Source organism: Melozone crissalis, unplaced genomic scaffold (genome assembly GCF_028551555.1).
Source record: "Melozone crissalis strain CALT ecotype California unplaced genomic scaffold, PUWL_Pcris_2 ptg000035l_1, whole genome shotgun sequence".
Taxonomy (NCBI): domain Eukaryota; kingdom Metazoa; phylum Chordata; class Aves; order Passeriformes; family Passerellidae; genus Melozone; species Melozone crissalis.
In genome coordinates, this window is record NW_026535813.1 from 687,314 (window position 1) to 758,058 (window position 70,745).

A 70,745-nucleotide genomic window follows, 5' to 3' on the forward strand; every position below is an offset into this window, starting at 1 on the left:
CCCCTACAATCTACCATTAGGAACCAGGGAAGGTAAATTTTGCTTCCCAGGAAAAAACAGCGAGATTTCTGTTCGAGGGCCTGTGGTCAGAGGGGTCGGCTGGATTCTGAAATTCCAAAATCCACAGGATGGTTCCAGACCCAAGCTGGCACCAGTCCCAAGTCGGGCTGTTTTGACAGTGTTAAGTGGCTCCTGCAATCTACCACCCTGAACCGGGGCAGGTGAGTGTTGTTTCCCAGAAAAAGGAACGAGGATTTTGTATGGGGGCCTATGGATGAAAGTGGGCGGCTGGCTCCTAAATATCTACATTATGCAGGATGGTTCCCAGACTCCAGCTGGCGCCTGTGCCAAGTCGGGCTGGTTTGACAGTGCCAAGTGGCTCCTGCGATCTGCCATCCAGAATAGGGGGATGTGGGTTTTAATTGCGAGGAAAAAGGAGCGAGGTTTTTTTGGGGGGCATGTGAACAGAGTGGCTGGCTGGCTCCTAAAATTCCGCAATACGCAGGATGGTTCCCAGGCCCAAGCTGGGGGCAGTGAAAGGTCGGGCTGGTTTGACAGTGCCAAGTGGTTTCTTCAATCTACCATCAAGAACTGGAGCAGGTGAGGTTTTTTTGCCAGGAAAAAGGACCGAGGTTTCTGTTCGGGGCCTGTTGTCAGAGGGCCCGGTTGGCCGCTGAAAATCCACAATCCACAGGATGGTTCCCAGACCCCAGCTGGCACCAGTGCTAGGTCGGGGCAGGTATACAGTGCCAAGTGGCTCCTGCAAGCTGCCATCAGGAACAGGCGCAGGTGAGTTTGCCCCAAGCTGGCACCAGAGCCAACTCCGGCTGATTTGACAGTTTTAATTGCCTCCTGCAATCTACCATCAAGTACCGGGGAAGGTGAATTTTTTTTCCCAGGAAAACGTAGCGGGGTTTATGTCTGGGGGCATGTTGTCGGAGGGGCCGGCTCGCACCTGAAATTCCACAATCCACAGGATAGCTCCCAGACCCAAGCAGGGACCAGTGGCAAGTCATGCTGGTTTTACAGGACCTAGTGACTCATGCAATCTACCATCATGAACCGAGGCAGGTGAGTGTTGTTTGCCAGAAAAAGGAATGAGAATTTTTTTCGGGGGCCTGTGGCTTAAAGTGGGCGGCTGGCTTCTGAAATTACGCAATAGGCAGGATGGCTCCCAGACTCAAGCTGGCACCAGAGCCAAGTCGGGCTGGTTGAATGCTTTAAGTGGCTCCTGCAATCTACCATCAAGAACCTGGGAAGGTGAATTTTGTTTCCCAGGAGAAAGCAGAGGTTTTTATGTTTGGCGGCCTGTTTTTAGAGGGGCCAGCTGGCACCTGAAATTCCACAATCCACAGGATGGTTCCCAGACCCAAGCAGGCACCAGTGCCAAGTCGTGCTGGTTTTACAGGACCTAGTGACTCATGTAATCTAGTATCATGAACCGGGGCAGGTGAGTGTTGATGCCAGAAAAAGGAACAAGGATTTTCTTCGGGGCCCTTTGCCTGGCAGTGGCCAGCTGGCTTCGGAAATTCCACAATAGGCAGGATGGCTCCCAGGCCCAAGCTGGCACCAGAGCCAACTCAGGATGGTTTGACAGTTTTAAGTGCCTCCTGCAATCTACCATCAAGAACCGGGGCAGGTGAATTTTTTTTCCCAGGAAAAAGGAGCGAGGTGTCATGGACATTTTTTCTTAAAATCCTGTCTTTGGGATTTTTTCTCTTCTGGGAAGCTGAGGCCTCAGATGAAAAATGTAAACAATGATTCTTAACTGATGTGGAATTCAATAGGTGCACCTGTGATTGGCTCATGTTCCATGTTTACAATTAAGGGCCAATCACAGGACCAAGCTCGGGGACAGATTCTCAGAGAGCTCTCTTATTTGTAGTTTCTATTTTATTCTCTTCTCTTCTCTTCTCTTCTCTTCTCTTCTCTTCTTTTCTATTCTATTCTTAGCTTAGCAGCTTCTGCAACTTTTCTCTCTATTCCTTTTAGTATAGTCATAATGTATTATATATCATAAATCTATAAATCCAACCTTCATGTCATGAAGCAAGATTCTCGTCTATCTCTCTCACCCTGAGGAACCCTCTCAAGCCACTGCGATATCTGGTGACCCCTCGTGTCAGAGCAAAAATTAATTTGATAAGACCAGAGGAGCAAATCTCTGCACTGGGTAAAATCCTGTATGTGTAGCATTTGATGGTTGCTTTAGAAGTGACCACAGAAGTGGATTCAAGCCAGGAGCTGAAGAACTGAAGATCTTGATTTGGACAGAGTTCACAGCCAAGGCTGACCACAAGTGAACCTTCTTCTGGAAAACCTTCAGGAAGATGTTCGGAAAGAGCAGCAGAACCGTGGAGCTTGCCTGAGCATGCTGGACTCTTTCAAAAGGTACTGTTGGCTTTTCTATCCCTGAGGATTCAGCCTTGCATAGTTTGTGGCTGTTCATATGGGGGACACACCCCTTAGAGGAAGAGGTTCATTTCTCTCCTTCAGAGGAGAAACTTATTGCCCTCTGGCAAAAATGGAGTGAAGAGGATGGACTTTTCCTGTCAGCAACAGATCTCTATGAGTTCTTTCGATGGGCAAAGCTTTTTGGGTTCTTTACTGATGTGCTATATGCCTTGGATGTTTTCATATAGGAGTGCATGGACTCCATTTTCTGATTCGTTTGGGGTCAGGAGTGCGACTTCCCTCCTGTCTACCCAGCATTTAGAAAGCTCTTCCCAGTTTTGAAGTGGAGAGCAGCTGTTTTTCCATGGATTTCTAACTGCAATGGGCTGGCTCCTTTCCCCCCGTCCCCAGAGGGAGAAGACCCTTTAGAGGGAGATGAGATGCTGTTTTCCAGCCCCCCCTGCTTCCCGGCTGGGGGCGTGAAACTTCGCCGCACTAAGAAGTTTTTTTTTACTCTTTCTCCGGAGCCTGCGCAGATGGAGCACCCTCATCCTCCCCCTTCTCCCTCGCCAGGGGGATGGGAGGGGGAGGCGCCGCTCAAGCCAGAGCTGTGGGCACCGCCCCTGGAAGCTTTGCAGGCCCCTCCCCAGCCGGCCTCTCAGACCCCGCCCCACTCAGAGATGGGGGTGGTAATGGCCCCCGAGGCCCCCTCGCTTGCCGGGCCCCCGCGGCCGCTTTCAAGACCTGCACTGCCTCCGCCTCTGCCGGCTTCCCCGCTTGGCCGGATGTTGCCAAGCAACAGTGATCCACCATGGCCACTTCTTCCGGCGTCTCCGGCGCTGCCCGTGACTGTTTCGCCGCTGTCCGTGTGCACTCCTCCGGCGACTGCATCTCCATGGATGACCCCAGAGTCAGTGACAGAAGACGGCGCCGACCCCGCGCCTCACCTGCCGCTGCCCCTCCCGGTTGTCCTGCCGTTTGCAGCTTCGCCGCCTGCTGAGCCACTGTTGCTAGGCAACGAAGACGCGTCTGTAGCTTCCGGCTCAGCGAAGGAGGGGTCCTTCCCGGCTCCGGCCCCCCCGCCGCTTCCACCGGCCGCCCCAGCAGTTCTGCCGCCGTCGGAGACTCTGTCCTCCGTGTCAGCGTCAGAGGCTGCCCTGGAACCGGCGGCTTGTTCGAGCTCGGACCATCCCGGGCCGGTTGCCTTTGTAGCAGCAGCCCCAGCGGCTGGTCTCCCCTTCCGTGGAGCAGGGGTGCTCGCCAGCTGACGGCGGGAGCAGCTCGCCTGCCTGCTTTTAAGATCAGCATTCTCGGCGGGTTGGGGGGTGTTTTTTTGGGGATTGCCCCATGGAGGCTGCCATCTCTGCCACCCCTCCTGCGCCCTAGTGGTGGGGTGCAGGTGCGTCCCGAGAGCTCTGCCTTTGGTCCCCAGCCCGGAGGGGTGGGGGTGATGCCATGGGGATGATGGGAGATATACCTGATGCATTTGCATTGCAGAGGGAGAGGGCACAGCTGGAGGAGACTGTGGCTTGTTTGCTGTGGGAAACGAACATTCCTAGCTCCGAGATGAGGATTTTTGGGGCTGCTTCTATTCCCTCACTGCTGGCATGCCTCAGTGGTTTTGGGGAAAGGAATCGTCTCACCAACCGTGCTGCCATTGTACTGGCAACAGGGTGCAGGCCTGTGGGAATGCAGAGCCTGCCTTGTGGGTTTGGCCTGGGCTGTTGGGCTCAGGAGGTTCCCGGGCCAGGGCCACTGCCTGGCTTTCTGATGGCTGTGGGGGTTGTGGTTTCCCCTACCGGTCCTGGTCCCCCTTGTGTGGGCCAGTTTTGGGGTTCCTGGTCCATCATAGACCAGGGCCCCCAGGGCCTTTCTTTATCTGGCACTGCTCTGCTCTGCTGCTGCTCTTTTTGATTAAAAAAAAAATTATATAAAAAAAGATTGAAATAGCTGGCAGCAGCTCTGAAGCACTGAAGCATTGAAGGGCCAGAAAAGGACATTCCAAAAATTGTTTGAAATTTTTTGAAATTGATTTATGACTTTCAATGGTTTTTGATAACTATTGATGGACTTTTTGCAGAAAGCCTGTTTCAGGACCAAAAAGGACTTTCAGATATGCCCAAGAGGAACATGTTCAGCCCATGGACTATTCCTGAAACTCAGCTGTTTGGACTTGAATTTTCTTTGTGCTGTTTTTTGCATTTTAGTAGATTGTAAGATTGTTTTAGTGATATGTTAGTATTGTATGATATACAGGTGAAGAAATTTCCTGTTCATTTCACATCAGCATTTTTCTTTTAAATTTATTACAGTGAAAAGGGTGTGATGCCACAGACATTTTTTCATAAAATCCTCTCTTTGAGATTTTTCCTCTTCTGGGAAGCTGAGGCCGCAGAAGAAAAGTGTAAACAATTATTATCTGCTGATGTGGAATTCAATAGGTGCACCTGTGATTGGCTCATGTTCCATGTTTACAATTAAGGGACAGTCTCAGGACCAAGCTCGGGGACAGATTCTCAGCGAGCTCTCTTGTTTGCAGATTCTATTCTATTCTATTCTATTCTATTCTATTCTAATCTAATCTATTCTATTCTTAGCTTAGCAGCTTCTTCAACTTTTCTCTCTATTCCTTTTAGTAGAGTCATAATGTATTATATATCATAAATCTATAAATCCAACCTTCTGATCAAGAAGCAAGATTTTCGTCTATCTCTCTCACCCTGAACAACCCTCGCAAGTCCTGCGATAGCGAGGTTTCTGTTCAGGGGCCTGTTGTCAGAGGGGCCAGTTGGCACCTGAAATTCCACAGTCCACAGGAGGGTTCCAAGACCCAAGCAGGCACAAGTGCCAAGTCGTGCTGGTTTTAAAGGACCTAGTGACTCATGCCATCTCCCATCCAGAACAGGTGCAGGTGATTTTTGTTTGCCAGGAAAATGAGCGAGATTTCCGTTCGGGGCCTGTGGCTGGAGTGGCCCGCTGGCTCCTGAAATTGCGCAATACGAAAGATGGTTCCAAAACCCAACCTAGAACCAGTGAAAGGCCGGGCTGGTTTGACAGTGCCAAGTGGCTCCTGCAATTTGCCATCAAGGACCGGGGCAGGTGAGTTTTTTTTTTCAGGAAAAAGGGACGATATTTCTTTTCAGGGCTTGTGGATGAGAGTGGCCAGCTCGCTCCTGAAATTCCACAATACACAGGATGGTTCCCAGACCCAAGCTGGCACCAGTGCCAAATCAGGCCGGTTATACTGTGCAAAGTTGGTCCTGAAAACTACCATCAAAAACAAAGGAAGGTACGTTTTGTTTGCCAGGAAAAGAAGCTAGGTTTCTTTTAGGGGGCCTGTGGTAGAGAGCGGCCGGCAGGCTCCTGAAATTCCACAATCCACAAAATGGATCCCAGACCCAAGATGGCACCTGTGTCAAGTCGGGCTGGTCTGACAGTTTTAAGTGCCTCCTGCACTCTACTGTCATGAACCCGGGCAGGTGAGTGTTGTTTCCCAGGAAAAAGGAGCGAGGTTTCTCTTCGGGGGCCTGTTGTCAGAGGGGCCGGCTGGCACCCGAAATTCCACCATCTACAGGATGGTTCCCAGACCCAAGCCGGCATCAGTGCCAATTCAGGCTGTTTTGACAGTCCCAAGTGGCTCCTGCACTCTACCGTCATGAACCCGAGCAGGTGAGGGTTGTTTGCCAGAAAAAGGAACGAGGATTTTGTTCGGGCACCTGTGGCTGAGATTGGCCAGCTGGCTTCTGAAATTCCATACTACGCAGGATGGTTCCCATACCCAAGCTGGCACCAGATCCAACTCTGGCTGCTTTGACAGTGCCAAGTGGCTCCTGCAATCTACAATCAAGAAATGGGGCAGGTGAATTTGGTTTCCCAGGAAAAAGAAGAGAGGTTTATGTTCGGGGGCCTGTTGTCAGAGGGGCCGGCTGGCACGTGAAATTCCACAATCCACAGGAGGGTTCCCAGACCCAAGCAGCCACCAGTGCCAAGTCATGCTAGTTTTACAGGACCTAGTGTCTCATGCAATCTTGCATCCAGAACAGGTGCAGGTAAGTTTGGTTTGTCAGGAAAAAGGAACGCAGTTTCTTTTTGATACCTGTGGATGAGAGTGGAAGGCTGGCTCCTGAAATTCCACACTACGCAGGATGGTTCCCAGACTCAATCTGGCACCTGAGCCAACTGGGGCTGGTTTGACAGTTTTAAGTGCCTCCTGCAATCTACCATCAAGAACCAGGGCAAGTGAATTTTGTTTCCCAGGAAAAAGGAGAGGGGTTTATGTTCGGGGGCTTGTTGTCTGAGGGGCAGGCTTGCTCCTGAAATTCCACAATACGCAGGATGGTTCCCCGACCCAAGCTGGCACCAGTGCCAAGTCGGGCTGGCTTGACAGTTCCAAGTGACTCCTGCAATCTACCATCATGAACCGGGGCAGGTGTGTTTTATTTGCCAGCAAAAGGAACTAGGATTTTGTTCGGGGACCTGTGGCTGCAAGTGGGAAGCTGGCTCCTAAATATCTGCAATACGCTGGATGGTTCCCAGACTCAAGGTGGCACCAGTGCCAAGTCGGGCTGTTTTGACAGTGCCAAGTGGCTCCTGCAATCTACCATCCAGAACAGGGGAAGGTGGGTTTTATTTGCCTGGAAAAAGGAGCGAGGTTTTTTTTCAGGGGCGTTTAGCCGGAGTGTTCAGCTGGCTCCTGAATTCCGCAATACGCGGGATGGTTCCCACACCGAAGCTGGCACCAGTGCCAAGTCTGGCCGGTTATACAGTTCCAAGTGGCTCCTGCAATCTACCGTCATGAACCGGGGCAGGTGAGGGTTGTTTGCCAGAAAAAGGAACGAGGTTTTTGTTCGGGGGCCTGTGGCTGTGACTGGCCGGCTGGCTTCTAAAATTCGACAATACGCAGGATGGTTCCCAGACCCAAGCTGGCACCAGTGCCAAATCAGTCCGGTTATACAGTGCCAAGTGGCTCCTGCAATCTACCATCAAAAACTGGGACAGGTGAATTTTGTTTCCCAGGAAAAAGGAGCGAGGTTTCTGTTCGAGGCCTGTGGATGAGAGTGGCTGGCAGGCTCCTGAAATTCCACAATTCGCAGGATGGTTCCCAGACCCAAGCTGGCACCAGAGCCAACTCGGGCTGCTTTGAAAGTTTTAAGTGCCTCCTGCAATCTACCATCAAGAACCGGGGCAGTTGAATTTGGTTTTGCAGGAAAACGGAGCGAGGTTTATATTCCAGGGCCTGTTGTCTGAGGGGCCGGCTGGCACGTGAATTTCCACAATCCACAGGATGGTTCCCAGACCCAAGCAGGCACCAGTTCCAAGTCGTGCTATTTTTACAGGACTTAGTGACTCATGCAATCTGCCATCCAGAACAGGTGCAGGTGAGCTTTGTTTGCCAGGAAGAGGAATGAGGATTTTGTTCGGGGGCCTGTGGCCGAGAGTGGCCGTCTGGCTCCTGAAATTCTTGATCTGCAGGATGGTTCCCAGACCCAAGGTGGCACCAGTGCCAGGTCGGGCTGGTCTGACAGTACCAAGTGGCACCTGCACTTTGCCATCAAGGACCGGGGAAGGTGATGCAGCAGTGCGGCGGTGGTGTTAGCGTCAATCATCCAGGCTAGCCGTCCAGCAACCGCTAGCAGTACGGGGGGGGCACTTGTCCCGATAGCTTGGCTTTGGGAGAGCGCCTCAAGCAGTCACCCAGCGCTATGGCTGTAGGTGCTGCCAGGTGCGGACGCGACCCGGAATCGCTGCGATGAACAGGAATAAAGAAGGCTCTCCATTTTGGGGCAAAGTCCGGCTTTAATGGTGTCCAGGGGAGCCAACAAAATGAAGAGGATTTGACAGTTGATACACGTGGTTATAAAGGGAGTGGGTGGTAGGGGTGGAACCAATACAGAGACCAATGGGAATCCAGGGGGGAAGGGGGTACAAGGGATTGACATACACAGGAGACCAATGGGTACAGCTAGAAAAGGGGGGCCCCAGTCCCGGGCCCAATCACTTCAAACCCTGGAGAGAAGCTTCTGGAGAAAAGGGCGTGAGCAGGGAGTGACTGGCAGGGCCCTGGGGAGGAGTAAACTGGATACATTTGGCGCCATGGGGACCAGAAAGATTGACATTTAACTGGGAGAGGAGGGAGAAACTGGGCAGAACCGTTACAACATGGGGGGGGGAACAGAGCATTCCAACTTCAAACAAAGGGAGAACAAATCAAGCAAAGGGAGAGTAAAACAAACACACCACAACAAGGTGAGTTTTTTTTTCCAGGAGAAACGATCCTGGTTTCTGTTTGGGGGCCTGTGCCTGGAGTGGTCGGCTGGCTTCTGAAATTCCACAATACGCAGGATGGTTCCCAGACCCAAGCTGGCACCAGGGCCAAGTCGGGCTGGTGTGACAGTGCCAAGTGGCTCCTGTAATCTACCACGAAGAACCGGGGAAGGTAGATTTTGTTTCCCAGGGAAAAGGAGCGAGGTTTCTGTTTGGGTGCCTGTGGTCAGAGGGGCCAGCTGGCTCCTGAAATTCGTAATATGCAGGATGGTTCCCAGAACCAAGCTGCACCAGTGCCAAGTCGAGCTGGTTTGACAGGACAAAGTTGCCCATGCAATCTACCATCAGGAACAGGGACAAGTGAGTGTTTTTTGCAAGGAAAAAGGAGCAAGGTTTTTATTTTTAGGGGGCGGAAGCCAGCGTGGCCGGCTCGTTCCTAAAATTCCACAATACGCAGGATGGTTCCCGGACCCAAGCTGGCACCCGTGCCAAGTCGAGCTGATTTGACAGTGCCAAGTGGCTCCTGCAATCTGCCATCAAGGACTGGGGAAGATGATCATTGTTTTCGAGGAAAAAGGGGCAAGGTTTTTATTCGGGTGCCAGTAGCAAGCGTGGCCGGCTGACTCCTAAAATTCCACAATACGCAGGATGGTTCCCAGACCCAAGCTGGCACCAGTCCCAAGTCTGGCTGGTCTGACAGCACCACGTGGCCCATGCAATCTACCATCAAGAACTGGGGCACGTGAGTGTTGTTTGCCAGAAAAAAGGAGCGAGGACTTCATTTGGGTGCCTGGGGTGGAGAGTGGCCGGCTGGCTCATGAAATTCCACAATACGCAGGACTGTTCCCAGACCCAAGCTGGCACCAGTGCCAAGTCGAGCTGATTTGACAGTGCCAAGTGGCTCCTGCAATCTGCCATCATGAACTGGGGCAGGTGAGTTTTGTTTGCTGGAAAAAAGAGTGAGGTTTTTCTTCGGGGGTCTGTGGCTGCGAGTGGCTGTCTGGCCCCAGAAATTCCACGGTACGCAGGATGGTTCCCAGACCCAAGCTGGCCCCAGTGCCAACTCATGCTTGTTTGAGAGTTCCAAGTTGCTCCTGCAATCTACCATCAAGAACTGGGGCAGGTGAGTTTATTTTCCCAGGAAAAAGGAGCAATGTTTCTGTTCGAGGGCCTGTGCCAGGAGTGGTCGGCAGGCGCGTCATCACTGCATCATCTGGCTGTGCTTCAGTGAGATCCAGCAGGGCCTCATCCAGCCTGTGCTCAGCACAATTATTGTCCATGAGCCACTGGTGGATGAACCTCACCATGGCGCTGCCCTGGTTTAGGACAAATTAGGGGAAATCTCCAAAAGGGAGTCCCCCCAAAAAAACAAACCTCCAACCACCCCTCCCCCCAATACCGGGTTCAGGAAGGAATTTCTCAGAGGAGCAAAGTGGAAAACAAAACCTATTTATTGACAAATAACAAAAGAACACTCCCCAACACAAGAAAAGAAAAGAAACCAGTCAGTGTTGTGGAGGGCGCCGAGCTTCTCTCGCAGACTCCGGGGATCCCGGACGTCCCAGGTCAGGTCCGGAGCCGGTCCAGTATCTTCAGGGGAGGGTAAGAAAGAGAGGACGAAAGAAAAGGAAAAAAAAACAGCGCAGAAAGCAGAAAGCAGCAAAGGGAAAAAAAGGCAGCTATCAGCTAGGGCTAAGGCAGTAGCAAGCAAGCAAAGCGGCAAGCAAAGCAAGCAGGCCAGCCAGCCAGCAAGCAAGCGGCCAGCAAAGCCAAACAGCCAAAAGCGAAAGTGCCCCAGTCCCCCTCACTCCTCCCTCCCCGCCCCACCGCGGCAAGACGGCCGGGGGAGGGGGGGGGGGGGGGAAGAGAGAGAGAGAGAAAAAACACAGCTACTAGACACAACACACGATACTGGGATAAAGGCTGTCACCCCACGACAGGCGCGCACCTGGAGAAGGCACAGGGAGACTTGGAACACTGCCAGAGGGAGCAATGTTCCCAGATTTCCCAGAGAAGTGCTTCCCTTCCCACTGCACTGCCATGTGGCCTCAAAGGCTCACAGCAACCAGCATGCCTGGCTTGGGAGGCCAAGCAATTCCTGGGAGGATCAAACCCTGCCCACAGGCTGCTTACTTGGTTTGGATAGTAAAAATGTTCCTCTATAAGCATAGACAGGAGGGCAGCGCTGGTCTTGGTTTGGAAGGTGGGCGAGTGGGGTCTGAGCCCAGTGCCCATGGCGATGGTCTCTTCCTCCTGAATTCTCTTTATGAATTTGCAATTGAGTGTTCGGAGAAGGGCAGGAAGCCGGGGATGTTGCATGGAGGGCTGCACACACGGTGCTGGGCTGAGCAGGGACAGCAGGCCCAGTCCAGGTGGGGGTGGCTGCAGGTACCTGCGCTGTGCTGCGGAAGCAGCCATGGCCAGGTTCCTGCTCTTGTTTGCGCTCCAGGGCTGCATCTGGCAAAGAGCGACCACAGCCAGAGCTGAGGGGCTGCGGGAGAGGCCGGAGAACACAGGCCAGCCCTGCACTCCCCAGGCAGGGAGAGCCCCAGGATGTCCCAGGGGATGGAGCAGGGCCACTGCAGGGTGTCTGCCCGGCCCCTCTTCCGTCCTGTCCGTGGGCATGTCCCCAGGGTATGGCATGGCGTGGCGTGGCATGGCATGGCATAGGGTCAAGCTGGCTGCAGGCACCATTCCTGCGGCCCAGCTCTGCCACTCACCCTCCTGCGGTGGCTGGAATGGCACCACCTCCTCGGTCTCCTGTGCTGGGGCAGCTCCAGGGCCTTCTTCCTCCTCCTCCACCCAGGCCAGCTTGGGCACTCTTGGGGGTCTCTGCTCCATGTCTCTGACTGTATTTGTAGCTACTTGCAGGAGAGGTGTCTTGGAAACCTCCAAGTCACGAAGTCCTGCAGTTGTGCCTGGAAGGCACCTTCAGAAGAGAAGCCTCAGGAAGGCTGCAGGGCAGCAAGTCCTGCACTCAGTCTCAAGGGCTCCTGCCACAAGGACAGGAGACTCCTGTCAAGGATTGTGGTCTGGCGTAGCAGGCTCCTGCAGAAGAGAAGCTACAGAGAGACCACAGGGCAGCAAGTCCTGTGGTCTGGCCTCGAGCTTAGCTGCAGGAACAGTGCCTTGGAAAAACTCCGGGTGGGACATGAACAAGCGCGCTGTGCGGGGGCTCCTCACGGCACCGCTCTGTCCTGTCCTGTCCTGTTGCATGCTCCGAGCACTGTGGCCTGCTCTTGTCACCGCCAGCTCCTTTGTCACTACATGTCACAAAGGGCCCTTGGACACCCAGTTCTGTTCCATGCCACGGTGACCATGCTGCACTGTGTCACAAAGGGCCCTTGCACACACTGCCACCTGCCCTGGGGCCACCCCCAGCCCAGCCAAAGTGGCCCAGGCTGGAAGGAATGCCTGGCCTCAGGTGTCTAAGGCAGCCCGACAGGATCTTTAGGAAGGGCTCAGAGCATCAGCAAACGCTGCCCTGCTCTGCGGGCTCAGGGCAGCAGAAGGAGCCCCCAGGGCTGCCGACGCAGCTGCGCTGGGAAGGGCACGGGGCCTTCCAGGGAAGCTGGCACGGCCTCCTTGGGACACACCCTGGCTGGTGGCCATCCTAAACCCGCGGGTGTGACACGCACAAGGAACGGGTGGGCCTGGGCACGAATGCTGCTCTGAGGCCTGGGGCCCGGGGAGCGCTGACATCATGTGGCCTTTGAAAGTGAGAGTTAGACATTTGCTTCCCATCTCACAGCAGCAACTCATTTGCCTTAATATCATCAACTGAGAGTCACTTTACAAAACATAACGCTACACAGAGGCAAAAAGAAGTCCATTCCTTGATTTTCAAGCAGTTTTCAATGAATGGATGATAATATCCTAATTTTCTTAAGGAATAAAAGCTCTCGAGGAATGAAAGTCCACTCACTGTTACAAAAGTAGCCCAAAGAAGTGAGTAGATGGCAAAAGGGCTAATCCTTCCCCTGCTACAGATCTCTAGGAGACCAATAAAGTACAGCTCCCTCCCTTGTTCCCTGCAGGAGAATCAGGACCACAAAGAGGAAAAGTCACAGATATTCTTTCTGCCCTCCATAACCAAAGCTGTGCCAAAGCACAGATGCTGCCTTCAAACTGACTCAAATTCCAGCCCAGACTCTCACCTTCCAGACAACTCCTTCCCCAACATGTACCCCAACACCCACCCCCCAAACACCCCCAAAGAAGCCCTCAACACCCCGCCAGGAGCCCCAGCTGTGACCGTCCCTCCGCAGAGCTTTCCCAGCCTCCAGCAGAGCCCCTGGTTCCCTGCACGTGCCGTGGGATGGCACTCAGGAGGATCTGCTCCAAGGCCTTCCCTGGCAGCAAAGCCAGGCTGCCAGGCCTGTGGTTCCTGGATCATCCTTCCCAGCGAGCCTTCCTGTGCACGGCTGTTCCATTGGCTCATCTGCGCTCAGCTCGGACTTCTCCACTCAGCCAGGGCTGCTGGTAAAGGATCCAGAGCAGCCTGGCAAGCTCTTTCTCCAGCTCCCTCTTCACTCTTGAGGGAGGTAGAACATCCCACAGGAAAGCAACTGGTGCCACAAGGAGTGGGCAGCTTTAGGCACCTTTGGCAATGAAAAAAGGCCTTTGTTTGACATTAGCACAAGCAATTCACATTAGTAAACAAGTACTTAGCACAGACCTTCGTAAGCACTTCGCACCAGTTAGCACAAGAAAAACCTGGGTGGCCTAACTTGACAGGAGAGTGACTTGACAAAAAGCTTTAGACACATTCTACCAGAACAACTAAGGGCAAGCACGGAATCAGCCCTGTGCAGGGAAGCCATGAGGAAGAAGTGCTGCTTTAGGGTATCAAGACCTCTCCTGGCCAGTGTCTGGACATTAGCTTCAAGTACAGGAATCTGACACAATGTAATTCTAGCCACCTGCCTCAGCAGGGTAAAGATGGATGTTATTTTTGATACAATTCCTACATCAATCCACTGAAATTTACACGTGGCAGAGATGCATTTTAGTGGTGTGCTGACCCCTGCCCTCCCATCAGCTCAATACAAGGGCTTTTGGCGGACAATGCATTTGTCTGAGGATTTCTTTGAATTAGGGAGACCCCTCAGGACTGCTGTATCCTGAGGGAACACAGTTGGCCTTGACCTGTGTGTATCTGAAAAAGCTTAAAATCAGCTGCCTCAGCTTCCAGGGCCTCTCTTGGCCAGCATCCTGACGTGGGTGCAGGGCTGCTGCGAGGCACTGCTGGGACCCAGCGGGACAGGACCGGCTGTCTTGTGTCCACGGAGCAGCCCTGACACATCCAGGGCCATCCCGAAAGCAGACAAACGCTCACGTGTCAGCAGAGAGGAGCAAGGAGCACTGGGCTGCTCTCGGGATCTCAGCATGGTGCTCCAGTGGGAGGGGCAGGCAGGCCACCCACATTCAGGGCATCCCCTGCATCAAAAGGACGGGCATTTCGTCCTTTTCATTCCTCCACCCCAGAACCAGGCCTGACATCTCCTCCTCTGCCGTGGAGTTTTTCCAGTTACAACGTCGTCTCATGCTTGGCCAGTGTGTGAGATGAGGCTGCAGTGGCCTGTGATACCCCCTCCATGCCAACCACAGCTCCATTGTGTATCGTTCCTCTCTCACAGGTTCACTTCCCATTGATTGACCAGTCTACTGTTTCTCTTAAGGGTCAAATTCCCACCAGTTAAACCATAAGGTTTCCTTCATTCTCTGCTCTTCATTATCTTGTTGACGTGCACAAGAGGGGACCAAATATGGCAGGGGCTTAGAGAGGACTTTGGTCCCTGACATACACAGGCTCCTTGTCCCACTGCAGGCCTTCAGTGTGCTCAGCAAGATCTGGAACTGCATGGTGCTGTGGAACTGCACCGTCAGCACAGGGACCTTTCCAGTCTGACCTGCCCTCGTTCCTCTGGGTCTGTGCACAAAACAGGGTGTGGGAGAGAACAGCAGCAGGGGCCTGTGTGTCCCAGGGCCCCGGATTTGCACTGCTGCAGCTCCACAGAGATGCAGGCAAAGTGAAGAAGCCAAACTGTTTATTAATGAAATGCAAAGCAAAGGGGTGATATGGGAGGGAAAAAGGGAATGGGTAGGTGTAGGAGTGTTGGGGGCAGGACGGTTGGGACGGACAGAGATTTTTGAAGCTAGGTCGTGGAACTAGTGGTTTACTGCAAAGGGCGTGAGTGTAGAGCTCTGCTGGGAGCTGCCAGCTGCAGCTTGGAGCAGGCCCCAGAAAAGAGAGGGGTAGAGAGAATGAGAGAGAAAGAGTGTAAAAGGGCAAGAGAGCAAAAGGGCAAGAGAGCGAGGTTCTTGTTACAAGACAATAAATCTTCTCCTGTGTTGAATATTCTAATTCTCACTAACTAATCAAGTACAATATACAAATCTTAAAGCATTTACATAGAGCTTGTAAGAATTACTACATTACTATACTGTTTTACATTTTAAACTTTAAAAGGTACTCTTTGGACTCCTTCAGCTAAGCTAGTAGGGTCTGCTCTGACCCTTGGATTTGTCTGCAAGTAGAGGCTATTGTTTCATCAAAAAGGGATTACTTTCAGGGGCTACACTATTGTTTTCTCATTGTTTAGTAACTAAGGGATCTTAAAGTTTGCATTCATTTCAATCTTGCTTATAGTTTCTATATTCACAAAATGTTTTGCTAGTCAATCATATTTATAAGGCTTTCCTGTTTCATCTTCTCCAACAGGTAGGGTCTGAGGGCTTAAGATATGGAGCTGTCAAAAGGAAGAGTGGAAGGAAAACACAGGAAGGAGCATAGTCAGAGTGCTGGTGAGATGGAGCTGTCAAAAGGGAGGGAGAATGTCAAGAAAAAAGTGGATGGGCAGAGTCTGAGGGCTGGAGGGAGGGAGCTATCTACAGGCAGGGAGAGGGCTGAAGCCATGCAAACTTCCCAAAGGCTCAGCTGTGCCAGTCATCAACTGTGCCTAGAGCTGCAGTGGCAATGGGAGATGATGTCCTCTTCAGTGCCTCCTGGTGCTATTCTTGGGACACTGGTTCACCGGATCCAGAAAAGGACCCTATTTCTTCAGGTCTTAGGGCTAATTTAGCATGACTTTCAATGTTAGAGCAGGATGGGCTGGCATTGTTCTTTGGGGATTCAAGGCCTGGAACAGAGAGCAAGAGAGCCATGGTTAGAGCCTGGATCTGCAGTGACCTGAGGAGACCATCCTGCCAGGGCCACCCCACGCAACTCTTGCCATGGCCAAGAGAGAGGTGTTGCCAACAGGATCAGCAGCAAGTTGTGGGCCAGGAATTCCGCCCATGTCCCTGAAATCTCTGTGTGCTCTGCCCACACCACCCCTCATCAACACAGGGTGTGAAGCCCACTGCAGCCGGGACAGGGATTGCAGCTCCCTGCTCAGGCATTGCAGCTTGCCTGGCCAGGCCACTGCCCTCACTCACCCTGACTGCGATCCTGGAGCTCTTCCTGCTGCCTCTTCATCATGGAAACCTGGCCATGCCTGTCAACACAGAGACTGTCACGCCCCCAGTGGCACAGCTCCCTGCCACTGTCGCTGTCGGCACTGTGGCCACACAGGCTCACAAGGAGCTGGCCCTTGGCCTTGCTGACCCTGGGCCCATGGATCCCTCTGCACAGCCTCCTGCCCCCCAGCAGATCCACATCCCACCAATTCTGTGTCTGCAGCTTCCTGAGGGTGCCCTCCATCCCCTCAGCCACATCCCTGGTAAAGATAAAAGTACTTAACAGAGCTGGGCCCAGTACTGAGCCCTGGGGAACCCCACTGGTGACTGGCCACGAGCTGGATTTAATTCTGTTCCCTCCTTTCTGGGCCCAGCCTTCCAGCCATTCACTTTCCAGCCTTTTTTTCCTTTTCTTGGGTTGAAATCATTCCTGTTCTGTTCTGTGCAGGAGCTGGGAAGGAGGAGGAGGGCTTTTTTCCTGTGCTCTTCCATCACTTATCAGTGATAGTGTGGCACAGATCCCTGGCCATGCTGCAGAATTTGGGGGAAGCAGCTGAGGGCTTCTGCCATGTACAGTGAACAACACTGAGTCAGTCATGCTCCCCCTCAGCATAAAATGTTTTTCAAAGGATTTTTTAAATAATCATAACACATGAATATTTGTGTCTTTGTGGAAAGCTGCTGTTTCTTACTGCTTTGGGGGCTTGCTCACATCACATCCCATCAATTCTGTTTACTGAAGCTGTAGCTTCCCACTGCCTGTGCCATTGCTCCTGTGTTGAGTGCCCCAAGGAAATGTTCACACTTGCTGGTTCTTGGCTCTCAGGAGATCTGTATTTACAGGGTGATGCTTCAGTGATGCTGTTCCTGGGAGGGGTGCTTTGTGTGCCATGCAGTTGGCAGCGTTACCCCAGGGGCAAACCCAGAGCACACAGACAGGAGAGAAAACAGTGATGGAAGCACAAGTAGGCTCTGAGTTCCCCATGTTCACTAGCTGACAGCTTTTCTTTCAGGAAAAGACCTTTTCCAATATTATTCATAGAGTAGCACAAAGGGAATTGAAATATTTGTATTAGAATAAATATTATTTTGTTCCCTGCTTTGCTTTAAGTGCAGTGATGCTCCTTCAAAGACAGTGACTTCAACACAGAGATCTGCTTTGGAGGGCAATTGAAATGTGTTTGCTTCTACAGCTCACTTCCTAAATTTTGGATCCAATATCCTTTAAATCCACTTGCTCTTTGGTTTGCACATTGACTGTCCTTGTTCCAGGAGTGGGATCAGTGGTGGGTGCTGCTCCTCCAAGCTCCTGGGGTCCTGCTGGGCCAACTGCGTTAACAGTGCACTTTTTCCTCTGTGCCTGAAGTGTTTCTTCCTAATATCCCCTTTAATTTGCAAATAAAGGACTGTTCATATATACAAGCCTGAGCTTTCTTATCAAAGACAAAAGAGTTAAAATATGGGAATGGATTTAATGGCATGGCACTTAAAGTATGTTCCTTTCTCAAAGGATGTTGACTTTGGGGAGGGGAAAGATAAAAGAAAGTCTCTTTGTGGTATGAAATAATATAAATTTTTTTCTGAATTTTTGTTTCACACTTTAGGAATAATCTCCTTCCTAATTCTTTTTGCTGGATTCAAACAACCTCTTCCTTGCCTTGCTAGGGCGCAAAGTGCCCTTGCTGTTGTCTGGTTCTCCTCCATCTCCCCCTCTACCCTGCTTTTCCAGGCTTCCATGGGCAGCATGAGACACCGAAGGAATGGCAATTTTGAGAGCTCCAGGCTCCTCTATTCCAGCATGTCTCGCAGCATAGACGTGGCTTGCAGCGATGCTGTGAGTACCTGGTGCACGCTGGTGCCTAGGGAGGGGCCACGGTGGTGAATTCGCTCGGGTCAGGAGCAGGATGGGATGGATTTGTCACTTTCCCCTTTGTGGAGACACTTTGCAAACCAGTAACCTTCAAGCAGCAGCTGACACTTGAAACTCTAAGGGTGTATTGCCTTCCTTTTGAGCCTTGTAGCTCTTCATTGTGCTTTCTCCATCACTTCTGGTTTTAAACCGTGTCCCACATTGCAGCAAGAGACAAATTTGTCTGTGTAAAGAACCAGCCCAGCTTGATGGCCAAGGCAGCCAACATATGGTTCTGTTAAACATCCTTTCATGCCTGAAAGATTGCTGACTCCAGCAATTGTGTGGCAGATTCCCTGCTCCTGATGAGGTTGCAGAACGCCCTAATGGCCGATTCTTAGGACTTCAGCAAGTGCTTCCTTTTATTTTTTTGGCCTTGCACGGTTGTGACTTTTACTGGTTGAACGCGTTCCCTTCAATTTTCCTTGTTTTGGATATAATGCTTGTAATGTTTTTTTCTGCTTGGAATAACTTCTTCTACCTGCTGTTTAACCACAAGTGCTGTGTCAAACAGCTGAACTATGGCTGCCTGTCTTCCCTTGGTGTCCCAGGTGAAATCTTGCTCTGTGAATCTAAGCTGTACTTAAAAGCAAACAAAAAACCCCCAACACTTCATCAGCACGTGAGAATTTCCCTTTGCTTTCTTAGCTGGCAGAGGCAGATGAGGGATGAATTTGCATCCCCCGAGTGTGAAAGCTTCTCTGGGGAGTTTCAAGGTTAATAGCAGAGTTAATGGTTAAACAAGCTAGACAGACTTCACATTCCACTGAGCTCCCATAAAGGAGGACTTGAAGTTGTTCTGGACTCCTGCTGGGGTCTGTGTGTTGAATTAAAACAGCCCCTACCCCAAAGAACATTCCAGTGTTCTCTTTTTTATCTTTATTTTTTCTTTTTACCATTGGGAAGAATGTTTGCCATAGTGTTTTAAGCAGTATCTTTGTGTTTACACTGACTGTTCTGTTACTGAGGTCTCTTCTGTTTTGTGAGTTATCAGAAATAATTTTATAAAATTTATCTTCCAGGATTTGGCCAACTTCATCCAAGAAAACTTTAAGAAGAGAGTATGTGTCTTTTTCACAAAAGACACCAAGTCCATGTAAGGAGATATTTTTCTCTTGTTTTTCAAGAATGGGGGGCTGGTACATGAGGGGATTTCTGTCTGCAAAGGCAGGGAGAAAAGTTTTGGGGTTTTTTGTTCAGAGCCTGGATCTAGCAGTGCAATCTCACCTCAGTCTCCTTGTTAGAGTTACTCCACAAGTAACTTGATACAAAACTAGGGATCTCATCTTCCAGCAGCTCTGTCACAGGGTTTAATATCAAATTCCCTATTTGAAGCATACCTGGGGCAATGGGATGCTTGAAGGGTGCAGCACTGATATTGGTGTATTACAAGGTGTATGCATCAGAGGTTTGCATAATTTAAATTTTCCTTTTAAACCCAAATCACAAATTTTGTGCACAAACCACGAAGTTTTGCTCAGGTTGATGTTCTCTTTAGATAGGGTATTAAACTGGCTCCATTTTCAGGCACAGGTACCAGTGCAGTGCTGCTTTGAGGACCATGATGTTGCTTTGTGGTTTTGGGGTGGTTTTTTTTGTCTCAGGAGAAACGTGATCAAACTAATACAGCTGCAGAAATCCTGATATTGAGCTCTGAGGGCTCTCTGACACCACTCTTCTCTGAAGCTGGGAGGGAAATTAGTCTCATTTCAGAAAGCCTCACTCAGGGTCCTCCTCTGCCACCAAAAATGGGATGTCTGGCAAGGCACCAACAACGGATGGAGGAGCTGGTTCTCATCAGCTTCTCTTCCTGCAAGCCCTCTGGGAGAGGATTACAGGACTTGCTGGGTTATTTTTGTCTAGATATTTTTAAGGTAAGCTGGTTTCTTTGCAAGGTACAGCAGAGTAAAAGGAACTTTTCTAAAGGAGACAAGCAGTTCCCCTTTCTCCATGTCCTGTGTGGAGGCAGGAATGTGAGCTGTGGAGAGAACCTTCAAAATCAAGTCAGCCCAGAACCACCACTAAAGCATGCCTTCGAGTGCCACGTCCATGTGATTTTGGAATACTTCTAGGGATGGTGGCTACACCACAACCATGGGCAGCCTGTACCAATGCCTGACACCCCTTTCCATGCAATTTTTTTTCCCCCTGATATCCAATCTGAACCTCCCCTGGCACAACTTGAGGCTTTTTCCTCTTGTCCTGTCACTTGTCACCTGGAAGAGGAGATGCGGTGAATTTGTCCTGTGTGGTTAAGGGCACAAAGAGGGGAAGAAACTCCTCAGCACAGCCTGGTTCCTGAGCTGGGTTCCACCTCCCAGTGCTGGGCAGAAGCAGGTTTGGGGGGAGGAAGCAGGGTCAGGTGCTGCTCTGCTTTGTCAGGTGCTAAATCCCAGTATAGTTCCACACACAACTGGTTGTGTAGCTACACCTGCTGCTTTCCTTGCTGGCAGAGCTCACTTTTCTGTGCACAGGGTTCCTCAGGGATGTCTATTCCCTCTTCTTTCAGGGGTAACTTATGTAAATGTGGATACCCTGAAAATCAGCACATAGAGGGCACCCAGGTTAACACTACTGAGAAATGGAACTACAAGAAGCACACCAAGGAGCTTCCTACTGATGCCTTCGGGGACATTCAGTTTGAAAACTTGGGAAAAAGAGGAAAGGTAAGTGGAAATATCAAGGCTATTCATGAGGGCCCTGTGGAGTACCAGTGGAAGCTCCTCAAAAGCAAGGAAGGTGAAATGGGTTTTATTCTGATGGCAGGGGAGAAGCTACAAAGGACACAAGCTTGTTTTTCAAGCCCTGAAAATAGGTAACAAAGCATAATTCCTTCTGTGTTACTTGTTGGTTAGGCTGGTCATGGGAGTGAAAAGAAATTTTCTCTTTCCAGGCATGGCAGGAGAATGGGTGAATGAGAGTGAATGGATATAAAATAATCCCTGAATTATTTTATATCCACATAGACCAGGCTGCTCAGGCTTATAAACAATTGCATATTGATTACTTCCCAGGATGGAGAGTTCTGGAGGGATGTAAGATGTCTGTGGAACTTCAAAATTTTATTCCATTTATTGGGTTTTTTTCCTTGTGCCTTTGCTCTGAGCATGGACAGCAGAGATGTGGGAAGAAGAAAATAGCTGCTGTTGCTGTTCCTGGTAATTTATACTGATGCTTGTGAGGAGTCACATGTGGCTGAGCTCATCTGCCTCCTCTAAATGGCTGATATTTAACACCAGTGCAGGTTGCTTGGGACAATCAAAATAAATGAGGAAAATCATAGCCTGCTATGTAAATGAATTTGGTTTGTTTTATGCAAAGTAGCAGAAATAAGAGGCACTTGAGTGGGAAAGGAGACTGAAAATTTCAAATCAGGCTTAAACAGATCCACGTACTTCACATATTTTTTGATGTGCATGTTTTAGCTTTGTACTGCTTTGTTGTAAGCTGCTGTGTGACTGTAGTGGAACAAAAAGTGCTTTGCTCTGTTGCAATATTTCAGACTTCTCAAAGGTTAAATGTTCTTTCCTTAGATTGTGTCTTCCCCACTTCCAGCTTTGAGAATCAGTTCATGGGCCCTCAGTTGTTTCATGTGGACTCTCAAGGCCACTGTGCATATTTCAGAGCATTCTTTGTTCAAACACTGCACATAGGTCTCCTTGTCCATCCCATTAGAATGTTGGCTGGAATCACACCTTAATTCCCTGTTCTTATTCCCCACACAGCAAGGCACCTGCTGCTCCTGCAGATTGCCAAGTATTTTTGGTGGATGCACAGCAGGGAGGACTTCAAACTCAGGGTGACCTGAGAATTGCTGTCAGTTATCAGTGAGGGATGGGAAGTTTTAGACTCTGCATTGTGTTTTTTAGGACACATGAGTCCTAAAAAGTTCTGAGCAGAAATGAGATGTGAACAAACCCATAAAGAGGTTTGAGGATGGCTGGGAGAGCTGGGGGTGCTCACATGGAGAGGAGAAGGCTCCAGGGACACCTCAGAGCCCCATCCAGGGTCTAAAGGGGCTCCAGGAGAGCTGGAGAGGGACTGGGGAAAAGGGATGGAGGGAGAGGACACAGGGAATGGCTCCCACTGCCAGAGGGCAGGGTTGGATGCGATATTGGGAAGAAATTCCTGACTGTGAGGGTGGGCAGGCCCTGGCACAGGGTGGCCAGAGAGGCTGTGGCTGCCCCTGGATCCCTGGCAGTGCCCAGGACAGGTAGGATGGGGCTTGGAGCAACCTGGGATAGTGGAAGGTGCTCATGGCAGGGAGGGAACTAAATTATCTTTAAGCTCCCTTCCAGCCCAAACCACTCTGGGATTCTATAATGTCACAGACATGTTTTATGAAAAATCCTTTCCTTAGGATTTTTTCTCCTGAGAAGCTGAGAGGCCTCAGAAACAAAATATAAACAATGGTTATCTGCTGCTGTGGAATGCAACAGGTGGATCTGTGATTGGTCTCATGTGGTTGTTTCTCATTAATGGCCAATCACAGTCCAGCTGTCCAAACTGCCTCGGTCAGTCACAAGCCTTTGTTATCATTCTTTTTCTATTCTTAGCTAACCTTCTGATGAAATCCTTTCTTCTATTCTTGTAGTATAGTTTTAATGTAATATATATAATAAAATAATAAATCAAGCCTCCTGAAACATGGAGTCAGATCCTCGTCTCTTCCCTCATCCTGGGACCCCTGCGAATGCCACCACATTATAAAATCACACCCTCTTTAAGTCCAGCTTTTGAGCTCTTCATTTCTGCTGTGCTGCTCAGACCCTGTAACATCCACGAGCATCTCAGTCGCTGCATTTACTGTTCTGGGAGCCCAGACCCCAGAAAGGCTTCCTGAATCGCAGCCCTGGTCTGGGAGCAGCATCCAGCAGCACCACGAGATGGCCTCCTTGGACTTTGGAGGAGAGAAGTGCTGAGCCCAGCAGTTCAGTGGCTGCACTGGAGCTGACACCTTTGCTGTGGGCAGGGCTGACCCCAGGTATTTTTCCTGGTAGCTTCCCCCTCTCCTATAAGGGATCCCCTCCAGAAAAAGACCCAAAGCTTCATGAGACTGAGGCTTCTTAGGGCAGAAGCTGTGTGAGTCCCTTAGCTCTCCTGTGTAGCTGCTGAAGCCTGCTCAGCATCCTCTGTGATGCCCTGAATGCTTTAACTCCTTCTGGGAACCTGTCTTGGAGCACATGAATATTTTTATTCAAGTTCAGTGTCTCTTAGGTGGGGACATTTCCTTCTCAAAATAATCTTTTCATTTTGCTCTCCTGCAAGTACTGGGCAATCAGTATTAAATCCTCTATGATTCAGGTCCAAGCTCCTCCTTTTCATCTCTTGATTTAGCTTGTGCAGCCATGAATGTCTTCCAAAAGTGATGAACCTGTGAAGGGGCTTTTGAATAGCAAAGCAAGACAAGGCCAGAGAAGCGTTAAAATAAATGGAGACATGTTAAGTCCACCTAAAGCCAGATTATCTCTCTTAGGTGCTTTTTGGCATCTTTGTAGAGTGTTCAAGCTTTGCTACAAATTTGATGTATTTGTTTTGTCTTGTACTTGAAGCACTGGAGTGGGTAAGTGTTGTGATAGGGACACCTCTCACATAGAGCCTGGAATTTATTTGAATAGTGTAATCAAAATACTGTCATTATTATTATTAGTTCACTTGCAACGATGCTGCCTCTGATTCATAATCCAAGCTTTAAATAGCACCACTGGAGGTAGTTGTTGTAGTGGTGGTGTGTTCATCCTTGCAGAGCTCCTCTGAAGCCCAAGGTCACTGCTTATTGTATTTGCTGGGAAATGCCCCAACAAGGGCAGGAATGATGCATCTGACTCCATGCTCTCAGAAGGCTAATTTATTACTTTATTAACTATATTATATTAAAGAATACTATACTATACTAAAGAATACAGAAAGGACACTTACAGAATGCTAAAAAGACAATAATGAAAACTCCTGACTCTTTCCAGAGTCTGACACAGCTTGGCCCTGATTGGCCAAAGAGCCAAAACAACTCACAGCAGAACCCAATGGAACAATCACCTGTAGGTAAACAATCTCCAAACACATTCCACATGAGCACAACACAGGAGAAGCAAATGAGATAAGAATGATTTTCCTTTTCTCTGAGGCTTCTCAGCTCCCAGGAAAAAAATCGTGGGTGAAGGGATTTATCAGAGAATGTGAATGCCACAACTGCTCTTGCCTTCTCGAGAGGAAGCTGGGTTGGGTGCCGGGTTATAGGGGAAGGATAAAGGATAAAGGTGCTTCAGGGGAAGAAACAAGGATTTTATCATCACCTTGCCTTTCATCTCCTGGCTGCTGGAAGGAGGCTGAGCAGCAGAGAAGAAAATGCAATTGCTGGGTTGTTCCCAGCGACCTCGATTTATCTCCTCTATGTTTGTTCTCCTGTTTTCTCTCCCCAAGTACATCCGCCTGTCGTGTGACACAGAATCTGAGACCCTCTACGACCTCATGACCCAGCACTGGCACCTGAAGACCCTCAACCTCGTCATCTCCATCACCGGCGGTGCCAAAAACTTCGCGCTCAAGCCCTGCATGCGCAAGATCTTCAGCAGGCTGATCTACATTGCCCAGTCCAAGGGTGAGCACCTGCTGCTGGGCCTCTGCCACTTCACTGCTGCACTGCAGGGGCAGCAGGTCCAAGGGTCTGGGGGTGAGCAAAGTGTTCATTTGGCTGCTGCACTTGTGATTTATTAAAAATATGGATATTGATCTAGTACTGATATCCAACTGTGACAGACAAAGACTCTCTAGCAGTTTAAAGTTAGAAAGTGTAAGTTTATTGTGGGATAGCTGCCAAATACACACCCCAATTTACAGGTGATTACAGAGTCCTTTTATCTATCCAAGTACTGAATACCCAAAATACAAATGCATATTCATAACTTTGGTACATCCCATTCCCCACTTCGTATGGTAATTAGTTCAAAAGCCATTAAGCATGCATAGTTTGTTCCTTGAAATGGGTCGGTGGTCCCTTTCATGGGGAGGGGTCCCAAAATGAGGAAGTAAATGAAGTCTTCCTCATTCTGACCTTTCTGCCTTTTCAATGCAAATATGACAAACGAACTCTTGGTAGAACTCCCATTCCCCGTCTTCAATTGGTTTCAGAACAGAGGAGGCCTACAATTGTCTTATGTTCCTAAAAGCTATTTATCAGTTTCTGTCACAGACATCTTTTGTGAAAAATCCTTTCTTTAGGATTTTTCCTTCTGGGAAGCTGAGGCCCCAGAAAAAGAATGTAAACAATGGTTATCTGCTGCTGTGGAATGCAACAGGTGCACCTGTGATTGGCCCATGTTGGTTGTGTACAATTAAGGGCCAATCAAAGACTGAGCTCTCTCTGGGACAGAATCAGAGAGAGCTCCTTTGTTGATTCATTCCTTTTCTATTCTTAGCATAGCAAGCTTCTGAACTTTTCTCTCTATTCCTTTTAGTATAGTCTTAATGTATTATATATCTTAAAATAATAAATCCAGCCTTCTGATCATGGAGTCAAGATTCTCGTCTCTCTCTTCACCCCTGAAGAACCCTTGCAAGCCCGGTAACAATTTTTTTTTTTTTTTTTTTTTTGTTCTCAAGAAACTCTCTTAACTAATAGCTGTTCTGTCTTTCCAGTGCTTGGTGATAACTTGCATTGCCTCCCTTTGTGCAATTTGCTAGCAGCCAGCTCATGCTGTGACTCTGTTCTCAGTGTAGGGATGCAAATGAAACCAGTGTCTCCTATGGTCTTTGCTTAATGGGTTAATGGTCCTTCCAGCATGATTCCAGCAGATTTTTGTCTGGCTATTAGTCCATGTACAATATTGCTGTGTGAGAAATCATGTCAGTGGCTAGTTGGAGACTTTCAGTAACATTAGAGTTTGGTGGTCTTGTGATAATACAGTAGTGATCTCTCTGTAAAACACTGCAGCTGCTGCTTCCAGCAAATAAATCCAGAGCCCTTGGTCCCAGCTGAGCAATGCTGAGCCATAAAGCAGCAGTGGCTATGGCTGGGTGTCGGATGGTTGGGGGGTCACACAGTCAGGACGAATAGAGAGCAGAGATCTTTGAAGCTAGGTCGTGGAACTTGTGGTTTATTGCAGAGGGCCTGGGTCCAGGGCCCTTCTGGGAGCTGCCAGCCACAGCTAGGAGCAGGCCCGAGAGAAGAGAGGGGGAGAGAGGATGAGAGGGTAAGAGAGTGTTGGAGAATTTTGTTCAGAGATGGCTTATAGAGTTTTGTTCAGACATGCCATAATCATAAACAGCTGATGGAAAAGTAAAAGGCAGCTGTGAGGAGCAAATTCTCAAAGCCTGTTCCTGTAAACAACAAAATTCTCAGGCACGTTTATGTAAACAGCAGAAGTTCTCAGGTTGTTTTTTAATAACAAGTAAATATCTTGTCCTTGGATAAGTTATGGGAAAGCAAAAGTGACAAACATGGAGGCCTTGAGAACCGTTCATAACAGGATGAGACAAACAAGTCTTGGTCTCAATAACAAACCACAGGTATTGAAAACAAAAGGAGGGGTTGCTGTTTAATCTGTAACCAATTATGAGCTCGGGTTTTGCAATATGTATGAACTTAATTAACACTGTTATAAAATGTGCATCGTGGATGAATAAATTGGAGTTCGATGCTGATCAAAGGATGGGTCGTCTCCCTTCGCTTCTACAAGAGAGTAAAAGGGTAAGAGAGCAAAAGGGGTAAGAGCATAAAAGGCAAGAGCTAAGAGACAAGAGGTAAGAGTAAGAGCTAAAAGGCAAGAAGTAAGAGTGCCAAGTTCCCATTACAATACAATAAATCATATTCTGTGTTGAATATTCTAATTCTCACTAACCAATCTAGTACAATATACAAATCCTATAGCGTTCCCATACAGCCTATAAGAATCATTACATTACCATACTGGGCTACATTTTAAACCCTAAAAACTCCTCTTTGGGCCCTTCTGCCAAGCTGGCAGGGTCTGCTCTGACCCTTGGACCTGCCTGCAAGCAGAGGGTATTGTTTTATCAAAAGGGGATTACCTTCAGCTGGCCACACCATTGTTTTCCAGTTGTTCATAACTAAGGGATCTCAAAGCTTGCTTTCATTTCAATCTCACTTCTAGTTTCCATATTCTCAAAATCTTTTTCCAGACAATCATATTTATAATGCTTTCCTGTTTCATCTTCCCCAACAGCTGGGCAGCACTGGTGTGTGACCTGAATGCCATTTCCCCTTGGCTGTTGTCCTGATCTGCTGATCCACTCTCAAGCTGAGCAGCTTGGCCTAGTGGAAGGTGTCCCTGCCCATGGCAGGGGGTGGAACAAGATGTGCTTTGAAGTCTCTCCCAACACAAATTGTTCTGTGATTCTGTGAAAGTTTGGCAGATGGTGATTTGTGACCCTCAGTCTCTCTGGGGCTCCCACAGCCCTCTCTCATCAGATGATGGTGCTTCAAAGAGTTGTCACTGGTAAAGTATCAGCGGATAACAATAAAAATACTGCTGTGGACAGGGGGTTTCTGTTGTTCTCCAGGCTTCCTTACTCAATAGCAGGCTCCAGCAGCAGTCATGCTCAAGTGCTCTCCTCCTCTCCCTGTGTGTCCCCAGTCCATCAACGTGGCCATCAAGAGCAAGATCCCGTGTGTGGTGGTGGAGGGCTCGGGGCGCATCACCGATGTCATTGCCAGCCTGCTGGAGGCCGAGGGCACTCTGGCCTCCTCCTGTGTCAAGGAGAGCCTGCTCAGGTTCCTGCCCCGCACCATCTCCAGGCTCTCCGAGGAGGAGACGGAGAGCTGGATCAAGTGGGTGAGTTGATGCTGTGGGAGGAGGCTGCAGGGAGCAGCTGGGGCTTCCAAGGCAGGGGAGTTGCTGTCTGGGGATACCTATGGGGTGTGTGGGGCTCCTGGTCATGTTACATCTGTGCAGATTTAAAAAAGGAAAATTCTCCATCTACAGGGATTGGAACAAAGGCATTGTGGGGGCTGCAATCAGGTCAGCAGGTGTCTGGTCACAGGAAAGCTGAGAAGGTTCCAGAAGGATCTCTTCCCTGTGGAGTGTAGACCTGTGTTTGTTCCCTGTCTGGCCACACTCCTCACAGCTTCTGCTGGGCTGCCTTGGAATGCACCTCCTCCTGCATCAGAAACGGCCAAGATTATTTGTCTTCTGTGTGCTAAAATGAAATTAACTCTACAAAGCTTCATTATAGGAGAAATTATCTGGTTGTGACAAAGCACATGGAGCTACAGACTGTTCTCTAACAAGCTGCTTGACATAAGTTGAAACTTGTGCTGTCACAACCTTTTCTACTTTAAGAGTAATTTCTAATTACTGAGATTATATCTTCTTGTTAAAGATGATCTGCATAGGGGAATCACAGTTATTTGCTGTATGTTCAGAGGATAATTAATGTTGTCCTTTGGTGTCTTGAAAATCAAGCTCATTATCTACTTCTATTTGGGTTTGTTTAAATTTGTTAAAACCCAGGACTGATGAGAAGCAGCTTTGCTATGATGTGGTGACAAATTTCTTTTTAACAGGAGATATGCTACTAAACAGCCTTGATAGCTTTGAAACACAACTTTTTTTTTTTTTTTTTTTTTGGTAGATCAAAGAAGTCCTTGAGAGCCCTCATTTACTGACAGTGATAAAAATAGAAGAAGCTGGAGATGAAATTGTGAGCAATGCCATTTCCTTTGCCCTGTACAAAGGCAAGTAATTGTTTTTCTGAGTTTGTTTGGGGATTTAAAAATAAATGGGAAAATTATGGCTGTTTATTCTTTAGAAAAGTTTCCTTAGAGCAGTGCCACCTCTCTAGAGCTAAGCTCCTGCCACAGTGTGGAGCCTGCTTTTCTCTGAAGGGGTGTGGGCAGGCTGCAGCACCAGTATGGGATCTCTCAGGGTGGGAAAGATCCAAACCAGGTAATTGGGAAGGCATTTTGGAAGCCCTGGGGATGCTGACAGGGCCCCTTTGGGAATCCTGCAGGATCTCTCCTGTGTAGAGAGTGCAGGACTCTGAGGAGCCTGAAGGAAGTGTTGTGCTGACCTTGGTTATGAGGTGCTCCTGGCAGCTCCTTTGTGGCCTGCCTTGGACCATAAATACATCCCTGAGCCTCCAGCATCCTACAGCTCCCAGCTGGGAAGATGTGCATGAGTGTGGGGAAAGCCCCTTGGAAGGAGTCTTGTCCTGGTAGTGTGTCACTGCCACATTTTCTGAACAATCCCTTCACCCAGGATTTTCTCCTGGGAAGCTGAGAAGCATCAGAGAGAAAGGAAAACCAATTCTTATCTCATTTGCTTCTCCTGTGTTGTGCTCACATGTGGAAAGTGGTTGGAGATTGTTTATCCAACTGGTGATTGTTTCATTGGTTTCATGTGAATTGTTTTGACTTATTGGCCAGCCTGCGTCAAGCTGTGTCGGGACTCTGAAAAGAGTCAGGAGTTTTCATTATCTTTTTAACCTTCTGTAAGTATCCTTTCTGTATTCTTTAGTATAGTTTAGTTTAGTATTTTTGAATATAGTGTGATAAAATAATAAATTAGCCTTCTGAGAACATGGAGTCAGATTCATCATTCCCTCCTTCGTCTGGGAACCCCACAAATACAACAGCAGTGTGAGAAGCAGAGATGATGAATATGCCTGGCCTTGACCAGAGGTTGTTCCTGCTCTGCAGCTTTCAGCACCAACGAGCACGACAGGGACAACTGGAACGGGCAGCTGAAGCTGCTGCTGGAGTGGAACCAGCTGGACCTGGCCAGTGATGAGATCTTCACCAACGACCGAAACTGGGAGGTACAGCCCCTTCTGAGTGAATGCAGAGGCTCTGGGAAGGGACACAGCCCAACAGGAGCCCCCTGTCCCAGCACCTCAGCCTCTGTGCTCAGAGTGCCTCCTGCTCCTGCACTGACACATCCATTCAGCCTGGAGAAGAGGAGGTCAGACCTCCTTGGGAGCTGCTGCTTCCTCACGAGGGGCAGCTCCCAACTCTGCTGTGACAGGGAGCAGCTGGAGCTGTGTCAGGGGAGGCTCAGGCTGGATATTCTTCCCCCAGAGGGTGCTGGGCACTGCCCAGGCTCCCCAGGGAATGGGCACAGCCCCAAGGCTGCCAGAGCCCAATGAGCATTTGAACAATGGTCCCAGGGATGCACAGGGTGGGGTTGTTGGTCTCTCTGCCTGGCCAGGGGTGTCAGACTTGATAATCCTTGCAAGTCCTTTCCAACTCGGGGTATTCCATATCCATGAATGATAGTTTTGGATCATTCCAAAATGATCCGTTGTCGCCCTGTTTTTTTAAGTTCTTCTAAGCCTTCTGATGTTTACATTCTAGTAATGAACTTTCTCACACACTTTCTGTAAATAACCTATTGTTTTGCATTCTTTTATGGAGGAGGAATTTGATGGACTGTTGGTTTTTCCAGTGTCATTGGAGAGGTGGCACTGTCACCCTCCAATCCACTGTCACTTTTGGAAATTGATAAATCTTGGAGTCAGAAAATAAAAAGGCCTTTTTACCTTGGAAAGCGCAGCAAGTCCACATCGTGTTGTTTTGTGTCCTATAGTGACAATCCATCATTCCATGATGATCCATTGTATCATCAGTGGTTGCAAAGGTGATGTGCCCATGCCAGAAATGCTCTGGGCCATCCAGCCAAGGCAACTGTGTACAGAAAAAAACCTGATTGTGATGAAAACATGACAGTGACTGTGTGTCAGGCCTTAGATAAGGTGTACATGTCTCACATGATCCCCAATATTTGCTCTTCCATTCCTCCCTAGTCTGCAGACCTGCAGGATGTGATGTTCACAGCCCTGGTGAAAGACAGGCCCAAATTTGTCCGGCTCTTCCTGGAGAACGGCTTGAATCTGCGCAAGTTCCTGACCACAGAGGTCCTGAGGGAGCTCTACACCAACAACTTCAGCAGCCTGGTGTTCAACAACCTGCAGATTGCCAAGAACTCCTACAACGATGCCCTCCTCACCTTTGTGTGGAAGATGGTGGAGGATTTCCGCAGAGGTTTCAAAAGATATTACAAGAACAGCAAGGATGAGATGGAGATACAGCTCTCAGTGAGTGATGAGCACTTTGATCCTGCTCTGAGTGAGGTTATCTGGCTGCAGTGGTTAAAGCATCAAGGACCTTTTACACAAATATTCTTTAGTACCAGCTTCAGGAAAATCAGGGAGGCTGATTGTTCCTTGTCAAATACAAAGCTTTAATAGAAACATCAAATACAGCCTAACTCACAGTAGTGTGTGACAAGTGGCAGATAGCTGAGAGAGGAAATTGGTGAGGTGGCTGTGAAACAAAGAAAATACAAAAACAGGAGAGTCCATGCTCAGATTTGTTCCAGTTGAAACCATTTGGTGAGCTCAGGCCTGAATTCTTGCTCTCTCTTTCAGGAGGAGTGTCCTATCACAAGGCACCCATTGCAAGCTCTGTTTATTTGGTCAGTTCTTCAGAACAAGAAAGAGTTGTCCAAAGTCATTTGGGAGCAAGTAAGTTGAGTTCTCCTTTATTTCTCTCTGCAGGTAGTGCACTGGGGTTGTGTGTCTTTGGTTTATTGGCCTTTGAAGGCTCCACATCCAGCTTCAAACACAAGACCACAAGAGATGATTGCTAGATGACTCTCAGTAGGTTTTATATTGCCCATTTTGTGTCTGGGTGTGGACTTGATACTTTGATTTCCTAAGGTTGTGTGTGAGTCAGCAGTGCACATCCACTGTCTGTTGTCACCTGTGCCTAAGCTGAGTTCCCACCCGTTCCACAGCATGGATGGGTTCTGATTCCGGGGGTTTGATTGAAATCCAACTTCTAATTTGGATTAGACAGTAATTTAATGGTTGTAGAATCAAATAGATCATTCTGGACTGGGAACTGAGAAGGTGCAAAAAGGAGGAGAATTTTTAAAGGATTCCACCTGGTGTAGTGGAAGGTGTTCCTGCCTGTGGCGGGGGGTTGGGATGAGATAAACTTTAAGGTCCTTTCCAACCCAAATCATTGTGGTTTCAGGGCTCTATGATCATGTTCCCTTCTCAGAGGGATGTGCATGACTTCACTCTCTCTCCACAGATGAGAGGCTGCACTTTGGCAGCCCTGGGGGCCAGTAAGCTCCTGAAAAGCATGGCCAAGGTGAAGAATGATATAAATGCTGCTGGTGAGTCCGAGGAACTGGCTAACGAGTATGAGACAAGAGCAGTAGGTAAGTGCCTGCTCTGTGAGTCCTTTAGAAATTTAGTGGGAAGGGTCAGAGAGCAGGGAATTAAAAACTAGATATCTCACATTAAATACATTTTTCTTTTATGTCAGCATGTGATTTTACTGCTTGGAAATTCCTTCCACACCATTTGTTCCCAGTAGAAATTTTGCGTCCTGACTTAAGAGCTTGGCTTCAAAAGGTGGGTGTTGTGAAGTGGGTTTTTTTTGGGGTGGAGAATTTCTTTCATGGGGAAGAAAAGCTACTTAGCTCCACTGGCAAGGCTGAAGAAGGATGCCCACAAACAGGAAGAAGAATATGGAAAAGGGGAAACTTTCCTAATGAATACTGGTAGTATTCAGGTTGGGAAAAAACACCCTTCAGATTTGTGGGAGTACTTCTGGGGAGTGAGAACAAGTTGCAGGTGAAAAGTAGATTGATGGTTCTGTGACTTTACAAGGACCAGCTCAAGGCCATGCTGGAAATATTTTGCTTGTTTCCAGAGATTTCTCTTATTCCACAAAGCAAAAACTGCTTAAATAGACTTTTTCAAAGGTATCTACATCCCTCAGGCCTGATGATTTAGCAGGATACTAAGGAGTGAACAGTGCATTTCCCAGTGAAAAAGCATCAGATTCTGACTATTTCAACCCTACTGTTAATTTTGGACTGACTATAATTCATCAGATCAGTGCCAAACAGAATTTAGGAAAAACTGATGAAGCAAGTAGATTTACTGAGTCATTTACGGAGAAATTCATATTTTTTACTCAATTTTTTAGTGCAGAAATAAATGCTCTCTGTGTGATTTAGTGTTACAGTTTTCCATCCAGGCTCAAACTCTGTATCAAAAGTTGAAGATGTGCAAGTAGGATTGTAAAGGGATTTCAGCACAGTCATTCTGCAGTGCTGAAAATGTGATATCACAAACATTACACTAAAGATATTTGCACCCAAGTTGGTGGGAAATTGAAGTTGGAGCTGCTTTTTCCTTCCAGAACTGTTCACCGAGTGCTACAGCAATGATGAAGAGCTGGCAGAGCAGCTGCTGACTTATTCCTGTGTAGCCTGGGGAGGCAGCAACTGTCTGGAGCTAGCAGTGGAGGCCAGGGACCAGCAGTTTATTGCCCAGCCAGGTGTGCAGGTAATGGCTGTGAGGGAAAGGTGTGCAGGTCACTGTGGCTCTTGTGCTCTAACAGGGGCTGTTGGCTCCTCTACCCACAAATGTAAATCAGGAGGGGAAAAAAATCTTGGCTTGGGGCTATAAATCCTAATGAACTGGGTAATAAAGGCTGCCTGAAGTGATTTCTGCTCTTGGCTTGCACAGTGTGGATGTAATGCCCAGCATGGATGAGTGTTTTATCAATCAGGTCAAGTCCTGCTCAGCCTCATTTTTGACTCCTCATCACATAGATGGAGCATGGCTGCCCTAAGGAGCCAGCATTGCTGAGACCTTTCTGGTTTGTTGCAACAGAAATCTCTAGTATTTTGACTGAAATCTCAAAGTTTGGGGTTTATTTTTACCAAATCAAATGTTCTGAATAGCATTCCTAGGTGATTTTGTTGCTGTTAGCACAAATGAGGGTGTTTCCTTCTTCCCTGCAGAATTTCCTCTCCAAACAATGGTATGGAGAGATTTCAAGAGATACTAAGAACTGGAAGATTATACTGTGCCTGTTCTTTTTCCCTTTAATAGGCTGTGGTTTCATCTCATTCAGGTAATCAACTGACTTTTCATCAGTGGGAAATTTTTCAGAGGGAAAGCAAGTTAATTAATTGTAGAATCTTAGGGCAAGTCAGGCTGGGTGGAAATCACCCAGTCCAACCCTGTGCTCAGACAGGGTCAGCTGGAGCAGGTTGTCCAGGACTGTGCCCAGTTTTGGACCTCTCCAAGGGTGGAGAATCCACAGCCACTCTGGGGAAGCTGTTCAGTGTTTGGGCAATCTTAGATGAAGGTATTAAAAAGCCAAATGAGCTTTTGATAGTTTGTATTTCACTCTGATCTTGGATACAAGATCACAGAATCACAGGATGGTTTGGGTGGGAAGGGACCTTAAAGCTTATCTTGTTCCAACCCCTGCCATGAGCAGGGACACCTTCCACTATCCCAGGTGACTCCAAGCCCCATCCAAGCTGGAAGATTTACCAGTTTGCTGGAGTGCCTGAGGGCAGTGGGTGCAGGATGTCTTTACCTCTGAAGTAACATTCTGAGCTTTGCACCCTTTTTTCTTTTGCTTTTAAGAACACAGATGTTTCCAGGCATTAAAAGCTATGCTTTGAGACCTTTTCCCTCTTTTAATTCCTCAGGAAAAAGACTGTGGAGATGAGTAAGAAACTCTTCTTATATTATGTGTCTTTCTTCACGTCCCCCTTTGTGGTCTTCTCCTGGAATGTCATCTTCTACATTGCTTTCCTGCTGCTCTTTGCCTACGTGCTGCTGATGGATTTCCAGAAGGAACCCACGGCCCTGGAGATCATCCTCTACGTGCTGGTCTTCATTCTGCTTTGTGATGAAATGAGACAAGTAGGCAGCTCCTGCAACCCCAGAGAGTTCAGTGTTAGAGCCACAGCCCTGTGGCTTTTCCCCTCCAATGGCTCAGGGGAGCCATTTCCTAGCAGGGCTGCTCAGGGCTCAGTGAGGGGTTTTTTCCTCTGGTGTTTAGTCCCTGCCTGTGCCCCTGTAGCTGCAGTGTCTGTGCACCAAGAAGATAATGATGCCAGTGCAGATGTTCCCCAGGAATGCCTGGCTTGCCAAGGTAGTTGGTAATAAAGGGTTAGATTTGGCACATTTATCTTGGTGCAGAGCTTTAGATTAATCATTTAGATTATCTTTAGATTAAGTCATGCCTGCCTCTCTTCCCTACATTCCACCCCCTTTATTTTTTCATTTTGCCAGTAAGCTGCATACCTTTATGCACTTCTATTTAGCTTTTAATCATCTGTTCAGTTTTTGGTGGCTCAGTGCAGACTCAAGGACCAGCTGTGATGTGGGAACAGCATGTGGGGCTGCCTTTATAGCCAGCCACTTTCCTGGTATCTTCTCCTCACTTCACATGGAATCTGGTGGGTTTAGGGCAAGCTGCTCTCTGCCAGTGCATAGCCAGAGCAGTGGGAGGATTCTGGGGCAGTCGGAAGAGCAAAGAGCAGTGGGTGTGTGGGTTTGGTGCTGCTTTCTGATTCTGCTGTAAGGCCTGAGTCCCCTCGTGAGTGTTTGTGGGTGATCTGCTGGATCATCCCACCCTGCAATAATGTTTTTATACTTGAGCTCAGATGACATTTCTGATGCTGCTGTTACTGTGGTGTTTTCCCTTTTTAATAGTAAAGGTGGAACCCTGTTTATGGCAACTTTACTTGCTAAGAAAATGGGGGAAAAGTAAAAGACTTTTTTTTTTTTTTTGCCATGAAAACACTAATGGAGTGTTTGTTTCTGCTGATTTAGGTTCTGGTGTCTCTGGACATGTCCTTGCACGTCCTGTGTGTACCCAGCAAAAGTCCTGGGGAAAACCTTAGGGATAGCAACCTTATTTTCCTATCAATGTCCCTTTTTCTTACTACCCTGAGCAGGTAGAACTGCTGCAATTCCCTTTAATAACTGGTAGCCAGACTGTACCAATTTGGCAGTGGAGGCAGCTAAATTTGAAGATTTCAAGTTATCTGCAGACAGTGTTCTGGCTGCAAAGCTGGTTTCCTGAGGAGGAGAAATGGAGCAGAAAAGCAGAGCAGTGTCCCAATCCTCTAAACTTCTTGGGGAAATTCCTCCCTGGCTTCCCCTGAGATAGACCATGTGTGCATGGCTCTAACTCTGCATCAAAATTGTGTCTGTGTCCTTTGTATTTAAAGAAATAAAAGAGAGGGGTATCTCAGATTGTATTTTTACATCCATGGCAAGTAAGAGCAGCTTGCCTGGGGTCCCATGTAGCTGCTGCAGTCAGATACCCAGTCCTGGAGAGAAATCAGCCCTTGGTGTGGAACAGTCTCTGATCTTTTAGGCACTGGCTCTGCCCTGCTTTCACTTCTGGTGGTCCCAGGGATTTGTAAGTAGCTGGAGCTCTCCCAGTCCTCTTTAGAGCCCTAGGGAAATTGGAGAGGCCTTTTCTCTGCTATCTCCTTGGCCCCATGGAGGTAGCCTCCAGCCAGGTGAGTGGGTGCCCTGGTGGGGTGTGAAGGATAGCCCTGTTTTCTCCTGTGGAGCAGGAATCTGGACAGAACCTCTGTGCACTTCACCTCTCAGCAGTAGGAACTGCTTGGAATTTGGAGAACTGCACCTCAGTCCCAGATGTTTTGTTTTATTTAGGGAGCTACTGGGCAGAGACAGCACCTAGGAGAATACTCCCTTTGATTCCTGTTTGTTTCCCATAGAAGCACTAAGGGCAGAATTGCCTTCCTTGGATATGCCAGTTAGAGATTCACTGAGCAGTACTCTCCAAAACTTTGATTATTTCAGTGAAAATTGAAATTCAAAAGAATTATGATTGGGGATGCAGTTTATTTCTCCAGGCCTGGCAGAGGTTTGTCCTGGTGAAGCTTCTTGTCCTCATGAGTCACCTCTGAATTGACTCCTGAGGTTGGTTCTTGCACAGATCCAGGATCTGTGGGGATCCAGGCTGCTGTGCCAGTCAGTCTGGGAATGAGCAGGGATTCTCACTAGACTTGCAATTCAGAAATAGACAGCTCTGTAGTTAAAAAAATAAATTAAATCTGCATCTTGGATCCAAAGCATGTGCATGTAGCTGGGGGCAGATCAGTGAATGATCTCTGTGAAGGGAGAGAAGCCAGGATGCATCAGCTACCCCTAAACTGTGACCCCCCCTCCCCTCTGCAGAGCTTCCTGGGTAACACCAAGACCCAAAAAACCATCTTGCCAGTAACTTGTGGCATTGCTGGATACACTAAGCCCCTCTTTCTGGGGAAATTGAAAGCCATCTGAACTCTGGTGTTATCTGTTGTGTGACAAAAAGCTAATTGGGCAAGGAAACTGTGCTGTGTGGAGGTTACTTTCTGTTCTTTTTCCTTCCCAGTGGTACATGAACGGCAGCAAGTATTTCTCAGACCTGTGGAATGTTATGGATACCCTTGCAATCTTCTACTTCATAGCAGGGATTGTGTTCAGGTGAGTAGTGCCTTCTCTTGTGTCCATGTTACAGCATTGCTTCCCTCCCTTAAGGTGGGGTTTTACTACAACCTGCAATGAAATTTTGGGGAGCAGTGTGTTCATGAAATTCCCTTTATAAAGGCCCCAAATACTGACAAAAAAAAAAAAAAAAAAAAAGTCAGGGGATCTTTAGGATTTTCTGTGGCTCCTGTTACTGACTATTTAGTATGACCACCTGGGCTTTGTGTTCTATTTAAGAGGACTGTGATTGTCCCTACAGCAGCCTAACAATGTCATTACCTCCCAGAAGCTGTTCTACATGATGGGGTCAGTTAAAAGCCATGGCAAAGAAATGACGGAAACACGTTTTCCAAAGGTATTGTTCAGTCAGCTGTAACTTAGTCCTTGTTGCCTCAGGGCAGTGGGGCAGTTGTTGAACTGTGGTGGTTTCACAGGGCTGTGGGAGTAGCTCCAGGTACAGATTTCTGTGCTGGTAATGGCTTTAAGAGAAAAAATGAGCAGGGATATGATGCATGTCAGAAGGAAGGGTGTAAACGGAGCGTGCATTAACCATCTCTGTCACCTGTCATTAGATGGGGGAGGCCATGGAGCCCTGCATAGCTGTGCTCTGCTTTCCAATTACTCACCTTCCACTCTCCATTTCAATGTTTCTGTGTGGTTTTACCTGATTTCTGCATGATTCACCCAAGGCTTCTCTTTGTTTTCTTCTGCTGTCTCCATCAGGCTTCACTCTGATGAAAGCTCTTGGTATTCCGGGAGAGTAATTTTCTGTTTGGACTACATAGTTTTTACCCTGAGGCTCATCCACATTTTCACAGTTAGCAGGAATCTAGGACCCAAAATTATTATGCTGCAGAGGATGGTAAAATTCTGGCAGCTATTCAAGAGAGTCTAAATAAATGATGTGACACTTTTTTTTCCCCCTTCCCTCTTAAGAGCGAAATCACTATGTTCTGATGATGGCAGCAAGTTAAATCTGCTAAACAGGATGAATTAAGATTTAAATGGGATCTAATTAAAAGCAGGACATTTTTCTGTGTCAAGAGAGAGAATAAGGATCAGGCTGAAGAACAGAAGAGGAAATTTGCTTCCTGGTAGCTTTTGTCTTCCATACCACAAAGGTTTCAGTGGTATTTCTGCTGCTCCCATGAGTATTCCCCAAACAAGACAGTGATGATAGAGGGTACAGGGGGAGGATTTTGGTCCTCCACTGCATCCATCACACGAGTACCTGAGAAAGAGAGTGATGAGGATCCTCTCACACAGTGCTAGAAATTCATGAGACCATTGGCCAGAGTGTCTGTGCTGTAAATGCTGATTGGAAGCCATCCAGAGTGGCATTTCCAGAAGCTTTCATCTCACAGGGATAAGGTGAGCCACAGTCCTTTTTACCTGGTTCTGGCTTTTGTGGAGCCTGTCTTAATGCCAGGGGGATATCCTGTATTCCCAAACATGCCTTGCTTTTGTGGTTGCATAAATATGTTTGAAGTTCTCTGAATGGGAGTGGTCAGTTGTTACCATGTGTGTTGGTGAAACGAGGAGCAAAAAGTCATCCATGTGTGGCCTGCAACAAACCTGCAGTGGGGCACTGATTGATGCCTGTTGTCCCTTTTTCAGATGATAGATGTCTTCTTCTTCCTCTTCCTCTTTGCTGTGTGGATGGTGGCCTTTGGTGTGGCCAGGCAAAGCATCCTGAGGAAGAACGAGCACCGCTGGGAGTGGATCTTCCGGTCGGTCATCTACGAGCCCTACCTGGCCATGTTTGGCCAGTACCCTGATGATATTGATGGTATTTATCTTCTGGGGGTCTCTCCTGGCTGGGTCAAAGGTTCTGTACTCCTAAAGGTTGTCCAGACTGTGCTGGCCCCTTGCCTCCAAGTTTAAAGGGAGCAGGGATGAGGGCAGGAGCTGGGGCTGGGCCCTTGTCTGGGTTTGGAAAGCCAGGTGTCTGCTAAGGAAGGCAGGAGCCTCCCCTGAAATGGAAAATGTAAAACCACCTCTCCCTTTTCTGAATTGCTATAAATTTTGAATTAAGGGACTCTCAGGCAAAAAATATGGGAGCAGGGAATAACAGTTCTTTAATAGGGAAGAAAATAAAAAGATAAGCAATGCAGTAAACTAAAACACTGACAGAGTCAGAACACAACCTGACACTCTGTAGGTCAGGGTGTTGGCAGCAGTCCCATTGAAATTGTGGCTGCAGTCCTCCTGGAGTGTCAGGTGTGGTTCTGTTGGAGCAGGGATCCTATAGAAAGGTGCAGTCTTCCTCTGAAGATCCAGGGGAAGAGAACAGCTGTTACTCTGGGAAATCCAGTAGAGAAAAGCCCTGCTGATGTTCCAGAATCTCCACATTATGTTGGGGTAGAATGCTTGGCTCTCCCCTCTGGGCTCACATCTCCCGGTGGGATGCTGTAGTTCTTATCAGCCATGCAGTGACATTCAATGGCCTCTTATCAGCAGGTGTCTCCCCAGACAGCTGCCATACAGATGGCAAACAGAACACAATTTGCTTGGCAATCCAGGACAGCCCAGCAGAACAGGAGCTCACTGTTTGCTCTCCCCTCTCTCTCGGAGGTACCACCTACAACTTTGACCACTGCGCCTTTTCTGGGAACGAGTCCAAGCCCCTGTGCGTGGAGCTGGATGCCAACAACCAGCCCCGCTTCCCCAAGTGGATCACCATTCCCCGGTGTGCATCTACATGCTCTCCACCAACATCCTCCTGGTCAACCTGCTCGTGGCCATGTTCAGGTGCGTACCCCAGGAGCCTTCCCGGGCATCCCAGCACTGGCATTTCCCTGGGAAAGGGAGTGCACTGCTGGAAAACAGCAGGAAGCCACCCCTTGCCTCTGCATCTGTCCCAGCAGCCTGGGGGAGCTGGTGCAGTGTTCTAGGGAGGGATTCCTGCCTGTCCTTGGCCTCCATCTCTGAGCATCCTCTGCGCTGTGGGCGTGGTGTGAACCCCTGTGGGTCACACAGGGGATGATACTGGGTCAGGGCCTTGCCAAGTGTGAGCTGCTGCCCCAGTGACCTTTCTAGAGTGAGTAAATGAGTTGTTCTCACTCTTCTGCCCCAGTGACCTTGCTGGAGTGAGTAAATGAGTTGTTCTCACTCTTCAGGACACTGTGGTTTTATTAACCTGAACGTGCTCCTCTGGTTGTTGCCTTGCTGGGTTTATACAGTGCTTTGTGCCATGGATTTGATCCATGCCTGGAGTGTCCTTAATACCTCTGCTACAAATCTTAGGAGCTTTTAAATTTCTTGTTAGTGTTTTAGTTTTAGATTTGGGTTTTTTTTTTTTTCCTAAGAAGGGAGTTATCTGCTCAGTTAATAAGACACAGTATCTTGTGAAGAAGCATCCTGTTCTCATGTGTCTAGGCTAGAAGAAGATTGCTTAGAGCTGAGGTAGTAAAAGTACATGGAGCATTTCTTCCCATTTAGATTTTTTCCAGTTTATTTGTAAATTCAAGGTTTTGGGTTTTTTTCCTACTGTCTTAGTTCCACCCATTTGCAAATTACTAAGAAGGAGAACAAGCTAAATAACCTCCTAGTCAATAAATGAGTGATTGTGGCCCCTAACATCAGAAGCTGCTGGGATGAGTCCAGAGGAGATTTTCCAAGGGCTGGAGCCCCTCTGTTCTGGAGCCAGCCTGGGAGAGCTGGGGGTGCTCACCTGGAGAGGAGAAGGCTCCAGGGACACCTCAGAGCCCCTTCCAGGCCCTAAAGGTCTCCAGGAGAGCTGGAGAGGGACTGGGGACAAGGGATGGAGGGACAGGACACAGGGAATGGCTCCCAGTGCCAGAGGGCAGAGGGCAGGGATGGATGGGAGATTGGGAATTAGGAATTGTTCCCTGTGAGGATGGGGAGGCTCTGGCACAGGGTGCCCAGAGCAGCTGTGGCTGCCCCTGGCAGTGTCCCAGGCCAGGATGGACAGGGCTTGGAGCAACCTGAGATGGTGGAAGGTATCCCTGCCCATGGCAGGGGTAGATTGGCATGAGCTTTAAGGTCACTCCCAAGCCAAACCATTCTGGGATTCTGTGGCCTGGTACAGTAGAGGATTGCTCTGTTCTTGGCTCTGTTGCAGCTCTTTGGTGAATAACTCATGCTGGGTGTGTTCTCTCTTTCCCATCAGCTACACAGTTGGATCAGTGCAGGAGAACAATGACCAGGTATGGAAGTTCCAGCATTTTTTCCTGGTGCAGGAATATTGCAGTTGCCTGACCATCCCCTTCCCCTTTGTCATTTTTGCCTACATATACATGGTGCTGAGGAAATGCTTCAAGTGCTGCTGTAACAAGGAAAGCAAAGAGCCATCCATCTGTTGTGAGTTGGATTTTTCCTTGTTGCCCAAGGAACCTTGGATTTTGCCCTTGTTGACCAATGCAGCAGGTGCATTGCAGATCCTCCATGGCATCCTGTGCTTATTCCAGACATTTTATGCTGTGCTGGGAAATTTCCAAGGGCCACGTAGACCTCTGTCGTGCAAATCCACTGTGCTGCTGGAAATCTCTTCAGTAAGATTCAAGTTTTCAAGTGAGATTTAGCCAGCGCTCTCTTGTCCAAGCCATTTTGATGTAAAATTGCCTTGTGTGTGTAAATCATTAAAACTTCAGATTAATCCTAACTCTTTAGGGCTGCCTGTGCTGTTTCCCTGCCTTGCAAGGTTTTTTGTAATTCATTCTTGCTAGGGAGTGACTGAAAGAGAATAAAGAATTTCCATGTAGCCAAATGAACAAACCACCTCAAAAATGGCAAGTCAGTTCTTGAGCTATTTCTCCTTTAATTTCTCTGTCAGAGGACACAGATAGGAATTGTTTTAACAAGCTTTCCCCCCACCTCTCCAGCAAATGTAGTGTTTTCTCAGCTGAGAGAGCATAAGTTGAGTTAATTGACAGGTTGTTCCCATCCATCAGCAACCTGCCTGTTGCCCTGCAGCAGAAGCTGGATTTGTTACCAGTTTAGGAGGAAGAGCCTGCTTTGGCTATAAAATTGCTTAGCACTAATTTTGGCTGTCCAAATTGCTGTGTGAATTCCTTGCTGGGGAAGCTGTTGGATGGCAGAAATTCCTGCTCAAATGATGCACAGTGGATGCTGCAGCTCTGAAAGAATGGGAGAGTTAATTAGAGCCAGAAAATGATTGTGGTTTTGCTGATGATAGGAACTGAGAAATATGTGGAGGAAGCACATTGATGTGTTGACTGTTGTAAAATCCTGCCTTCCCCATTAAACTCTTATGGAAATGGTTGGGATTTGGGTGCTTAAATACTTGTTGGAATATGGGAGAACAGCTGAGGGGTGTGTGAGCTCAGAGGAGCACTGGATGGAAGAAAGGGACTTCAGCCCTGGGCTTCTTTTGTCTCAGTTAATTTTATTGTTTTATTTAAGCCCCTGTGGTTTATGCTGTCCTCCTAGAACATGATAAATGCTGAAGTATTACCCTGGAGGGCTTTGATGCCTCAAAGTGGGCTCATCTGTATCAACTCTTGAATTTACAGAACCACCACAAAATGCTTCTTAGAGAAGACAATTCTTCATCATTCAGGAGGGTTTCAGTTCAATGAAAAATCCTACACTGTGGTTCTTAGAAATGTTACTCTTAATGATCCAATATGGGATAATGTAGAAACAAATGGAAAGCTCAAACCCAGATGGGAACTTGCTAGAATGTCCTGTACCTGCTGAAGCAGAGGCACCTGCGTTAACCAAGACTCAAAGAAGTCCAGAAAGACTTTTGGAGCTTGTAAGGTTGGCGAGGTGGGTGGTGTTTTATGTTTGTTTGGCTGGTTTGGGGTTTTATGTTTGCTCATATTTTGTATTTTTAAGTGACTCTGATTGCCAGGAGCATTCAGTGCAAGGTGTTGGTGTCACATCTGTCAGGGGTGGGCAGTGGGGCTGTGAGTGCTCAGGATGTGGAGAAGGGAATCATTAACCTCAGAATGCACACACTGATCCAGCCTTTTTGCACCTTGGCTTTGGAAAGACAAATTAAGCATTTTTTCTTCAAATACATTTCCCAGGCTCAAGAAATGAGGACAATGAAATCCTGGCATGGGAAGCTGTCATGAAGGAAAATTACCTTGTCAAAATCAATACAAAAGCAAATGATTCATCAGAAGAGTAAGCCTGCCCATCTTTGTCTTCATTCTCTTAATTTTCTCTTGAACATTGCTAGTGAAGGCAAGTTTTCAGCAGATCTAAATGTTTACAAACTAATGAGTAAGTAAGCAAACTCAGCATAAACATGCTTTTTATTTCTAAAGTGAAATGGTGCTTTTTAGTCTGCTGAAGATAAGAAAATATCTTCCCATGGTGTTTTGAGATCTCATCATGGGAAGCAGTGCCACAGCTGACTCTTGCTATAGGATTAGTTTAGGTTGGATATTAGGAAAAAGTTCTTTGTGGAAAGGGTTGTCCAGCCCTGGAACAGACTGCCCAGGGCAGTGGTGGCACTCCCACCTTGGGTTGGGATTTAAAAGCTGTGTGGATGTGGCACTTGGGGACACGAGTTAGTGGTGGAATTGGTTGGACTCAATCTTTTCCAACCCAGATAATTCTATGGTTATACATTTATTATTTTATTATATATTATATAATTATAATTATATAATATTATGTTATTATTTTATTATATTTTTTATTATATATTCTTAGCAGAGAATTTTTACCATTGGATCTGGAATCTCTGACATTCCCACAGCAGTAATCCAGATGGAGACGTGTACTCAGTAGCATGAGTAGGGAAGACCTCTGAGGAGGGAAGATGATCTTTAGAATCATGGTATTTGGGGCTTGTACACTTAGACTTGGATGTTTCTTTGACTGCCAGCTCATGGAAACATTATCTTTGGGATCTGTCTCACTGTTTTCAGAGTAATAGTATAAGAGAAAAAAGAAACAGAAAGAAAGCAAGAAAACAGAGCACTGCTAAAGAGCAAAACCTGCTCTGTTAAGATTGCTTAACTTTGCTAACTTCTGGCAGCCTGAGTATTTCCCTTAATCAGAGAGAGTTGATGGGAATGGGCAAGAAAAACCTGACCCTTCCATATCCGTGGGCATGAACATTGCTGTCACCAAATAAGTGTTTAGGTTAACACTACCCAGAGACACACAGCATTGGATAAGAAGCCAAACAAATTCCAAAACCATCTCCTTAGTACTGGAAGCAAAAGTGTCTTGAGAAGGAAAATGGAATAGCATCCTGCTAATAATAATTTGCATGTTATTTTATTTACTTGTACTAAAAATTATGCCAGTCATGTGCAGCCCTGCCTCCCTGGGAGGATGGAGCCCTAGGGGGGGTGGGGTGTGGTAATTGGCCACGTTTTCCTTGGTATCCAGACTGATCCCTTTGCTCCATGTTCTCCTTCTGGTTTCTAGAATGGTGCATCGATTCAGACAGCTGGATGCAAAGGTACTTCTGTCCCAGACTGCTCTGGGGAATGTGATTCTCTCTGGTAAAGCAGGGGGTGTGCCATGGCAAGGAAAATGAGCCTCCCACAGTCATGTGCAGTCTTTGTCACTGTCACCAGGACCCCATTTTAATTGGGCTTTTTTATCTTGCTGTTTTGATTCCATGGACAGGAGTGTGTAGAGAGTGTAGTGATTTGCAGTATCCGTGGATCTCTGGGCTTATATGAGTCCAAACCCAGCTCACTCAGGACCCAAGCCGACACAGAACCGCATGAACGAGATAAAAGACGAGAAGTGCTCCCTGCCACGTGGGTCAAAGTGTCCAGTTTATTCGTGTGGGACAGATCACCTCCGGCGCAGGCGACCACCCAAGCACCAAAGAGGGTGTGTCTCACCTGCGGTGGGGTTTTATGCCCCAGGTGGTGGGGGCGGGGAAAGAGGACCACATCCGGGAGGGGTGAGGGGAGGGACCATCCGTGGGCCAGACCACAAGGCATACAGAACCAGGGGGTTATGTGAGGGGAACCCATGTGAAAGGGGGAACATGCCATTCATGTGACCCAAAAACGTTTTTCCCCAACACCCAGTGTAACCAACTAAATATCTAGTGCAATACAACAGTGATTAGGACAAGAGGGAATGGTTTTGAACACAGAGCAGGATTAGATGGGATAATGGGAAGAAATTCTTGGCTGTGAGGGTGGGCAGGTCCTGGCACAGGGTGCCCAGAGAAGCTGTGGCTGCCCCTGCATCCCTGGAAGTGTCCAAGGCCAGGTTGGATGGGTTGGAGCAGCCTGTGTCCCTGCCCACAGCAGGGATGGAACACAATGAGCTGTCAGGTGCCTTCCAAGCCACAAGAGCTTCGTATTGTGCAGGAAAATGAAACAGAAAAACACTTGCTCAGTGCTGGAGGAGTGCTTCTCAGTATTCCTGGTGGGATGGAACAAAATAGAAGTAATTTCCACCTTAAACTGCAGCATTCAGCTGTGTAACAGGCCCATGAAACACCAATGGGAAGAAGGGGTGTCACACAGCTGACATGTCCCCTTCCCAAGGTGTCAAGTTTAGCTTCTGGTGCTGTGTGCATGGGGTAACTAAGCACTAGAAAGCTACCAATCTACCAGAGAGCACATTATGTGAATTGCCCTACAAATAATCTTTTTATGACTGTGATGCTGAAAAGACCTTCACAGTGGGTGTTTTCTGAGGCTTGACTGAATTATCTGTCTGGCCTCTGAAGTGGGGAGTGGCTTTGGTATGAAGCACAGACTTCTGAGAAGCTCACAGGTGAAAAGAGCCACATATACATATTTTGGTTGCTGTCAAGTAATTTAGATTACAAAATGATAGTTTGCTTCCTAGACTGAAAGGGAAGTGGTGAGCCAGTCTGTGGCTAGTGATGCTGCTCTTGAAACTGAAAGGAGATCCTCCTAACCTTAATTCTCTCCTGAAAAGAAATACCCATCTCTTGCTTCTCTCTTCTGGTAACTGCTGGTTAACTCACTGAAATACAGAGGCATCAGGGCTTGCTGCATTAATTGCCCTGATGAACACTGCAATTGGGAGTATCTTCTTGAGCACTCTTGCATTTGGTGCAATACTTTCTCATTAGCATTGCTTTCCTTCAGCTAGATAGACTTTACCAAAATAACCTCCTTCTTTTTTTTAAAGCTCGCTGATTTGAAAGGCCTTCTGAAAGAGATTTCCAGTAAAATTAAATGAGTGCAGCTGAAATCCAAGAGCAGCTACTGGAGCAGGGTAGCCCTCTTTAAATCCATTCTCTGCCTTGAAAAAGTTTACCAGCATTTATGGTGTTCAATTGGTGTGTCGTTGGAAGAAGAGCTAGAATTAATTGTTGATGCTTGTATTCATATTGTCTGATACTGAGAAAGAAAGGAAACCAGAATTCTGTTCCTCATTTGTGTTTTTCTTTCTGAAAAATACAGTTTTCCATCTGGGGTTTCTATCAATTTTTGGCACTGTTTAAAATACCTTGTTTGCTCACTTGCCTTTGAAAAACTATGGCTAACCCAAGGTTATTTTAGTTTTCTTTGTGTTGGAGGGCCTCTAGAAAATGCAGGGCAGCTGTGCTGGATCCTCTACCCTTGGTACCTTTCAACTCTGAAGAGCAGGCAACGCAAATAGAAAAGACAAGTGAGGGCAGGAGTAAGGTTTATTTTTCCATTATCAAAGTGGGGCATTAGGCTGGATCCCTGTAGCCTTCCTGTGTCCTGTACAATAAGCTGCAGTGTGAGGAGCTGACCCAAAGCCTCCAGTCCATTTGAGTGTCTGGTCATCAGCCTTGTGTACTTTCACCTTCAGTTTTAAGGAAGAATTGGCTTGGATCCCACAGTGGGATGTGAAAGAACACTGATGGATGCAGAGAACACTGTCATCTTTAGAGACAGCAGGTTAAGAAATGTAACTGTTGAATGGGATAATCTGGAACAACTTGATCAGCCTGGACATGAGGGCCTGGCTCCTCCTTCCACAGAGTGGTTTTGTCCAGGAGAACTTAAACCTGTGCCAAGCATTCCCCAGTCAGCAGCTCACGTTTTCCTGGGACAACTGAATATTAACTTGACCCAAGTTCCATTTAGTCACGGATGACTTGCAACCACCTAATAAAATCTACAAGGATCACCAGTTCCTTGGCTGGTTGTAGGAGGTGCTGGACTCCAAGTTGCCTAAAAACCAGGCTGTAGAATAGTGAAACTCTGGAGGCCATTTAGGCCAGCACATATCAAAGGGAGCTGCAGTGTGGCTGGGAAACAGGCTGTAATTAGATACAGTGGGGCAGCCTGGGACAAGGCTCAGCAGCTTATGATGGAGCTTGTGGAAAGGGATCTCTCATTACAGATGACAGTGCCTTCAGAAGAATCCTAGAATCCCAGAATGGCTTGGGTTGGAAGGGACCTTAAAGCTCATCCAGTTCCACCCTCTGCCATGGGCAGGGACACTCTCCCCTGGACAAGGCATCCAAATCACCTGAGCTGATGTGGAGAGGATGAAAGCAAAGCATTGAGGTAGGCTGGGAGCTCTATTCTCCAATTCTTTCTGTTGCTCACACAGGTACCAATTCATGAAGAATAATTGCTCGGAGCTGGCAGTAACCCCAAGCAGATGGCAAGAGAGGCACCAGACTATCAATGTCTCAGCAGGAGTCAGTAGGATTTTCTTGCTATTTTTATTTTTGTTGATCAAACAGCCCTTTCTGCTTGTTACAAGGTTCTGGGGAAACAGGAGACGACTGCTTATCTCCTGACATGATTCCTGCATTACCCAAACTCTTCTCATCTGCCCTAATGTCCAGTGGCAGCAATTACTCCTTGTAAGCTGCTGTTGCAAAGCACTCATATTTCCAAGAGTTCTGCTACTGTTGCCAAAATCCCTTTGCTTTTCCATTTCACACAAAGGGACCTGTGCATGGGTTTCCTTCAAGCACTAATTGCTTGTCTGAATGAATCCATCTCCCTTCCCATTCCATCCACTAGTAGCTAGATCTAGCTTGTTGCTTGCACGAGCTGTCTGTCAGACCTGCTGGGGTCTGGAATGCTGGCATGCCAGAATGCAATGGATATTGGCATCATCCCCCTGAGGAAAGCCTTTGGTCCAACCCTGCATCCCTATTTCAGACTGTACAAGAAAACTGTGGACTTGTTCCCACTCTACCTGAAACCTTTCAGCACTGCAGATGTTCAGTTATTACAGCCCTGCATGGAAGAGACTTTAATTCATCTAGGAAGTGATTCCAAAGGCTTTGTGGGCAATCCTTGCTTGGTTTCATTAGTGAAAATTTGCATCCTGGGAATGTTGGAACTCATTTGACTTTTCCAACGTGTGTTTGCTGATGTTTGCATCTGGAAATGGAGAAGAGATTGTTGGAACCTTTAAATAGAGCAATGCTCGATATGGTGAGGTGGCGCTTTGTGCTTTCTGTCTAAAATAGCAGCTGAATTCTGTCACATTTGTTTGGTACAACTGAGAGCACAGCCAACTGAAGGCACTACAAAGAGCATTTATTTACATGGCAAAGCATTGTATCAATCCTCCTTCCCAGGGTCTAGGAATCATGAAATCATAGACTCACCAGAGGAAAGGACCTGCAAGAATCATGGAGTCCAACCCTTGGCCCTGCACAGACACCCCAACAATCCCACCCTGTGCATCCCTGGGATCATTGTTCAAATGTTCCTTGGGTTCTGGCAGCCTGGGGCTGTGCCCATTCCCTGGGGAGCCTGGGCAGTGCCCAGCACCCTCTGGGGAAAGAACCTTTTCCTCATCTCCCACCTGACCCTGCCCTGACACAGCTCCAGCCATTCCCTCAGGTGCTGTCCCTGTCACAGAGAGCAGAGATTGGAGCTGTCCCTCAGGAGGAAGCTGCCAGCCATGCTGAGACCTCCTCCCTCTCTCTCCTCCTCCTCCTCTCCAAGCTGAACAAGCCAATTGACCTCAGCTGTTCATCATACAGCTTCCCCTCCTGTCTCCTCATCATCTTCATGCCCTTCTTTGGATACTCTCTGCTAGCTTTATATCCTTATGATACCTTCAGAGAGGTTGCTGCTCTTCTCTCCCTGCATCTCCTGACCCAGCTGTACTGTATGCTGTGCATGACACCATCCTGGGGGATCCAGCACTAACAATAGCGCTGGTATCTGTTTACATGGGGAAATACTTCCTGCTGAAAAGTAAAGGAGCCAGGCTTTCCCTGATTCACATGGCAGTTAGCTTGCATCATAAATTCTTGAGATAAGGTTCTTTTTTGTAAATTATTTTCCTCATATCATTTGTCTGCCCTGGATGTGAAAAATGTGTTTTTTGTTCACTCCCTTCCTATGTAAAACCTGTGGAATCCTTTGAACCCTTCAGGGAAATCTCAAGGGCCTTGCCTTGGAAGAATATACAATAGAGTCTCCACCTAGGCTGAAAGAGAAGACTTCTGCCATGGAGCCTTGCAACACTATGATCCACTCCTGTTCCTTCCCCCGTATGTCCCAAATTATCAGGGTTTCTGCTTTCTGTGTTTCCTCATTGGTTGTGGTACCCCTGGTGGCCAGCCCTGTCTTCCCTGAAAGCCAATCCCCTTTGTACTGCCCTTTGTGCTGCCCCATTTGCCCACTGACCCCTATTTAACCTGGTGCAGAGCATATGTCCAGGTCTTTCTCCCCGATCCCTTTGGCATGGTGGATGCAATAAACCTTTGCTGGAATACATCATACAAAGACCCTTCCTGTCTTTCCTCTGCTGAGCTATTTGTGCTGTGTTGTATATGTGTGTGTGTGTGTGCATGGACTTGAAATGGCTGCTCTTGTGGCCTTGCTCCAAGCGGCTTCTGAAGGAGATGCTTTGAAGAAAGCTGCAGCATTTCTGCCATCCCGCCACGTCGAAACAAAAACCTGCTGTGTGATTGCCCAAAGCTCTGGAAATCTGTTGTTGTGGGAATGTAACTGTGAAGCCATGTTCTGTCAGGTCTGAATTCTGGAGGCAGTCCAGGTCTAGTGCTGCACCCAGGGGCGCCAGCCTGTGCCTCACACGCCACTCCCTTCCCAGAGGACGTGCGGGCTCTTCTCCAGGCTCCCGTGAGCCCGAGCCGGGTGCCCATGGAGCCCCGGCCCAGCAGGGCTGCGGGGCGGCACCGCAGCTCCCCGGGCAGCAGCCGGCCCCCTGCCCTCGGGAGCCCGGTGCCAGCGGCTGCCGGCCGCGCTTCAGGGCTGTGCGGCCAGGGGAGGCCGGGGCTGGGCGCAGGCAACGCCCGGCCCAGGGGCTGAGCCCACACCAACCCTTCCCTCCTGCCGCTCTCTGCAGCTGGCAGAGGACAGGAGCAGAGCGGCCGAGCACCTGCGCCGGGCCCTGCACTACCTGGAAAGCCCACAGGAGCCCCTGCGAGAGGCGGCCATCAGGTTCATGGGTGAGCCACGAGCCAGGGCTCCCTCCTCGGCCTGGCCCGCCGCAGCTCGGCCCCAGCCCCGCCTGCTGCCCCGGCAGCACCAGCCGGGCCCGGCGCCGTAGAGCCCTGACCCCCCAGTGCCCAGTATTTGGTGTCAGCACCTTCACGGAGGGCACGGGGCCCTCCAGGGGCTGCTGTCTGGGTGCTGCCAATAAGGGGCAGGGGGCAGAGGCAGGGCTGGCGGCCAGCCCGGGCCCTGGCGGCTGCCCAGGCCATGTTGCCGTGACCAAGGCCCCCCTGACCCAGAGCTCTGGGCCCGCAGAGCTGCTGCCACCATGGACAGGGCGACCATGTCTCCTCCAGCAGGGCTGCGGAGTCGCTGCTGCCCCGGCAGCTCTGGACCCCACAGAAACAGCACCAGAGCGGGCTCAGGAAAGAGCACAAGAACAGCAAGTCTACTTTCAGCACTTGCATTGGCTGCTCCTTTAGGGTGCTTGCACCATACTCAGAGACAGAACACCTTCTCTTTCTCCTCTGAGAGTTATCTCTGTCTTCTGCACTTTCCCAATACACAGGATATTGGGTGCTGGCCTCAGACACACAAACAATGCTGCAAGAAACTTTAAACTCGACTTTTTTTATTCCAGAAGGCATGAAAAACTTGCAGAAAAGTCCAAAGAGACATGATTGTGTCTCTGTAGAGTCTCTCTGTCCTGTGAAATGCAGTAGCTGTTGGTGCTTTTGTGCAGCTGCTAATCCCTCCTATGGAAAAATACATTTCAGGAAGGAGCAACATCATCTGACAGTGACCAAGTGTGCCAGCAGTTACTCCAGGTGCTCCGGCCATCAGCCCCTGCAGGAAGGAGGACAGCCCCCAATGCACATAGGCTTTGGCTCCCTGTGGCACAGAAGCCCCTGGGGGCACAGGTCTCTGGGGCAGGAGACAGGCACCAGTGCTGCCAGGGCTCAGGGCGTGGCAGGTCTGCTTGGGTGGGGACTCTGCCACAGCTGCTGATGTCAGCGCTCCTCAGGCCCCAGGCCTCAGAGCAGCATTCGTGCCCAGGCCCACCCGTTCCCTGTGTGTGTCACACCCACAGGTTTAGGATGGCCACTGGCCGGGACGTGTCTCAAGGAGGCCGTGCCAGCTTCCCTGGAAGACCCCGTGCCCTTCCCAGCACGGCTGCATCAGCGGCCCTGGGGGCTCCTTCTGCTGCCCTGAGCCTGCAGAGCAGGGCAGCGTTTGCTGATGCTCTGAGCCCTTCCTAAAGATCCTGTCGGGCTGCCTTAGACACCTGAGGCCAGGCATTCCTTCCAGCCTGGGCCACTTTGGCTGGGCTGAGGGCGGGCCCAGGGCAGGTGGCAGTGTGTGCAAGGGCCCTTTGTGACACAGTGCAGCACGGTCACCGTGCCATCGAACAGAACTGGGTGTCCAAGAGCCCTTTGTGACACGCAGGAAATAGAGGCTTGCCCGGGTGCTTGGAACACGCAACGGGGCACAACGGGACAGAGCGGTGCCGTGAGGAGCCCCCGCACAGCGCACTCGTTCTTGTTCCACTCAGAGCTTTTCCGAGGCATTGTTCCTTTAGCTGAGCTCAAGGCCAGACCACAGGACTTGCTGACCTGTGGTCTCCCTGAGGCTTCTCTTCTGCAGCTGCCCTCAAGGGAAGAGCATGGGACTTGGTGTCCCGGACCTTTTCCAAGACATCTCTCCTGCAAGTAGCTCCAGTCACTGACAAGGAGCACAGAAACCCAAGAGTGCTCAAGATGACCTGGGTGGAGGAGGAAGAAGAAGGCCCTGGAGCTGCCCCAGCTCAGCCAGCCGAGGAGGTGGTGCCATTCCAGTCACCGCAGGAGGGTGAGTGGCAGAGCTGGGCTGCAGGAATGCTGCCTGCAGCCGGCTTGGCTCCATGCCATGCCATGCCATGCCATGCCATGCCATGCCATGCCATGCCCTGGGGACATGCCCACGGACAGGATGGAAGAGGGTCAGGGCAGACACCCCGCAGTGGCTGTGCTCCATCCCCTGGAGCATCCCGGGGCTCTCCCTGCCTGGGGAGTGCAGGGCTGGGCCCCTCAGCTTTGGCTGCGCTCGCTCTTTGCCAGATGCAGCCCTGGAGCGCAAACAAGAGCAGGAACCTGGCCATGGCCGCTTCCGCAGCACAGCGCAGGTACCTGCAGCCACCCCCACCTGGACTGGGCCTGCTGTCCCTGCTCAGCCCAGCACCGTGTGTGCAGCACTCCATGCAACATCCCCGGCTTCCTGCCCTTCTCCTACAGTTCTTCTGCAAATTCCTCAAGAGAATGCAGGAGGAAGAGACCATTGCCATGGGCACTGGGCTCAGACCCCACTCGCCCACCTTCCAAACCAAGACCAGCGCTGCCCTCCTGTCTATGCTTATAGAGGAACATTTTTACTATCCAAATCAAGTAAGCAGCCTGTGGCAGGGTTTGATCCTCCCAGGAATTGCTTGGCCTCCCAAGCCAGGCATACTGGTTGCTGTGAGCCTTTGAGGCCATATGGCAGTGCAGTGGGAAGGGAAGCACTTCTCTGAGGAAGCTGGGAACATTGCTCCCTCTGGCAGCTTTCCAAGTCACCCCGTGCCTTCTCCAGATGCCCACCATGGTGAGGTTCATCCACCAGTGGCTCATGGCCAATGATTGTGCTGAGCACAGGCTGGACGAGGCCCTGCTGGATCTCACTGAAGCACAGCCAGATGACACAGTGATGATGCTCCTGCGTGTGGCCCCGTCCTGTGACAGGTATGGGGCCCACCTGCCCAGAGGGCTCAGGCCTCCCCAGCCCATCACCCTGTACCACCTGTCCCAGGTGTCTGACCAACAGAGACTTCCAGGGCCCTCTGGCTGCTGCCTTTCCCAGCCCTGAGCCTGCTGCCATGCTGCCTCCCTGCCCCTCAGGGCTCTGTCCCCACAGGGCTGGGCTGCCTGGCTGCTGCTGGCGAGGGCCAGTGGGCAAAGGCAGAACTGGCAGCCAGCTCAGCTTCCCCGGTGCTGTGTCTGAGACCCCCCTGAGACAGAGCTCTGACCCCACAGAGCTGCCATGGCCATGTGGAAGACCATCATGAGCTCAGCCAGGGCTACGAAGCTGGCACAACTGATCCTCCTGGATGTTCTGGGGAGCTGGCCAGAGCACAGCACATGCACCTCTGATGGGGACATAACGGGTGTCTTTGCCCTGGCTGTGAGTTTCTGCAAGTGGCCTTTGCTGGCCCCAAGGCCGCCTCTCTAGCAGCTCTCCTTCCTCCTTCCCCCACTGCATCTCCCTGCCTCAGGCGCTGGCCTGAAACCTGGCCCAGGGGCAGCTTCAGGCCCACCAGGCCCCGTGCTCCCCATGCCTCTCTCCGGGCCTCTCCCTGCCATACTCGGGCCCTGCCACACGGACACCTCAGCACTGAGCACTGTCTTGGGGGCTTTGTCCTTTGCAGGCAACCGTGGTGATGTGGAAGATCCTCCAGGAGCCCCCTGTCCCACGTATATTGAAGGTGTATTTCCCCCGCCTCTTTGTGCATCTGCTCTTCCAAGTGTTCTTCAGCACTCTGGATATGCCAGAGGAGGTTAATGCCTTCTGGAAGGGATGCCAGGAAGAGCACGACCTTGCCACCAGCCCCAACAGGTGCTCCATGCCACTCCTCCTGTCCCTGCCACGTGGCCTGGGAAGGAGCCAGTGCTGCCAGTGTGACCTGGGCTTTGCTGTGCACACAGGTTTGCAGTGCGGACCCTGAAGTCCCTGCTCTGCCAAAAGCAGTACAATGATGTGGTGGTGGCAATGGAACGCAGGTGTGGCTGGGACACGCTGCTCTCTGTTGACACCCACCCCTATGCTGTGGGTCTGCTGGCCAGGTGAGACCCCCTTCTCCCCACTGCCTCTGAATTTGTGCTCTGTGCCCAGGTGTCCCACACAGTCCCCGTGGTCATGGGCCAGAGGGCCTTGTCACTGAGGGATGCCCAAGTACACTGGAAAAGGCTGGGAGAGGAGAGTGCCCATGAGAAACCAACTCCCACATGGCCCAGGTCCTCTTGCAGGCTGCTGGAGAAAGACCTGACCCATGTGAGTCACTCCTGGGACAGGTTTTATTCTCCTGGCTCACAGTCTTGCTGACTTTTTTTCCTGCCAGGGAGATGTCCTGCGTCTCCATACCCTCCTGTTCCCGGATCTTTTGCTACCTGCTCTGGCTGCTCAGCACACAGGAGCCACACTGGGATCTGCCCGCCCTGGCATTCCTTGTGGAGGTGAGCATCAAGGCCAGCGCTGCCTGGCTGAGCTGCCTCCCAGCTCTCTGCCCTCTCATAGCCACAGCTGCCAGGATGGTGCCCGTGCCCTGTGCTGCTGCCTGGGCCCAGCCCTGTGCGGTTCTGGGCTCCTGCCGGCCGGCTCCCTGTCACTGCCCTGTGCCTTTCAGGTCCTCCAGTGCCTGGACTTGAGAGAACATGATGCTGACAGAGTCCTGCAAATCTTCTCTAGGTACCTGCAGAGCGAGTGCAGGGAGAGGCGTCGCCTGGCACTCAGGGCCCTTCTCAAGCTCACTGACGATCCCTCAATGGTGAGAAGGGGGCAGCGACTGAAGCTGCACTGGGGAACGCAGTCGCTTGGCCTTGCCTGGGCTTCGGGCACTGGGGCAGCTGCTCCCAGCTCTCCTGCCTCCCGCTTCAGCTGCCCCAGTGCTTCAGGACAGGCCTTTGGCTTCTGGGTCCTGCAGCAGCAGGGTGGCCTTTCACAAACTTGTGTTCCACACAGGCAGAAAAAATGTGGACACTGACTGAAAGATTTGTGGAGCTCCTGTGAGATGAAGATGGGGAGATAGTTAAGATAACAGTCATGGTACTCAGCTTTATAATCTTGGACAAGGACACGCCAATACCCACCCCTATCGCCCTGCAGCTGGCAGAGGTGCTCCTGCCACTCTTTGACCATGTAAGGCTCTGTGCCCACAGCCTTGGCCACTGACTGCTGCCCAGACACTTGATGCCCTGTGGATTTGCAGGCCTGCACCCAGGTGAACCCCTCACAGCCCCTCCTGAGGTCTTCTTTTCTTCTCTTCATACAGAATAGTAGCCAGGTGCAGCTGCTCTCCATACTGCTCTTCCGAACATTGCTGAGTCTTCCACTGGGAAAGAAAAGAAAGGCCCTGGAGACACAAGTGCGCCACACCCTTCTACCACTCTTCTTTCACTGCCATGATGAGAATCGGCATGTGGCACGGGTGAGGACTCGTGGGCTGCTGGTGTGCCCCTCGGAGGGGACTCGGCTGCCTCCTGCTCTGGTCACCTCCTGAGCTGCAGCCTCCTCCAGGCCTTGGCACAGAAATGTGGATCCTGTGCCCTGGGCTGTGTGGACATCTCTGCATCTATGCTGCTCTCCAGGCTTCTTTGGAAACGCTGCTTTGTGTGGCTGAGTTCCTAAAAAGGAGGGACACTGACAAACTGGTGAAGAAGAAGAAGATGTGGATGTTCACACACAGCCTGGTAAGAGCAGCCGAGAACCCCCAGCCTCAGCTGAAGAAGGCCCCTGAGGGCGGCGCTCAGTGTGCGGGGCTGGCAGCTATGCCCCTGCCCGCTGCTGCAGCCAGAGGCCGCGCGGGCTCTTCTCCAGGCTCCCGTGGGCCCGAGCCGGGTGCCCATGGAGCCCCGGCCCGGTGGGGCTGCGGGCTGGCACCGCGGCTCCCCGGGCAGCAGCTGGCCCCCTGCCCCCTGCCCTCGGGAGCCCGGCGCCAGCCGCTGCCGGCCGCACCTCAGGGCTGTGCAGCCAGGGGAGGCCGGGGCTGGGCGCAGGCAGCGCCCGGCCCAGGGGCTGAGCCCGCGCCAACCCTTCCCTCCTGCCGCTCTCTGCAGCTGGCAGAGGACAGGAACGGAGCGGCCGAGCACCTGCGCTGGGCCCTGCACTCCCTGGAGAGCCCACAGGAGCCCCTGCGAGTGGCGGCCATCAGTGTTATGAACAAAAATTCTGATAATTTTTTCTGTGAGAAAAAGGTTACCACTATTGCTGCTGGGGTGCTGCTTGTGTTATGGTAATTACAGGTCGTTGTTGTTAATAGTTGTTTTTGTATCAGTAAAAGCCCTAGCTGGGGCGAGTTAATGGCCCTTCTCTAAGACAGTGAAGGGTGGGGACTTCCCCAAACAGTGAGAAGAGACTTGAGGGGAGGGATATGCAAAATAACTCCAAGGACCAGCATGCTGTGAGGGACTACTGCTCCAAACGTACTGAGAAAACCCCAAAAACAACGAGCCACCTAAGAGCTGAGAGATTGGAGTGATGTCTGGACGTGAGGAGCGGAGTGCTGGGCCTGCAGAGATGCTGAAAACCTTCGTTGTTCCTTACCCTGTGTTCGAGAGCCCCCGGGGCGGGTCTCGGAGGGGACGAGATTGGGACTAACTCAACATCGGAAGTGGTCACCACGCCCTAAAGGCTCTCACGAGGACCGGACCCCCAGCTCTGCCCCTAGTGGACAAAGCTGCGCATATCCTACTCCTCCTCGTGGCCTTGGGAGACACGACGGGAGACTGCAGACCCGTCCGAGCTGCCCAATCCTGAGCTGATCACTTTTAATAAAGGCATTAAAAGGAGAAAAAGTCTCCTTGCCCTGTTTATTTCAATCAGGTTCATGGGTGAGCCACGAGCTCGGGCTCCCTCCCTGGCCCGGCCCGCCGCAGCTTGGCCCCAGCCCCCTCTGCTGCCCCGGCAGTGCCAGCCGGGCCCGGGGCCGTGGAGCCCCGCCTGTCCTGGGCATTGCTGCTGCCGCCCTCTGGCAGCTGTGCCCTGGGGTGGCAGCATGTGGCAAGGGCTGGGCTGAGCCCTGCCAGGCCAGCAGCCCATGTGGCCACAGCGCCGGCAGCGCCGCTGGCAGGGAGCTGTGCGACTGGAGCCGTGACAGGCTCTGTGTTCACAGGCATGGCCAGGCGGCACCTGAGGGGGCAGCAGCAAGAGCTGCAGCTGATCTGCACTGGTGAGTGAGGGCAGCGGGCTGACAGCGGGGGCTGCCGGGGGGAGCCACAAGCCCTGCCCCAGCTGCGGAGGGCTCTGCTCCCGTGGGCAGAGCACACTGAGATTTCAGGACCACGTGGACCATTCGTGGCCAGCAGCTTTGGGCTGATCCCCTTGGTCCCTGCTCCCTCCTGGCCATGGCAAGAGCTGGCTGGGATGGCCCTGGTAGGGGGCTCTCCTTGGCTCCCCGCAGATCTGGGATCTGACTGTGATTCTGTTCCTTTCTCTTGCAGCCCTTGAAGAAATGGCAAATGACATCAGCCTTTCTGTCAGAAGCCTGGCTCTTCAAACTTTACACATTCTCAGGGCAGAAGCTGCTGTTCGATATTCCATCTTGGAGAACCTGGAAGATCAGCTCCGCAGGGCATGGAAGACAGGGCTTCGTGTCTCGGGGCTTGGCCGCCTGTGCTGCTGGAGCTCTGTGGGGAGATGATCCCAGAGGCTCTGTCTGCTGGTGCCACCTGAGCCACCAGGGATTTTTTTCAGTTTGTTCAAGACTGTTCTTTTCTTCTTTTTGTTTTTCTTTTGTATGCAAATATAGAATGTGTTACAATACACAGAATCCCAGGATCTTTCTTTTGCTGCCCAGGATCTGTAGGGCATAGGGGAGGAGGATGAAAAGGGTGCTTGTGCTCAGCCAGCTGTCCAGGCGTGCAGTGCTGCAGGGAAAATGGCCAGAAGCCCCTTGGCCTGTGGTGGTTCTGCTGAAGCCTTTGTGCTGCCCACAGAGCGGCTGGGCAGGGGCCAGAGTTGCAGGGATCCCTGCCAGAGCGGTGCCTGGAGATGGCCACAAGCCCTGTGCCAGGCAGGAAATGCCATCCATGTCCTCCTGCCTGTGTGCTGCTGTCTGCATTGCTGAGGGCTCCCAGGAGCCTCTGGATGGGGCTGCTCTGGAGCTGCTGTGGGGCTGCGGCACTGCTGCTGGGCAGCTTGGCCGGGCTGGGGCAGCCCCTGAGGTGCTGGGGTGCTGGCAAGCCCTGGGCAATGGGCTGTCAGAGGCCACAAGCAGCCCCCTGGCAGCCGCCTTGTTCCTGCCAGAGCTGACTTGCAAGACGGATCCCGGGCACTCTGCAACTAACAGCATCAGTGTTGTTGGAAACCCAAATGCAGGGAAATCTCAGACCTTTGGGCCTGTAAGCCAAGGCTTAGAGTTAAACACAGGATTTGATCTGAGACCTTGGAAAGGGCTTCCAAACTCAGGTGCTAGAAGCGAGAATGTGGATTTGTAGTATAAAGCAGAGACACCTTAAGCTAAGTGGAGCAAAGTTTAGCATTGTAGAGTTTAAGATATAGAAAAAAATAAAAGTAGTTACAACAGTAAACACAAAGTTTAGACTGCAGTGCTGTAGGTTTGTGTGCCAGAACCATGATTGGCTAAGACAATGAAGCATGAGTCCATGACATGAAATACTGAAGGATTGGGTCAGAAACATACATATCCTTGTTGGCAATGTTTTATTGGCCAATAAATCCTTTAAAGGTCTTGTAACTAGAAGTCTTGTGACTTTCTGAGACATGTAGTGGAGATGTGAGCCAAACTCACCCTTCCTGTCTATGCAGAAGATAAGAAAAAGAAATGGCATCATCTAAAAAGCTCAGAGGTCTGGTCTCTAGCTCGTTCCAAACTCCTTCAAATCCCCAAAAGTGTGATTTAGCTACAAATAGATGACAAGGACTCTTAATGCTAGTTGTTTGACTCCAGAGCAGCTGCTTTAGAAACTTTCACATAACCCTTTGTAGTTAGGTGCCAGCAATGTATCATTTAAAGAAACTTTCCACACTGACTTGCATGGAGGCTTGTTTGAAGGGTATTGAGGGGAAACACTCCCAGCAGAGGTCTGGGCTTTGGCCTAGCTGTGTCCCCTGCTGATTGTGAAGTGTGCCATCAGCAGCAGGGCTTTCTAGGCTAAAAATATAATTGAGTCATGTTGACTTGCTCTTTTTGGCCTATAAAAGCTAGATCCACTTTCAGGGCAAATTTGGAGACGTCATCTCTGGGTGAATGGATGACCTAGGATTTTCCCAATTGCTGGGAATGGTTCCCCAGTTCCTTGGTGTAAAATAGGGCTCCTCAGCAAGTGCAGATATGCAAGATTGTGAAATACAAAGTTGTGTTTCGTGTCAGGTACAAACCAGCGATGTGTGTACTTGTAAATGCGAAATGTGTGGACCCCGACAATGGGAGAGCTGTTAATTCTAATAATAACTGAGGAGAATAAAGCATGGAAAAAGGCCTTTGAACCTATCTTTTGTTTGCAAATTAACCCTAGTTGATTTAGGAGCATTGGAATTAAAGTGTTAAAGATGTTGCTTTTTGCCTGCATTTAATCCATAAAGAGTTCTGCAATAATAACCTTTTGAAGTATAATTTTAGAATATTACTTGTATCCTTGAAACTATAGCTTTGGAATATATATAAAGGAAATATGCTTATCTCATGCCTTATTGAAGCAGAGAAAAACAGCTTGAGAAAGGAAGATGAACATCACCTCAAGGATTTATGGTTTCGACCAAAGGGAAACTGGACCGCCACCATCTGGGATCTTCCTTTTGAGATACATCCTGAGAAACTAAGATCACAATAGTGTATAGAATCATGATGTAATAATTGGGAATAAAAATTGCTGATGAGTAAAAAAATCGGAAATAGAAACTGAAATAAACAGGGCCAGGAGACTTCTTCTCCTTTTTAATGCCTTTATTAAAAGTGATCAGCTCAGGATTGGGCAGCTCGAAGGGTCTGCAGCGTCCCGTTGTCTCCCCGGCAACTCAGAGAAGGAGGATATGCGCAGCTTTGTCTACCAGGGGCAGAGCTGGGGATCAGATCCTCGTGGGAGCCTTTAGGGTCTGCTGATCCCTTGCAGTAGTTGCCCCTCCCACCCAGTCGGCCTGGTCTCACCGCCGGGGTCGACTCCCGTGGTCAGGGCGAGAGGCTCCGAAGGTGTTCCGCATCTCTGAAGGCTCAGCACTCGGCTCCTCACGTCCAGACATCACTCCAGTCTCTCAACTCTTATTTGGCTCGTTGTTTTAGGGGTTTCTCCGTGGGTTTGGAGTCGGGGGTCTCACAAAGCATTCTGGTCTTTGGAGTCACTTTGCATACCCCCCCCCCACCTTCTCAGGTGTCTTCTACTGTTCGGGAAGGTTCCCACCCTTCACTGTGTCAGAGGAGGGCCATTACCTCGCCCTAGCCAGGGCTTTTACTAATACAAAAACAACGATTAACGACAACGACCCGTAATTACCATAACACAGGCAGCAGCCCAGCAGTAGTGGTAACTTTTTTTCTCACAGAAAAAAATCAACTGAATTTTTGTTCATAACAGAAACTGCTGAAAAAGCTGATGAGTACCCCTATAAATACCTGTAACCCTCAATTATCGGTGTGCAGTTGGAGGGAAAACTTCCCCCACTGTACCCAGCGCTGTATTGCTCATACTTTACCATAATTAATAATAAATTGATTGCCGCTTGAATATTGGCCTAGTCAAGCTTCTTATTCATAACAAGATGATAAACCATTTAGGCAATTGGTGATTATTCTTTCTAAATCACTCTCCTTTCTCTCTTACAGTACTGTTTTAGGTGCAGTACGTTGCTTGTTTTTGCTTGTCATTAAAACCAAGCACACATTTTTTATTTTATGTATCATCTTACATAGTGGTTCCTTCATATTCACAGTAAAAGAAGAACATTATTTCCAGTGGTGTGTCCTTTAAATCGCCTCAGTCAATTGGCAGAACACCAGGAGGCCCCTGAGGAGCCGGGGCAGTGGGAAGCCCTGAGGAATTGGGTGTCAGAGGGCACAAGAAGCCCCCAGGCAGCCGCCTTGTCCCTGGCACCCGGCTGCTCTGGCGCTTCCCCAGAGCGTCTCCCAGGCCTGCGGCAGAAGCCCTTGAGGCTGGGCCTCAGCAGGAAGGTCAGGGCTCTGTGAGGCTTCCCCGCCTGTCCCTCTCTCTACCCCTCCTTCCTTCTCCCCGTATTCACCTTCTCTCGCTCCCTTTCCCCCATTCCCTCTCCCCCCACAAGCCCGGCTCCTTCCTGTCCTGTCCCTACCCCGCTACTCCCTTCTGTTTCCCCTCTTACCCTCCTCTGTCCACCCACCCTGTTCCCTCCCTCCCGGGCTTTCCCTTCCCGTCCCGCTTTCCTCCACAGCCCGCCCTCCCTCCCCGCCCTTTCTCATGCCCTGCTCTCGCTCCTCTCTGCCCGTGCCCCCTTTCCTTCTTTGCCCCGCAGCCGCGGGGCTCGGGGTGCCGGAGAATAAAGCCCCGAGGGCCGGAGCCCGGCGTCCCCCGGCCCTTGCAGGAGTCCCCGCATGGGGCCGGAGGCTCTCGGCAGATCCCCCCGTGCCGGTCAAACAGCCTGCCCAACAGCGCCGGACCTGCGGCTTTCCCGGCATGGAGCCGAGAGCGGCCCCTGCTCTGTGGCGCCCCGTCCCCGCCATGTCTGCCGCTCCCTCTCGCTGCCCCTGGCCCGTGACAGCAAGGCTGGGGAGGAACCTCAACCCTTCTGGGGGCTGCCCCCCCCCTTTCTTGTTGCAGCAGAATCCCTTTCTGGGGGGATGGACATGTGGAAAGAGCTTGGAGGAAGCACTACGCTGCTGCCAGGGACAGTCGGACTCGTTCTGTGCCTTCTTTGGGGCTGAGGAAAAGGGGGTGAAGACTCGGAGCTCTGATGCCGTTGGGGGCACCCCGAGGTCCCCAGGAGAGGGAGCCCCACTGCGGTGCAGGAGCAGGTGGGTGGCGGGCGAGGGGGGTCACGCTGGGGGCCGTCCCCCAGAGGGACCCAAAGCTGCCACCAAATTCACAGGGAGAGGTGGCTGTAGAATGCTAAAACCTGTCAAGGTATTCGGTTCTATAGGTATTGGTAAAGAATAGGAATTTGTCTCTAAATTCATTTGGGGAGAAACCCTCTCTATCCACTCATTTGTTTACAGGAATGTAGGAAACTCTGACTGGAGATGGGTAGTAGTTTAGAAGGTATTGCCGTAACCTTTTTATCTAGGAATGGGCCAAGCTGTGCCCTGAAGCCATCAGAACAGCTGTAGGGGCTGAAGGCAATAGAAAGTGAAATAAAACGGGGCCAGGACACTTCTTCTCCTTTTTAATGCCTTTATTAAAAGTGATCAGCTCAGGATTGGGCAGCTCGGCGGGGCTGCAGTCTCCCGTCGTCTCTCCCAGGGTGACTCAGAGGAGGAGGATATGCGCAACTTTGTCGACTAGGGGCAGAGCTGTGGATCAGGTCCTCGTGGGAGCCTTTTAGGGTGTGATGATCCCTTCGTTGTTGAATTGGTCTCAGTCTCGCCTCCTCCCAGACCTGGCCTGGGGGATCTCGAACATAGGGTGAGGAACAACGAAGGTTTTTCAGCATCTCTGCAGGCCCAGCACTCCGCTCCTCACATCCAGACATCACTCCAGTCTCTCAACTCTTAGGTGGCTCGTTGTTTTTGGGGTTCTTCCTGCACGTTTGGAGTAGGGGGTCTCACACAGCATGCTGGTCCTTGGAGTCACTTTGCATAGCCCCCCCCCCCCCCCTCAGGTGTCTTCACTATTCTGGGAAAGGTACAAATTAGCCTCGGGCAAGGCTCTGCTAATACAAAAGGAGCAATTAGCTGTCGGATTTTGGGGCTGTTTAGATGGTCTGGAAAAAGCCCAAAGATGGCCTTGGGTCGCCCGCGTTCGAAAGGACGAGAAGAAACTTCAAATCTGTTCTCGGTCTCGGTGTTTATTAATTGCTTATCTAAAAGATTTTCTCTTGGCCTGACAGAGTTCTGCTCAGCAGTCAGCCATGGGCACACACTGAGAGCCCCTGGGGCGGCCACCTATCTTTATACCCGGAGTTACGTATACAATATTTATCATTTTTCTCCAATACCCTCTACCCTTATTAACCAGTATTCCCCTAGTAAGGTCCAATCCCGGAGTGCCAACATCACCACAGAAAATGGAGGCCTAGAGGAAGAAGAAGAAGGAGAAGGGCACGCCCCAATTCCTCCATCTTACTTCTCTAGACACCCCTGTACAGAAATCTTAAACTCTTTATCTCACACTCCAATTAACTTATCCCTTCACCATTCACCCCAGTTCTGAGAGGCTGAGATCCCACAATTAGCCACAACGACCCGTGATTACAATAACAAAACACGCAGAACTTCGGCAGCGACAGTGATCTGGCTGCCTTTTTGTAACCTTTTCTCACAAAAAAAATTAACAGAATTTTTTTTCATAACAGAAAGGGCTCTCTGGCACCTTTTCCCTCCGTTCTCTGCCAGTCCCCATATCGTGTCGCAGTCCCAGAAGAGGCGCTTGTTATCCAGAGAGCCAAAACAAAGACCTGTAAAATCCCAGCTCTGCCTTGTGTTTCATGTGGTTTTTTACTTCATATTTACGTCATTACAGAGAGCAAGGAAAGAAGAAATGGGACTGGTTCCCACTATTGCTGTGTGAAGGCATATTTTAAAGGCTGGTGTATTTATATTCTCTTTTTCCACTCCAAGCTTGACTTTTCCCCTCGTTTTTCGAGGTCTGCTGCATTGGGTGTCCCAAGGAGGGCTGGGTTCCTCAGCAGGGGTCTTAGGAGTTGGCGCTGATTCTGCTTTTTCTGAAGGTGTATCGAAGCGTGCTACCAGAATGACAGTTTTCTGCACTGGAAAGCTTTCCCTCAATGCCATCAGTGCACATACGTGTTTGAATTGTGGAACCAGACGGACTAAGAAAAGCCAACGCCCGTCGCAGATTTCTGTTTGTGTCTGTGAGAAGCGGGCTGTGCGCTGGACAGGGAGAGGCGCTGTTGGAGAGTGGCATCAGCGCCAGGTGCGAGTGCGAGGATGATGGGGGCTCGGAGCAGCGCCAGGTGTGAGTGTGAGGCTGATGGGGGCTCGGAGCACCGCCAGGTGTGAGTGTGAGGATCACAAGGTGTTGGAGATGACGGGAGAACAACCATCCTATAATGCATCAAACTCAACTTTATTGATCAATCAATCACCTTAAATAACAATAGTAACGAACTTCATGCATATTCTGTAATCCAATGTCATGATAGGCTAACAGAGAAACTCTAACCACTCCTCTTGTTTTAGAATACCTACAATTGTTTATTAAAAACAGAACCAGAGGTCCCAAAACTTCTTCATCTGTTCCCAGGCTGCCAGCTTTTCCCAGAGACGGTGTTCTGCTTGTTATGGGAAGACAGTCTGAGAACTTTATTGTTTATAAAGAGAGTCTAATTGTTTATAGAAATCAGAAGGCTGAGAACTGTTAGGAACTGCCTTACTTTTTCCTTTTACTTTTCTCTCAACTGCATGTCTCATGGCCTCCTTCTTTAAGCCACTCTTGAACTAAACTCTCCAACATTTCCCCCATTTTTTTCTTTGAGAGAAAAGAGGTTAGCTTGCCAGGTTTTCTCTATCATCCTACTAACCATCTTTTGGATACAACTGCAGAAGCAAGGTAAGATACTTAAAAGCAATAAAAGTACACCTAATATCCCTATAGCATATATTACAAGGTTTCTTAACCATGGACCCAATCCTAAGCTTTTAAGCCATTCATCAATTCCTAATCCTTCTTCTTCGTAAAGGCTGTTAAGCCCTAGTCGTAGCTCTTTTAACTTAGCATGAATAGATACAGAATGATCAGATAAGTTCATGCAACACATCCCTTCAAACTCTTCACACCCATGGCCTTGTGCTAGCAATAAAAATCTATAGCAGCTCTATTTTGTAAAACAGCGTGATTAACACTTTGTACATCTGCAGTTAACATATCTAATATCTGTGATGTCTTATTCAATTCACTCTTAGCTCAACACCTTATTTGTTTTGCTAAAGTCATTGCCTTGCTTGCAGCACCCCATGGTAGGAGAGCTGAAACCATCACTTGTTTAAATTTACTCCAGAACAACGGATCTCCTATTTGACTACAGTCTAAGTTGTGTAAGCTGCGCCTTTGCCTGCTTGTCTTATGACTTAGTTGCATCAGCACAGATATGTTAGGGTGGAATAATGATAACTTGCCTAAATAGCAAGGTCCACCCTGAGGTTGGGCTGGTATTCCATTCCAGGCTCTATCTCCACAGATTAGAAATATCCCTGTGGGTAATTTCTTAGGTGTCATAATAGTAGAGCCTTTACACTGGTTATAAAGCTGTTTGGACACTATTTCCAGGCTTAGAGATGAATCCAGAGTAGCCCATGTTTATGCTGACTCATCCTTTGAAAATTAGAGTAATCAAAGCTGTAACTCCTCCAAGGCTGAGACAAAGCAATGACTGATTAATCTGTCTAGCAAGTGTTATCCATACATTATCTCTAGGTTGACTAAAATGTGCTACCTTTAATTCTTCAGCTACTACTATACTAAGCAATATAACAATAGTGAACTTTATTTTTCTGTTTTTATATTGACCTTCTTTTTCTTCTCAGTTTTTTACCTTACTGTTCTTGACACCTGAAAACCACACCTTTGTAACCTTCTAATGCAGTTATCTAATGCTTAATTGGGATCTCCTCTTATAGGACCTACAACAGAATGTTGTGTTAAAGGCACCAGTTTTCTACACCTTATCGAGGCTATATATGATGCACTTTGAGCTTTAACCCTTTTCAAAATACACTGTACCTCCCACCGATAATAAGCCAAGATTTTCTGCTCATGAGATTCATAAAGGTCTAAAGCTGAGGCAGTGTTTAGCCCTGTCTCATTCCGTAGTGCCCGCTCCCAATTATGTTCCCAGGTATGTCTATAACTACAGGTGTGGCACCATAAATGGAAAAGTGACAATAGATCCACCCAAAAGGTCTTATCACAACCCCCACAACATAGTGCAACCCAAGCAGCACAATTTGGGCTGTGACATTCAAGACAGTTCTCTTTTGCCGGTCCTCTTATATGAAAAGATGATAATGATTCAATAATGTCAATCAGTTCCCTGGTCGTCCGGCAACAGCGTGTTACGGCCTTATCAGGCATTGCAGGACAGGTGGTAATTGGACTAAGAAAAGAAAGCTGTTAGCTGTTTTCATTCATGCGAACCTGGAGAGAAGGTGAAAAAGCCTGAAAATGATCCTTTCTGTCCTTGAGAATTTCACATCCACCCTTTTTCATGGGTCTCTCAGAAAGGTTCAAAGTCAGTTTTCAGTCTGTAATCCTTTAGTCATTTGGCTCAAATGGCATCAGCTGGGCAATTCTCAGTCCTTGTTCATTTGGAGTGGTGAAAAAGTAGTATGCATTTAAAGCACTTAAAATATTTGGCTTAAAATTTACAGAACTGACAGAAAGATGTCATACAGCAGACTAGCAAGTAGGACAGAGACATCAGCACAGAGTAGAGGGCACATATCTTGGTTTTCACATTGGCCAATAAGAAAGCACTCTTTTGTCCTTCTGACAATTTTGTCAGTCTTCATTACAATGGCTGAACAACTATGCTCACCACAACAGACACTTGCTTCACTGCTTTCAGACTACCTTGCAAATACAAGACAGAAACTGACAGAGTTGGAAATGTGCAACTCCCAAAAAAAAAACCCAATCAAGCTTTTAAATGAAGAATAGAACAGGACTTTCAATTTAGATCCTGCTGAAAAATGAAGGTTCATACTCTACTGACTCTGCTTAAACTTTATGCCCCAAGAATTACTTTGCTTGTTTTCTCTTTCATCAATAATTCTGAACTGAAAGCAGGACTAGAGTTAGACCATACTAATAAGGTGCAACTTATCTTGAATTGTTAAGTCTAAGGATTTCTTTACAAAGTAAAGAATGCACAGATGTAATTCTAGGGCATACAAGAATCTTGTGAAAAAAAAGGTAGTATTTCAGAAAGTATGTTGGAAAATGCCTATGTATATTCATTAGAGTAAGGGCAAACATTTGTCATTTTCTTGACTCTCATATTTTTAAAGCTGACAGACAGAGATCACTAGATAATTAACTTGCACACTTCTGTAAAAGCATGATCTGAGAAACTAGAGCTATTTCCCAGTAAGGAGTAGGACTTACTGTAGTATCTTTTTTGCAAATAAATAGGACCCCAGCAAACAAAAGATGCTTAGGGTTTTTCCATTTTTATCTTTTTACTGGTGTGTTCTGTGACACAGACAATAAATACCATTGTAAGACCTATTTTTATCTAATAGAAACACTTGGAGCAAAATTTTAACAAATCTTCCTAACAAATGAGTATGGCTTCCAGCTTTCAGCTCCCAGTAGGAAATAATATTTGATTCATATTCAGAGAATTAATAGCCTTTACAATTAGAGACAGGATGTCACTTGAAAACTCATAACTTTTAAAAAAGTGTTCTGGAAGATACAGACTTAGAAAGCAGCAATAAATTAATGCTCCAAGAATTTTAGAATATATGAAAGTAATTTACAGGATTAACTGCTTTGAGGAAATTATGCCTAAAATAAATATACTAAACGGAATTATTAAAATAAAGTTAATTTCAGTTACTCATTCATCCTCTGGGAAGTCTAACAAGACTAATTATAGCAGACTTATTTGCAAAACATGTAAAATCACTTAAATCTAATAAAACTTATCTATAACAAAATTTAGCTGACTTTTAAATTCTACACACCTCAAACCCAACATAATCTAAACAGAATCTAGCTTTACCCAAACTTAATAACACTCAAACTTAACAGAAACCAATTTCAACAGAACTTAACTGGCTTCAAATCCCACACAACTCAAATCTATATATAATTCAAACTCAACAGACCTCGAACTTAACCGAGAATAAACTTAATGATCTTAACCTTAATAGTATTTAACATTTAATGGCATTTGATAGATGACTTAACTTAAACTACTTAATAAGAGATAAAACTTACTATAGAAATAATATATAACATTCACTACAACTTACTTACAGGCCTGATTCCAAAATATTAAGCTAAAATAACCTTTCTCATGTTTTTGCTGCAGCATTTTTATACTTAAATACACTTAAACATAAGTTTATTCAAGGTATACCTGTGAAAAAATTCTTTTGAATTCAGTGCTTGCTTATACATCTATCACATCTAAACAAAGCTTAAAGAATACAAAAAAACACACTCATTACATCTTACTTCTACAATCACTTTAACACATCTTAACATTTTTTAAATTTTTCAAAACACAACTTTAGAGTCTGATGTTCCGACTCAGCTATCCGGGCTTCTGATGTTTACAGTCTCTGTTAGTACCGGTGATTCTGACAGCATAACCAATGCCGAGCCAAATCGGCTGAAATTTGACTCCCGCATTCACTACGCTGATTTGACTTTCATAGTCTCTGCTGGGAAGAACAACAGTCCCTTTAACTTTGCTTGTTTACCATCACTGGTCTCTCAATTGCAACAGAGATCTTTCCCTTTTGTTGACAAAAGTTCACAATTATTACGACTGTTAAGTCTTAAACTGTAGCTTTTGCCAGCTGCGGGGGGAGGGAGAAATGCTCCCGCTTGAAAAAGCGCTCTGGTCCTGCGGCGCTCGTGTCGGAGCGGGCGAAACCCCCCCCGTGCTGCGCTCTTTGTTTACTCACTGGCAGGACTGGCAGGCTGACTCCGCTGCAGACACCCCTGCACACGTGGCTCCCCCCGCGGTGGCGCGGCTTCTTCGCTCCCCCCGCGGCGCGCGGCTCCCGCGGCGCCGGCTTCTTCGGTTGCTACGGCGGCGGCTTTGATCCCAGGGCGGCGGCTCCGCTCTCGGGGCGGCGCGGCTGCTTCCGCGCGGCGACTCCGCTCTCCTCCCGGGCCGGCGCAGCGCAGCAATTCAGGCGGTCGCTCGCCGCGACTGCTCGCCATGGCGGCGCGCCCGTGCCGAGTTCGGAGTAGCACAGCACCGCAAGCGCCATGAGCTGCGGCCGCTGTTTTGCACTCAGAGAGATAGTAACACAGCGCACCATACATCACTCGCCATGGCTTGCTTAGCTTCTTGGCAGTTTTATCACTCTCTAAAGCAGCCTCCCACAATAAATCACCGAATTCATGCCATCCCATTAAGTCGTAAACCTTACGGAAAATCCCTTTATCATAGCCGTAAGTCCAAAGTCCTTTTAATTCTTTTTGCCAATTCATTCCCTTAATTTGCCTTTTTTGCAAGAAAGTAATAAAAGGTTCATATGCGGTTTGCCTTTCCATACCTATATAAGTGCGCACTTTGCAGCTCCTCAAGGCTTCGGACCGCACGTACCAGCCGAGACCCGTCTATACGGTCGCTCGGGGCCGGCGCGTCTCGGCGGGTTTCCCTCCGCTTTGTTTATTCACGCTTATTGCCATTCTGCGGCTGCTTCTCGGAACCTGGACAAGTCCTCATCTCCCGTGGTGCCCGCATTCTCCACCATTTGTCGGAGATTGAGGGGAGAACGACCATCCTATAATGCATCGAACTCCCCGAAAGCGTTCGCTATCACGTCCAGGGGTCAACCATTTGTTGGAGATGAACGGGAGAACGACCATCCTATAATGCATCGAACTCAACTTTATTGATCAATCAATCACCTTAAATAACAATAGTAACAAACTTCATGCATATTCTGTAATCCAATGTCATGATAGGCTAACAGAGAAACTCTAACCACTCCTCTTGTTTTAGAATACCTACAATTGTTTATTAAAAACAGAACCAGAGTTCCCAAAACTTCTTCATCTGTTCCCAGGCTGCCAGCTTTTCCCAGAGACGGTGTTCTGCTTGTTATGGGAAGACAGTCTGAGAACTTTATTGTTTATAAAGAGAGTCTAATTGTTTATAGAAATCAGAAGGCTGAGAACTGTTAGGAACTGCCTTACTTTTTCCTTTTACTTTTCTCTCAACTGCATGTCTCATGGCCTCCTTCTTTAAGCCACTCTTGAACTAAACTCTCCAACAACGAGGGGCCGGCTCCTGCCGGGGGGAGACTGTTTTAGGGGGAGGTTTTGCCTCAGCTCCCTTTTGCATGGAGCTGCTGAGTCGAGGGGTTTATGGGGCGCTCCCGGCGCTGTCTCATGGAAGGACTGTGAGAGCTTCTCCCAGCGTCTGGGGGAACACCTGGGTTCGCGCTTGGATACGCAGAGCATCGCTTAAAGGAGGTGCCGAGGGATGAATCTTTGTGCCGGCAAGCAGCAGCCGAACAGGTGAGCCCGTGAGGATTTGGAGCGGGAACT

The 70,745-nt window shown here is 49.0% G+C and overlaps 1 protein-coding gene across 1 annotated transcript; it reads left to right on the forward strand.

The window, feature by feature from the left end:
- The first annotated feature begins 17,842 nt into the window (after positions 1-17,842).
- LOC128941392 (transient receptor potential cation channel subfamily M member 8-like) lies at positions 17,843-46,450 on the forward strand. Its single transcript, XM_054283146.1, is given in 22 exon segments — positions 17,843-17,953; positions 19,051-19,124; positions 20,538-20,694; positions 24,449-24,682; positions 27,622-27,819; positions 28,619-28,721; positions 29,685-29,803; positions 30,788-31,078; positions 31,412-31,507; positions 32,082-32,211; positions 33,204-33,349; positions 33,811-33,923; positions 34,513-34,729; positions 37,224-37,315; positions 38,042-38,180; positions 38,936-39,107; positions 39,893-40,003; positions 40,006-40,069; positions 41,451-41,641; positions 43,336-43,435; positions 44,696-44,729; positions 46,400-46,450. Coding segments are annotated over 22 exon segments (2,931 nt in total). The 5' UTR covers positions 17,843-17,854.
- Positions 46,451-70,745: the final 24,295 nt, after the last annotated feature.